The sequence below is a fragment of the Alnus glutinosa genome, chromosome 8, assembly GCF_958979055.1.
Source record: "Alnus glutinosa chromosome 8, dhAlnGlut1.1, whole genome shotgun sequence".
NCBI lineage: Eukaryota > Viridiplantae > Streptophyta > Magnoliopsida > Fagales > Betulaceae > Alnus > Alnus glutinosa.
Genome location: NC_084893.1, coordinates 7,981,484 through 8,053,572, shown reverse-complemented (window position 1 = coordinate 8,053,572; position 72,089 = coordinate 7,981,484). Strand labels below are relative to the sequence as shown.

The 72,089-nt window shown below is 36.2% G+C and overlaps 3 protein-coding genes across 4 annotated transcripts; all 3 read left to right on the top strand.

The window, feature by feature from the left end:
- Window positions 1-4,799: 4,799 nt before the first annotated feature.
- Window positions 4,800-9,665, top strand: LOC133876489 (plant intracellular Ras-group-related LRR protein 7). 2 transcript variants are annotated; one of them, XR_009901548.1, is made up of 11 exons: window positions 4,801-5,093; window positions 5,879-5,948; window positions 6,174-6,220; window positions 6,524-6,632; window positions 6,775-6,860; window positions 7,115-7,205; window positions 7,961-8,046; window positions 8,232-8,318; window positions 8,429-8,544; window positions 9,237-9,288; window positions 9,374-9,665. XR_009901548.1 is itself a non-coding variant. In XM_062314778.1 (10 exons), exons 1-9 carry the CDS (start codon window positions 4,995-4,997, stop codon window positions 8,537-8,539), a joined length of 786 nt encoding a protein of 261 aa, XP_062170762.1. In that variant the 5' UTR covers window positions 4,800-4,994; the 3' UTR covers window positions 8,540-8,544; window positions 8,836-9,218. The 2 variants fall into 2 exon arrangements, 1 of the variants encoding a protein (XP_062170762.1); XM_062314778.1 differs by lacking the exons at window positions 9,237-9,288; window positions 9,374-9,665 and adding an exon at window positions 8,836-9,218 and having other exon boundaries at window positions 4,800-5,093.
- Window positions 9,666-22,454: 12,789 nt separating this feature from the next.
- Window positions 22,455-26,698, top strand: LOC133875419 (uncharacterized). The gene is made up of 3 exons (XM_062313552.1): window positions 22,455-23,195; window positions 24,235-24,385; window positions 25,110-26,698. Exons 2-3 carry the CDS (start codon window positions 24,241-24,243, stop codon window positions 26,528-26,530), a joined length of 1,566 nt encoding a protein of 521 aa, XP_062169536.1. The 5' UTR covers window positions 22,455-23,195; window positions 24,235-24,240; the 3' UTR covers window positions 26,531-26,698.
- A 16,681-nt stretch (window positions 26,699-43,379) lies between these two features.
- Window positions 43,380-54,859, top strand: LOC133875474 (uncharacterized). The gene is made up of 9 exons (XM_062313619.1): window positions 43,380-43,670; window positions 43,739-43,822; window positions 44,006-44,115; window positions 44,224-44,274; window positions 44,374-44,517; window positions 44,613-44,702; window positions 45,228-45,334; window positions 47,287-47,371; window positions 54,348-54,859. The coding sequence occupies exons 1-9, from the start codon at window positions 43,559-43,561 to the stop codon at window positions 54,444-54,446; spliced, it is 882 nt and encodes a 293-aa protein (XP_062169603.1). The 5' UTR covers window positions 43,380-43,558; the 3' UTR covers window positions 54,447-54,859.
- Window positions 54,860-72,089: the final 17,230 nt, after the last annotated feature.

Genomic DNA, 72,089 nt, shown 5'->3' with positions numbered 1-72,089 from the left:
CCACGATGAGCAGCTAAATTTGTAAGGTATTGATGTAGCCCTTTCCAAGTAATAATGGTTTAATTGTATTTTAATTTGTGATTTTCTATATGCATGATGGTTGTATAACTATGAGAAATGATCTTAATATTTATATTCAATCATTATGAATTTCTTATCTTGGCTTAGAAAGTCTTTTATATTGATTGAACTCGATTATTCATATTTTCTGTGATTATGTGAATGATTGTTATACAACGGTTTTAATTGATATATGATCAATGGGGTTAGATAGGCCATGCCTAGCGAAGATGGATTATACTTATTCTTTAGATGTAATTTATTGACTAATCGAGTGAAACGAGTCCTATATCATGCTTAGTATGAATTTCTTTTGTTAATTTATGATTAACTATTGTTGTGCTGTGAGTGGTGAAATCAATCCCCTATTCTTTCTCTCATCACTAAAATCTTTATTTTTATGTCTTTAGTTTTATCCATTTTACTTAGTTAAAATCAAAATCAACAAATCTTTTCTTTAGTTATTTTTAATCTTCATAAACTTAATAACAACACCCCTGTAATCCTTGAGGTTCGACACCCTCTCTATAGCCTTATCTTACATGGATTCATCATATTGCGAGTGATAATTATTATTATTAATATATTTTGGTACACAAAAGACCACATCAGCAATCCAAGTTTTTGGCGCTGGGTAAATCTGCCACTCCAATTGCGATCATCTTGGCCGTGGCAGCTGGATCAGCTTCGAAGTCGGTAATTTGGAGCTCTTCCGCCCTTCTTCGATATTCAAAAACCCTCCTAAGAGCTCACCGAACCAAGCCCAATTGCGGACAGCATTAACTCGGGATAATTGATTGAAGTAGTGAAGAGCCACACCCATCGTGAGTTGATGAAGTCTGGACTTGTCGTCCAACTCGGTCGTTCGTCTTTTCACTCTCGATCGGAGTGATTGACACTTATCCCATAACAGAACCCACTTATCATGCGCTGCCATCCATTCACTCTTCAACTCCTCTAAAGACGCCTCGGTCAGTTCGAGCTCTTCCTGTGTTCCTTTCAAAGCCTGAGATGATTTTATGGCCTCATTCATGACCTCTAGGGACTTCAGTAGGTCTTGCCGAAGTTCTTTGCCTTCCCACTGCTTGGCCTCGAAGGACTGCATCATCTCCTGCTTCTTGGCCTCGAAGGACTGGATCATTTCTTGCTTCTCGGTCTCGAAGGATTGGGTTCTCTCAGACGCTGTTCTAAGCTCTGCTTCTAACCGAGCCTCGCACTCCTCGGCCATCTAAATGATCTCGTTTTGTTTGTCAATAGGTGTTTTTAACGAGAGATCGGGCCTTTGGCTTCAGACAACTTGGCCTTGAGAATGGCTGACTTCAAAGGTACCGAGTGTGTATACCCGACGTGTTCGTTCAGCAAACTCACTAGCTCCATTGAGCTTTGCAGAACACAACATAGAGCGAAGCTTTTTTAAGGTAAAGAGAAAAGATAACAAACAAATGAGGCGAGACCATACCAAAAGTTAGGTGGTTAGCCACCACCCTGACGAACTCATCGGCATCAATAGCCCCATTACCATCGGTAAACCCCCCCGGGAACAATCCTGCTTGCATGACAGAAAGGATCGTGAAGAATCCCTGCACTCCTTCACTAATATGGCAAACTCAGCCTTGATTCTTCTCCCTCCTCGGTAGCCGAAGCATAATCATCCCCCGACCGAGGAGAATTGCCAGGAGAGGGGCGAGCCCCACTTCCGGATCCCACAAGAGCGGCCGCAACCTCCTTTGCGGGCAGCACTATCGAATCGTCGCAAATCTCTCCACCAGGATTCCCATCCCATGTTCCCATAAGGGTGCCCCAATGTGATCATCCCCCAGGCGGGGAGAATTGCTAGGAGAGGGGTAGGCCCCACTTCTGGCTCCCACAGGATCCACTGCTACCTTCTTCGCAAGCAACACCATCGAATTGTCGCGAGCCTCGCCAATGGAATTCTCATCCCCTGTTCCTAGAAGGGGCGCCCCAACTTCAGTCATTGTTGGGTTGTGGGTAAAGCCCTCAGCCGCAGGTAGTTGCCGTTTCTATGTCGGCGACATCGATCGCCGAATCACCCTCACGAACAAAATCTGGCAATTGGTTTGGGTCCTCTACCTCGGATGCTGCTATGGCAACACCCTCTGATACCAACGCTGTAAGCGTTCTCCCCACAACCATTTGCCATAAAAATGCAGCAACTCACAATGAAGCACCACCCGTTTCACTTAATCTGCCCTGGAGACGGGGGCATCTTCGCTAGTAGCTCCCGCACGAAAGGATGATAAGGGACACGCATCCCCACTTTCAACATCTCCTCGTACACGATGGTCTCCCCATCTTTACGAGGCACAATCGGCTTTCCATCCTTCGAGATCCTAATCACCACCTCTGAAGGTACCTTGTAGGTCCTCTGAATCCTCTCGGCGTCTTTCGCTAATAGCGTCATTCTCCAAGTTAGCCCTAACTCGAAAGGCTGAACCTCCACACCCCCCCCCCCCATCCGGCGACACTCTGCTGCCGTCTCCTCCGATTTCCTCAATCACTTCCTTTGGAAGCGTACTCTGATTCTTCATACCAATCGAGGTCAAGAAATTTGAATGTTTGGAAGAGAAGATAAGAAAGAATCACGTAGGCAACTAGAGCAAAGCAAGTTCACTAGTCATATTACAGCTCACAAATTGATGCAAAACCGCATTAAATCAAAACGACGTACTACTCGCATGAAAATCAAAACGATACCCTTAACACTTGGCAGGACGTCCTCCACTCAATTTTCCTTGGGTGGTAAAACCCCAAACGACGGGCACGACAAGTCAAAAAAAGAAAAGAATGAGAGAGCACGCCCCCCAAAGCAAGGTTGGAATCCCAAAGGATTGGTGGTCCCACTAGTCCACTAGCACTAAGGGGATCGCGCAATCTCACCCTCGATCGGGGGTACGTTGCGCACTTAGGACCGAAGCACTTGCTGGCCTTGCCAAGATAATCCCACCCGCGATCAGGGGATACATTGCGCACTCAAGGCCGAAGTGCTCACTGGGATCATCGACACAACCCCATCCGCGATCAAGGGTACGTCGTGCACTCACGACTAAAGTGCTCGTTGGGATTGCCAACACAATCCAACTTGCAACTGAAGGGTACGTCACGCACTCAGGACCGAAGTGCTCGATTTTGGTTTTGTTTTTGAATTGTTGAATGCTTTCTAAAGATGCATTTCTGAATATGTGATGAGATTTGTTGAATGTCTGTTAAAAGATTCTCAATAATGCATTCATTGGGATAAAATATAGTCTCGGTCTTCATTGCTTTGAATGTAATTCAACCTCGAAAATTATAATAGGAGAATTATGAAGTACCCTGTTCACTCTTTTACCACTAATACTAAATAGATATGGACAAATGATCAACATCGCAACAAATATGGAAGGGTATATTTAGTTTTGTCGTAATTGAAACGATCGAGACCAAATAAAACGAATATAGAGTTTGGTTGTTAATAATGTGTTTTTGTTTCTATTTTTAAAAGAAAAAAAATATATATATATATATATATATTATTATTTTTTGAGAAGAGTTTTAAAAGAATATTGAGAAAGCTTCACTTATACGTATTAAAATATAAATGTTTTTGCAATAATAACTTCAAAGTTTAAAATTTTTTACAATATCGGTATCCCTTGTTTCAGTTCCTTTTATTTTTACCTATTTGGTTAAAATCCAAAAATGCTCATTGAAAAAAAAAAATAGCGAAAATTTAGAATAAAAAATAAAAAATGCCTTAGACTTGCCCACGATTTTGCCGTGGGTTTGAACTGACCCATATGTTTCCGTTGCTTAATATTAGTTTTTGAGGAGTAGAGATCCATTGGTCTTATTCTTTGAAAGAATTAGTCATAAAGGTAAACCGTGAAGTTAATTAATTTATTAAGGTGTTACATCTTTCACTTCTGAAGATGGCTCCCCCACCGGCGTACGCAAGTCACGCGCCGCCCATGCTTGCGTGTGCTGCACGCATTATCGATCCATCTGTTCATTTTTGGAACGCGTCAAATCTTTGGCTTTCTCTCCATCTCCCCTCTGGTTCTCCATACTTGGTACCCTCCTTTTGGCTATGAAGAATATCAGATCTTGTTGCGATGTACCTTATACCTTCATTGTCGGGTACCTCTCTTGTCAGGGGTTATGGTAGTGCTCAGTCCATGCAACTCTGATCTAGCTGGTATCAGTTCACTCTCAACCACTGTGGCTTCCAAGCCAGCCTACTACAGCTGGTGTATTTTCAGGCAAATGGACTGTTGTATCAAATCACCGTTTGTGGCAGTCTTTCTCTTGGCTAGGGGGAGCCAAGACTCAAAGGGTCCAGGTCAAATTGTTAGCTCATTCCCAATAGTTTTAGGATCTATTTGCACTGTATTAATTTTTTTTTTTTTTTTGGGTGTTTGTTGGGTTGCCACCCATATTTTTGTGTTTGTTGCATGATGTATCTTTTTTCTTCGTAATTTTTAAAAAAAAAAAAAAAAAAAAAAAAAAAAAAAGAAGAAGAAGAAGAAGAAAGAAAAGAAATGAATAAAACCAAGCCTATGTCATATTTGTATTGGAGTAGATGCAAAAAGATTATAATAAAAAAGTAAAAAAGGTGACCTTTTGCAAATATGGCTCGGAAATGGTATGTGATTAAAGGATTCAATGGCTTGCTTGTCAATGTTGACACAATTTTCAATGCAATATGACGTGTATTATAATTCCAATAGCGTACGACCAACAAAGATCACACCCGCGTATGAAAATGAACTAAAGCCAACGCGGTTTCGTTGTTCCTGCCCAAAGTTTCCAGGAAATGACAACAGCTTCTCCTCCCAACCTCTGACCTTGAGCTACCACCCGCCTAGACCTCTCAAACCCAGTAATCACAGAGAGAGTTCGTGGAATTTTTCACTTTCTCTTTGGTTGATCACGAAATGGGTTGCTGTGCGAGCAAGAACGCGGACTCGAAGGCCAGCAGGATAGCGCGGTGGCGCTCGACCGGCATTGTGGCTCTCCGAGACTCCAAGTTGAAGGCAATCTCTCTCCCTCTCTCATATTTTCTCTATCGCCATATGTATATTAATTGTATTTACGCCTTTCTGCGGTTTTTTTGGGTTTGTGGGTCTTTGAGTTCTGTATTGAATTGTGAAGGACTTTGGGTTTGAATTAATGGGTGTGTTTGTTAGAGGGTTAAAGATATTTGGTCAAGTTGGTTTTAGGAATTTTCTCTTTGTATCACTTGTCGTTGCTCTAACAGTTTTGATTTAGTGTGTATATTAATCATTCATCTAGAAAAAGTTTAATTGTATTTATGCCTTTCTGTGTATTTTTGGGGTTGTGGGTCTTTGATTTCTGTATTCAATAGTGAGGGAATTTGGGTTTGAATTAATAGACACGTTTGTTAGAGGGTGAAAGAGATTTGGCCAAGTTGGTTTTAGGAATTGTCTTTTTGTATCACCTCTCGTTGCTCCAACAGGGTTCAAATAAATGGACGGGCTCTCTCATCTTGTTGAGAACACAAAATATTTCATTGGTTAAACTTTTCAGTATTGTATCATATTGGAGAACACTAAAATGACTAGATACAATGGTTCGATCTGTTTTTAAGTTTTTGTAATTAGAGTGGTCAACGTATATTTCGATTAGATCACCATGGACACATATACCCGCATAGATATTTGTTCATTGCATTGAGTGAACCCATATTTTATGGTTTATGCATGCATAAATAGAACGAAAACATCTTCATAGATTGGTAGATGTCAATATGTTAAATATGATGAGGTGAACTTGTGGATACTCTATTTCCCTGCAACAGGCATTCCCAAATGAAGTTTTCGACCTGGAGAGATCTGTACGAACTCTTGACTTAACACACAATAAAATAGGTAATGCTCAATTTTTTATTTTTTATTTTGGTTCTGTAAAGCATCTGAGTCACTGGGTTAACTTAGGTGAAAGAGCCTCTTTCAGCACTTGGTCTCATACTTTTCTGTACCTGATCTCAGTTAGTAGTAAGGAATTGATGTTGTTCGTTTTTTCAAACCCTAAAGAATGAAGTCGTATTACTTTTAACACCTGTCTCCTACTAAATTTTTCTTTTATTTTTGCAGTTGACATACCTATGGATATAAGCAAATTAATTAACATGCAGCGCGTGGTAAGGATCTTAAAAGTCAGTTGTGTACATGTGCTGTAAAATTCCATGATCACATGCTATAAAAGCATTTTTCATAGACATAAGTTATATAACCTTTAGTACTATTTTTGGTGTTGAGACAGCGGGTCAATTTTGTGATGAAAAGAATGCTTCTAGTTTCAACCAAATCATACAGTATATGTGTTATTTATTTATATTAACAACATATAAAGATTTCCCTTCTGAAGTTTAGTTCGTGTATTGCTCATTATAATACGATCAAGATAGGCAGAACTTGAGCTTAAAGTTGCTCCATCTTTTCAGATCTTATCTGAGAATCTCATCGAGCGACTACCAACGAATTTGGGGAAACTTCAGTCTCTAAAAGTTATGACACTTGATGGAAATCGACTAACTTCTTTGCCTGATGAATGTAATTCTCTTCTCTAAATAAGTAAGAGAATGCTAATTTGTAAATTTAATATGCCTTGGCTTTATCTGCGGACTTCCTGGATTGTAGCTTGCATGAGACTTTTTCACTGGCGTCTAACCAGATTATGTTTTTTTGTTTCTAGTGGGGCAGCTGGTGAGGCTTGAGCGATTATCCGTCTCAGGAAATTTGTTAACATGCTTGCCAGAAACCATTGGGAGCTTGCGCAATGTGAGTAATTTTATTCAGTGAACTGGAATGCTATTTGACTGTTCTGCTGCCGCTGTGGTTTTGCTCATTTCTCTAATGATAGAATGGCTGAGATAGGAGTCAGATGCAGTAGTGGTGCTCGATGATCAGAATCATTAGTAGAAGTTAACTTCACATGCTTTTTTGAGCATTTAAATGTCACTTTGAAAAGTCATGACACATTTAGCATATGTTATAAGTTCCAGGGATCTAATATTGATTGTTTGACCTTGCAGTTGTTGCTTTTAAATGTGTCAAATAACAAGTTGAAGTCTCTTCCAGAATCAATTGGGAGTTGTTTCTCTCTTGAAGAATTACAAGCAAATGGTATGTTCAAATCTTTCTTCAAGTTGATGTGTTCTTGTATGTAAACAACTGTTGCCTAATACACTAGAACAAAATGTGGATTTGGAAATTATGTAGTTTTCTGAGATTTAGAGTCATAATTTCTGCATTTACAGAAACTTTTAGCTCACTGCTGAATATATATGTTAGATCTTCACCAACTATTTGGCCAAGACCATAGGTTCGTTTGATAACACTTTTTAGATGGTGCTTTTTGTTTTTTGGTTGAAAAAATGTTTTGAAGTGACATAAAGGTGAAAGTAGTTTTGTTTTGTATTTGAAGTTGTTTGTTAATGCCTTTTTTTTTTTTTAAAAAAAAAAAAGTAAAAAGTTTCTCTAAAAAACATTATCAAACGAGACCATGAGTTTTTTGTTAATAAAGTTTTGATCTAAATTCTCTCTTACAAATATATTACTTTTCTTGCTCTAAGCATGCTACTCTTCGTACTTGTTGCGAAACGTATATAAAATTGAGGTGTTGAATGTCATCTTGTGCTTCTAAAATTTACGATCACTATGAATTTGTTAAGCTGTTCATAGATTAGAGTGTCAATTTAGTGGACATGCTGGAGGCGTGATTCTGCTTTCTGTATTTCACATGGCATCTTTTCATTATTTATCTAGTTCTTTTTGAAGAGTTCTGAGTGAACTTTACTTTGGTAGCTAGGTGCTATGGTTGTAATCTATTGATTCTATTTTTAGCACTCACAACTACACGATTCTGGATGGCCTTTCAGATAATCTTATTGAAGATCTACCTGCATCAGTCTGCAATCTCATTCACGTCAAGTCAGTCTGCTTAAACAACAATAATGTGAACCAGGTATTTACCTCTCTCTCTCCATTTTATCACATGCATGTGGATATCTTGTCAACTTTCCTCGTATTTCAATAAGGGGGTTTTAAAAATGGCAGAGTCGTGGTTCTTTTGAATCCCTTCATACTGTTATATTTATTCAGTATAGCCAGACATGCCTGTATTAATATTTAGTATTTCTTTCTGGACAGATACCTCCGAATCTATTGAAAGACTGCAAAGCTCTGCAGAATATTTCCCTGCATGGAAACCCTATTTCAATGGATCAATTTCAGCAGGTATTCCATAATTTCCTATTGGATTGTTATTCATTTACTCGTTCATTACATATTTCAGCAAACTTATCAATATGTATGTCTCAATCCAACTAAACCTTACTCACTTCTAGATGGAAGGATTTCAAGATTTTGAAGCAAGAAGAAAGAAGAAGTTTGACAAGCAAATTGATTCAAATGTGATGATGGGGTCAAAAGGCCTTGATGAGGGTGTTGATCTATGAATGAAGTAAGTTCCACACCACAATCTCTATGGTTACTTTAGCATCTTGCACCAGCAGAGTCAATTTGTAAACATGTCCGTATATGTTCAGGATTGATCTTGAATATTACCAATCTGATAATTTGTGGTGCTCGATCCAAGCTCTTCAAGTACCAATCTCACCATTTTAGTTATGTTCACAAAGTTAATTCTTTCTGTATATTTCATTAGTTGTGGCTCTTCTGGGTTTGCCTGCTTTGCTGCATTTTGATACGAGCTAAAACTACCTCCTTAGTAAATAACTTATGCTTGAAACAGGAACTGGTTTTGTCAACACGAAATGTTTAGCGCTCAAAAGTATACAACTTATTCACGCTGCATTATACTTTGCAGTAACCTCCCTGCTATAACACCTATCCCCTCACAGTGAAGGATTGACAGTGCAATCTATGCACTCAAAAGAGGAATGCTTGTTCCCCTGTTCCTTGTTTGCTTAGAGGAAAAAAAGAAAAAGAAAAGAGGAATGCTTGAATGAGGATTTCCAAGCAATGAGCTACCTCCTCTGAACCTACTTATACAATACATGTGCTGCATCTAAAATGTGGCTGATGGACAACAAAAAATACCTCTAATGAAACAAATTGGCAGTATTGAGTTGATGTACTCATGCACATTTTCCACTCAGAAAGTTTCTAAATCTGGAAGAGCTTTGTTTGTAGGACCTATCTGATGCTGGCTTTGGTATCGACCACAGTTATATATCTGCATATGGTAATCAACTTATACTTTCATCTTGCTTCCTTTTATTCTTTTTCCATGTTATGAATGCTCTGAACTTTTTATTGTTTTTTAACAGACTAGAGGGGGTTGACCGGCAGAGGCCTCTTGGCAGACATAAATTAAAAACAGCTTTTATTTCAGCTTGGAATGGACAGACAACATTTGTTTATACCTCTTTTGTCACATGTGAAATAATGTCTCCAAACTCAATTCTATCACATTGTAAATGGTGGTTGTTTTAATATTGATATGCCTGTCATTTTGCAGGCTTGTATATGTAAAAAGTGCTTAGGCTGTTATGATTCCTGGGGCAATTCACTGTACATCTATTAGTGGAGCTTAATTGAATGAAACTATTGGTTGACACATGATTGGACCAAGTGGCAAAGGACAACTCTAGTAGTGTACAAGTAGTGGTGTTCCATCTAATTTGGAAATTGACTTTTAACACGGAAAAGGTTATTGCATAGATGTATTTCTCTTGGAGTTGGAACCATCCTTTCATTCATGACCATAGGTATGTGTTAGGACTAGATCAACTTAAGTTAAATGGAGTTTCTATAAACGCTGGGTTTGAAATGCCAATATTAGTTTGATGCCATCACATACTTGTTAATAGTAATTTCAAACATGACTTAGTTTATGAACATGGATTTCTGTTGCAAATTAAAGATACAATAGTCATTTGATAAAAATGACCATATGTGGGCAACCTAAGAGCATCTCCAACAAACTAGCTACTTTAACCAAAATAGTCAAATTTGACTATTTTTGCTCTTTTTTTTTTTTTTTTTTTTTTTTTTTTTTTTTTTTTTTCAGCAACATAGGCTATTTAACTTTTTTTTTCCTAACAGTGAACAGTGCTTATTCACCGTTCACATTAGTCAAATTTTTTTTATTAATATTTTCTCTCTCCCCCCTCTCCCTCTTTGTCCTTATGTCCCTCTCCAGCGCTCTCTCTCCTTCTCTCTCTCATCTTCTTCCAACGAAACAAAAAGAAACTTCCAAAATCAACAACAATGGCAGCAACGAGGGTGTGAATCGGATTTTCAAGGGGACGTAGCTCTGGAGCTCTCGCTGGAGGTAGTCGCGGGTCAGGGACCGGATGAGAACAGTGGTGGCGGCTGCCAAGGCCACTACAGGGATCACCGTTTGGGTGGAGGGGAGTTGGAGTTTTTGGAGGAACATGGTTTTTCTTTTTTCTTTATGTTTGGTTGTGATTTTCTTGCAATGATTTTGGAAAATGGGGTGGTGGCTGGTGGGTTTTGTAGTCGATCAGTCTGAGCAAGAACTATGGCCTGGTCATGGTGGCTGGGAGCCTATGCAGAGGAAGAAGTCGTTTTTTGTTCTATTGTGGGTTCTTTCTTCTTTCTTTCATTTGGGGTCTTCTTCATCATGTGGGCTCTGTTGCAATGGGGGTTGGAGATGGAGACGCAAGAGAGAATGGAAGAAAATAAAACAATAAAAAAAAAAAAGATTGAAAAATAATATTTAAATAAAATAAAGAGTAGAATAAAAAACATTGTTGGAGTGTTTTTAAGAAAGTGAGTAGTTAAAGTAGATATTGATACTTTTTCAGCAGTTATTTTAACCACAACTGCTGGAAATGCTCTAAGATGTCCCATATAACTCTATGCCTGTTCAAAATACTCGAAAGCCAGAATTGTGAGATCAGGTCTCAGAAGAAATTCTAAATTGCAAAGCAGCATTGGATTAGAGGTCTTGTTTATATAGTCAGCGTTATGACCAAACTTGACCTAGCCATTTGATAAATGAGAAATATTACACACTCTCACTCTCACATTCCCTGACGTGACAATGAACATCACCATTTGATTCAAAATCTAATAGTGATCCATTTAAAATCTAATGGTGATTTTCACTACCATTTTAGAGAGAGTACACTTTGGAGTGTGGGTATTTGGAGCGTGAGTGTTGAAATGTGTGTAGCGCTACTCTTGATATATATACTTATTTTACACCACCAAGGCCTCAACCTCACACAAACCCTAGTGCTCCACATACCCGAGAAAGAAAAAAAAACGAAAAGAAAAAATATGTCTCTTGGCCTCTCTTCCTAAGGGTCCATCCCTCTTCTCTATAGCATCGCCCTCCTCAATCCTCCTTCCATCGTCCATCATCCCTGATGAAGCGGCAAGCTTGTGATCTGAGATAATCTCTCAAACTTGGTGTTAGACCAAAAAACTTGTTACCCCAAACAATCGGTCTGATCAACACCTGTCAGTGTCAATGTAGTTCAGTATGAATTGACTCGATTCCTTTGAACATTGTAACTTTTGTCCTAGAGAATCAGTTTACGCCCTTACATAACTCAATGTATGGTATCTAATAATTTGAAAAAACCAAGAAAATATAAATAACCAATATAAATTACCCTTATTTATGGTAGTGGTGGCATAATTTATGAATGATTTATTTATTATGATATATTTTGTTGGTACAGTTTCGGTTTAGTGACGTGTCAACTTTTGATTTGTTTCCTTCGAGATATGCAAAATAATAAAGGCTTGTCGTGTGTGCCGACAGGGTCTCACTCCGGTGCCTAAGTCAGTAATAGACAATTTCATATAGTATTGAGAGTATGTAATATCAGAGAGTTCAGGGTCCTTTGATACATGAGGTAGCAGTCTATTTATAGGCCCACAAATACGGTTGGAGTGTTCTGAGGATCCCGAATCTTCCGGGATCCACAATTTCCTCAAGGAGAAAGTGCTGATCTTCCTGGATCCACGATCCTCTTAGGGAGAGTGTGCTCTGTGTATCTCGAGTCTTCCGGAATCCATGATCTTCTCAGGATGATTAAGTATTCCGGATCTTTCTCAGGGAGTTATCGGTCAAACTACGAATCTCGGCTATAATATCGGGAGAAAGATTCTAGCCTCCTTTGTCTATATCATCTCATGTTAGTCCAGAGAAATCCATTCCCGGGACCAACTGGATATGGGCATTATGCACGTTCTTCTCGTATTCCTCGGGCGTAGACCTTTCCAAGCCGAAATATATTCCCGATCCTGGTAACTAGGAATGTTCATAAGCTTTTGTAACAAATGTTCGAGACCCTGAAGATCGATTGAGCCTCCTTGGATTGGTTGAACCGACTGGGCCCATACTTTGGTCATGGGCTCACTTGGGCTTTGGGAATGATAATTTCCCCAACATATTTCATTGTTTCGTACCAATGGATCATAAATGGGTTTTATTTAGATACTATAATTCTAAAATAGGCTAAAATTTGGCTTCATTTTGAAGTTTTGTTAATTACTTGTTGTTATTGTAATGGTTGAATTTAATTGTTATAGTCATTATGAATAAGCCCAATAGATCAATTTATAAAGAGATCTTGTGATATATGTTTTCTGACGATGATATCATGTTAGATGATGGCACAGTGACACTAGTATTTATAAGTAATGCTAAATGTCTTTTTTGTATCCCTTTAAAAATGATGTGACTTTTAAAATCACAATTTGATCAAAATTCAATAGTAATTAATCACAAATTCAATGATAATTTAAAAATCACATCAATTTTAGGGACACAAATAGGACATGTAACAATACTTAGTATTTACAAGAATACCAAAATTTAGAATCTAAGTAAATTCCAAATTATTTAGATTTAAAAAAAGTACAATATTTTATTTATGAGCAAAAAGAAAAAGAAAATAGCTACCTATTATTATCTTTTTAAAATACAAAGTTTCACAAACTCATGACATCAACTAAATTATATATATATATATATATATATATATATATATATATATAGAGAGAGAGAGAGAGAGAGAGAGAGAGAGAGAGAGAGAGAGAGAGAGAACCAAAGACAAATAACTCAACTGGAACACTCAAACCAGACAGACAACAAGCACCACACTGTACTAGAGAGAACCAAGTATGTGGAAGGTGAGTGGGAATACAACTAGAGAAAGATGCGGCCCAATATGATGGATAAAATCATCGGGAGTAAGAGAATCCATGTAACTCAGCCATTGACCAGTTTCCAAGGAAACTAGAGAGACTAAGAAGCAAAAATACAGAAGCAGGATCTCCTTTTGGGACAGTGAGTCTGAAGCCCAGCCGAAACATGATAATGAGAAACTCAGATTTGGATCTAAGAAAACAACAAAAACACACAATAGAAATACATGAAAAATAACATATATAAATTACTAAAACCAAAAATCAACAGCACCAGCAGCGGAGTCAGCAAGGACACCGGGGCACATAAAGGTGAGGCAAAGGCGCATGAGGTGGTGATGGGGAGCGGGGAGGCCAGAGAAGACGGTGGTGAGGCGCGTTCGTGAGCAAAGCTGACAGAGGATGACAGATATAGCTTTGAAAGAACCAAAGTTGAAACCCAAAGCAATCCTAGGAGGAGGAAACGTCATAGCAGATCCAATGAGGCGGTAAGGTAGAGATGGAGGGGTAGAGGCTGTGATTTGGGAGGATAAGGGATAGGTTACTAAAGACGAGGGATAAAGCCTTATAAGACATGAGAGGATCTAGAGAAAACTTTAGAATGAAATGGGATCTTCTCTCTCGGAGAAGAGAGAAACCCGTGAAATGAGATATCATGTAGAAGGGAGGAAGAGGAGGAACCAGAGGGTTGTCCCTCCTCCTCAAGTAAGGCTGAATGGCATGGAGAGCAAGACGAGAGAGAAAAAAGAAAAAAGAAAAAAAGAAAAAGGTTTTCATGGAGAGCAAGGCTAAGGGGAGAAGAAAGGCTCAGTTAAGAAGATTTTTTTTTTTTTTTAAAAAAAAAAAAAGGAAAAAAAAGAGAGAAAAAAAAGAGAGTAAATTATAATTTTAAACCCTATGAATAAATACATTTTTATTTGGGTTGGGACTCCCAAAACCCATGATTCAAAGTGTAACAATATTGGATTTTAGTTGCATGTTGAATTAGGATTGGTCCTAGGGTGAGAATTAAAGATTAAAATGAGAAAGGCTAGGTAAACATGTGATGGTTATGTTGATGTGCTCAAATACATATGTCACCATTCAAACACCTATCGACTGGGTCAGTCTCATTTCTCACTTTTCTCATATAGGGTTTGAGCTAAAACCTTGAGTATTAATTTAAGGGAGTTTCTAAAGCTAAATCTAACACTGGAAACATGATTCACGGGGTAGGAACATCATTTCACTGATCGATTTGAGGTAAATTTCTAAACCTTTTTTTTTTTTTTTTTTGGGGGGGTGGTTATGTTTAATCTCTCAAATTTATTTAAGAATTTTGTGCTTACAGGAGTTCTAAGCATTACCTAAGGTATGGGTAGAGCATGAACAAAAGCATAGAATTCCTTGTAAATTGGGGATTTTAGTGTTTAACCTTAGAGTTTTTCTATGGGTTAGCTTACTAGCTTGTAGGTAGTAAATGTGAAACCTAGATTACTATGGGTTGTCATGAGATGGATATACATGTGATACTCAAGTATAAGATGCTGAAAGTTGAGTTTAATAGAGCTATTGCAATGTGAAAATGCGTGGCATTGCTAGGACTTGGTTAGGAATCCATCTCAAGTTTGTTATTAAGGATATGCAAGTATAATACTTACTGAGATGAGATGTGATACTATGTTTAAATTATTTAAAGGTTTTAATGTTTTAAAGTTTAGTAAATATATTACTTACTACTATATATATATATATATATATATATATATATATTTTAGGGGGGGGGGGGTGTTTCTTGTGGGTTTTGGGAGTTGTGGGTGTGTAGGTATTTGTGGGTTTTCTTGAGTTCTCTTTTGTGGGTTAGTTGGGTTGTTCCTGTGTATACAACCTGTTTACCTAGGGGTGCCTTACACTTTTTTAATAAAATGTTCTTACTTTTTTTTTTATATATATAATATATATATATATATATATATATATATATATATATATATTACTTACTAAACAAAAGAATGGTTTTCAAACATGATATGATATTTTAATCAACCCGATAGTATGTTTATAATGATGATGATTTATGCTTACTTTTACTTATTTAAATGATGCTGAGAAATGTCTTGATGAATGTTTTAAGATTTCTATGACTTTACAAGTATGAAGATGTGTTTTATGTTTTGTACTGTAAGTAAATGATAATGAAAAGAGCATAAGTATAAAAGTTAAAAGAATGTTAGTTTTGTGCATGGCATTAGCATGAATACTAAAGAAAAGTGAATAAGAGATTAAAGTATTGTGACAAATCCTTAGTATTGCACTAAGAGACAAGTTTCTTAGGGCAAGCCCTCGATCCTGTTAACCTAAGAATGTTATGAAGACAAGTCCTTAAGGTGTGATGAGTAAGGTCTCACAGTTCATGGGACAAGTCCCACATGGTAGATATGTAAGCATGATGATATCCTAGACAACCGTCGGGAACAGTTCCCAGAGAGTTATGAGAAAAAGAAAGGAAATGAAAAGAACACATGAAAGCATGCATGTCATATTTTATGATGATGTTTTATGTGATATGATTTAACAAGGATTTCATGCTAGATTTATTAGTATGCATGAGTCTGAATGGAACAGAGCATATGTATGCCGTTACAACTAGAATGTATACAATGATTTAGTACAGTTTCTTGCTTAGTTATGCTTTATATGCTTGCATTTCGCTTAAAATGTTGAATAAATGTATATGTGTATACCTGAGTTATGATGTATAAAAATGATATGAATTAGATGGGTTTGTTTGTCCATTTTTCCAAGCGGAAGATTGGAAATGTGCCTATACACTCATAACTAAAATAGTATGTTTTAATGGTATTCATGTCTACAATATTTACTTCATTAGCTACAAATTGTTTATAACGGAATGTAAAACCCAAAGGTAGCTGTTATCGTAAACTCATGTAGAAAATGAAAAGTCGGTTCAATGATAGAACTTAGTCATTTTTCTACTTATTGAGATTGTAGACTCACATATGTGTTGTGCGAATGTGGTGACCCCACAATCGTGCAAATGTTGCAGGTGATGATAATGTTTATGAGGACCCGATTGCTTCATACTTGGGCTACTATGATTGAGATCAAGGGATGCCGTGGATTTTTGGTTTAGGCTTACTTTATCCTATAATTTGTATGTACATCATTTTTGTATTGTATATAACAATTGTGATGAATATGGCTTGTTTCGCAAATGACACTTTTGTACAACCATTATTTTTTAGTGTAATGGATACAATGTTAAAGCTTTAATGATATAGATGTATATATTTGTTAGTGTGTAATATGTAAGTTTTTATAATGTCATCGTTTCGGCTGCAATAGTAGGATCTCTGATATGATATGCTTATATGATAAGATGTTATTAGGTATATACAAGTTATTGTGGTGATTCGGCCTACTTTACTGAGGTTATACAGTTTAGGTCATCACATTATACGCTTAACACCTCGAAACTGGTAGAGGGATAAAACACTAGCAACCCAACAGTTAAATGGAGGTATTCACTTAGCAAACTCCATATGTTAAATGAGAGTATACATTTAGTATAAGCAATATATTGAAAAACTAAATTTGTGAAAATGTGATAAATTAACATGTTAATATATGTATTATGTAAAGTATGCATGGGATATGATATATACTGGTTTATGTTTAACTGATGTTTTACATTATCATGATATAAATTGTTTTGCCACACCATATTATGAAATGTGGAGTTATTTACATATTAAATAAAATACGAAGGAAATATATGATTTCATTTGTATGTATAAACAAACTAAACTCTTAGTTTGCAAAACAACTATGACTTTATAAAAACCCTTTTTTGAAAACCCTACTTTACAATATTGTTTAGTAAACACAAGTTAGAGAGATTTTCAAAGGAGAAAAGTGGCTTACATCACACACGTAATGGTTGGTATATTTGTACTTATTGAGCTGTGGACTCATACATCCACCTGTAAAATTGTAGTACTTTTACAGTTGTTGCCATAGAGGAAGTTGACGTGGACTCGTACACATGTATGAACCTTTGTCTATAAGGCTAGCAAGAGGTCTCCATTTTGAAGGATTGACTTACTATAAGGTACTTGTGGTGTTTGTAGCATCTTATATTTCGTAATAGACAATGGGAATTGATATTTAATGATAATATAAGTTAAGTTTATAAAGATGCATTTTAGTTGACCCTCTAGTATGATGTGCCATTAAACGAGTTTGTAGTTTCTAAAATTAAAAGAAAATTTTTATACACTTTGGTAATTTTCCGTTGTATGAGTTTCAATAAGTAGTACCATCGCATGTGAATTCAAATAATTTCACTTTTGACTTATTTCAAAAGTTGGAGCGTTACAGGGAGGGTGGAAAAGTTCTGTACGACCTACTCTAGCGTTGGAGAGGATAGGTCACAAGTGACTCTCTCATCCCCACAACTACCTCTGCAGGGTGATGGTCCCTCGAGAGTCGAGAATCACCTTTACGAGGGTGAAGGTGGATTGTCGGAGAACCTAGCCACCACTTGCATTTTTCTTTTTTTCTTTTTTAATGAATATACTGATATGACAAGAATGTACATGCGCCAATATTTTGTAAGTCTTAAGTGGTTTTTTTTTTTTTTTTTTTTTTTTTTTTTTTAGCACATTATAAAAACTCCATTAATATTTTAACGGTAAATGGATAGAAGGATTATCTTAATAAAAGTGAAAACCATGTAAATCAAATTTATCACTTTTGAATACTTAAAGAGCTTTTTTATAAAATGGTAAACTACAAGAATCAAATTTGTATTTAACCCTAAATTTTAAAACAAAACAAAAAGGTAAAAATAATAATAGATTGTGAGATGTATATATTCAAATAAACAGATTTGATTATTCATGATCTTCTTCCAAACATTGTATATACTTTTTTTTATGCCTCTATTTTTTTTTTTAAAAAAAAAAATATTAAAAAACCTATGCATCTATTTTCTACCTTTTTTTTTTATGCCTTTATTTTCTACCAATAAAATCGGTTTTTGCTTAGGTGTGTGAAAAACATTATAGAAGTTTTTTTGTAATTTTTTCAATGGTTCAAATTTAATTTCACCATTTCTCATAAAAAACTTAAGAGCATTTTCAGCAAGAGAAGTTAAAATAGCTACTGAAAAAGTATAAATATCTACTTTAACTACTTATTTTTCTAAACACACTCCAACAGTTCATTCTCTATTTTCTTTAAATATTGTTTTTTAATCTTTTTCTTAATTTTTTTTTTTTCATTTCCCTCTTTCTCTGGTCTCCCTCTCACTCTCCGGTCTCCCCCAACCCCACTGTTTTTCACTGGAAATCGGCCGGACTTCGCACCTGGTTAGACGAAAATCACCCCGGCTGGGTTCACGGCGACGACCCACTGTCGATCAGCTCCTCTAGGTCACGGGTCCTTTGGTTCTCTCATTCTCTTCTTATTTTCCGAAGCATCACCATTGTCTGTAGTTGATTGGGTGTTCTGATTTAGTATTCCTTGTTTTGATTATAGTTTAGATTTGAGTTTCTCTTTAGATTTGTCTTCTGTAACCGGTTGATGTTTGGGAGAATGGAAGGAAAACCGAAGGTTTTGGGCTGTTTAGTTTGTATTGGAGTTTTTTTCTTAAGAAAACCGAATGGGTATTTTGATTTGGGGTTGTATTTTGTGAAGGGTTTTTGTAAAGAACAAAATGGGTATCGATTATTTTGGGTTATTTGTGAAGAATTCAGTAGAACAACCGAATGAGTAGTTGATTTTGTTTGGGTTTTCTTTTTCTTTGTTGATGGCCGAATAAGTTGAAATTCTGGATTTTCTTTTTCTTCGTTGAAGGTTTTCTTTTCCTTTCAATGTATGTGGATGATGATGATGATGGTGGTGCACAATGATATGCGATAGGCCGTCCTTCCTCGGCGGTGTTCACGTAGAGAATAGAGAACAGAGAGAGATCGATTGAGGGAGAGGGAGAAAATATTAATAAAAAAATGTAAACAGATGAACAGTGAATAGGCAACATTGCCTATTCACTGTTAAGAGAAAAAAGCTAAAGAAGCTAATTTGTTGGAGAGAAAAAAAAAAAGGGGGGGGGGGGGGGGGAATAGTCAAATTTCACTATTTTGAGGAATTTAGCTCTCCTGCTAGAGTTGCTCTAAAATGAAATATGAACCATTGTTTTTTTCTATTCAAAATGGGGAAGGGGGAAAGGGGAGATTACAAGAAAATAAAAAACAAACGAGACAATGTTAACTGTAAAGGAGCTGAGAATGGATCAAATAAATGACCTAGCCCATTAGGAGAACTGGGGCTGCCATAAGAGGTGGTAAACGTAGACAATTCTGTAAATGGACAATCTACGGAACAACAAGAGGTTGGAAGGGGCGTGACCATCGAAATACCATTCAACCTTACTCGAACCCCTGCTTGGCAGCAGCCATGACTCATCAGTAGTCACTTGAAGAGAGAGAGGGGGGGGGGGGGGGGGGGCACTATCAAAAAAAGAAAAGGTGGCAAGCACAAAAGAGTCTCTTCCATACACAACCAGATAGACAACTAGACACAAAATACATAAAGAATAGAAACATACATGTAAAATCAAATAAACAACAAAAAAACCCATAGAACAGTAGCCTCGACGGAGCGCAAGGTGGAGGATGGTGAAGCGAGGAGACTGTTCGGCGCGTGAGATTCACTCGCAGGCATGTGAGATCCACATACCAGTGTGTGGATACTGGATGGAGGAATGGCTGGTGGCAGCAAAAAGTTTGGTGCCGATGAGCACTGTGGTTTGGCGCGTGGCAAGCTGGGTCTGGCGGAGGAAGGTAGATGGAGCTTTGAAAAAATCAATCTAAGAACCTCGACAAATCTGGCTAGCGACACAGTGCATTCTGTGGATGGCGTGGTGGAGAAGGTGGACGACGCGGCGGAGAGGGTTTGACACTATTGTTTGGGGAAGAAAAGAGATCAAAACGCCAAAAATGAAAACACAAAAGAGAACATCTAGAAGAAGAAGAGGATGAGAAGGGATGAGGGAGAGATGAGAAGCCTTCCCTCCTCCCTTGGAGACCGCACAAACTGTGGTAGGGGACCCCACCAAGAAGGGAGAGAAAACTCTACTAGAGAGAGGTGGGAACTTCTCTCTAAGAGAAGCAAAGAATGGGTTTAGATATAGGGGAAAAAAATGCAAAATTTATCCGTGTGGTTGGCCTAATTTATAAATCACTCACTGTGATATAAAAATTAACTGAGGTCCATGATGAGTACCAAATATTGTATATTTGGACCCCTTGATTTACATTAGTTAGACCTGTAGCCTTGCTATTTTCTGATGTTTTTGTTAGTTTTTGTGTTTTATAGGTCAATAAGAGAGGAATGACAAAATTTCATGTGGAAATACTTAGAAATTCGGAAGTCCTAAAAAGTCGATCGATCGAAATTTTGCCCGAAGTCGATCGATCAAATAAAAGTTGATCGATTGAAATTTCCCAGAACTTACTTTTCCAGAAGCGCACCAGAACACCCAATCAGGAGCTTCTCCATGACAAAAAGCAGTTCTCCCTTTGATTTTCGCAACAGAACATGCTGGTTTCGTGACCTTGGTTGTCTCTAGCAAGAGAGGAACCCTAGAGGGGGTTAGAGGAGTCATTTTACATGGGTTTCTAGCCCTAATTTCCTTCTATAAAGTCATAGCCATGCCTCCTTGTTGAGAGAGTTCAGAGAGCAGTAGATAGGTTTAATTTCGTGCATTTTGTAGTTTATTTCAGTAGCTCTTTTCTTTAGACATTTGTCTTTGTAAAGCTTTTCTTCAATTTTCATGTTTGTTCTTCAAGTTTTTGTGGTGTTCTTAGTCATGGGATGCTAGAACTCTCAACTAAGGTTGAGGATGAAACCTTTCCATTGATGACACTCACACTCTTGTAGTCCTACTTACACATTTAATGCTATATCATTATGTTATTCAAGTTCCATTCATTTAAATGCTTTATCTTTTGCAATGAATGTGGTTAGTGGTAGAAATATGACATTTAATGTGTTTCAACCGATGGATACATTGTTTTATCGGTTTGAAAGATGATATCCATTGTGATTTATTCTTTGAATGGATACAATGGATGATTTGATTTCAAATGTGTACTCTTTGTGATTTATCTTTGGGTTGGATTCATTTAATGGTTCTAAGGTTGATGGTTAAGAGACTTGAATGACACCCTAAGCTTAATGTTCTTTGGATGTTCAAGTGGAAACCAAGAGTGTGAGTTGTTAGAGATGGTTTGGTGAATTCCTTAGCCTTAGTCCATTTTTACATATTTCATTTCTTCCTCTTTACTTAGCATTTTTGGTGCATGTTTAACCCTCAAACTTTTGAAACTAGGTTAGAATGAGATTGATTAAGCAAGACACTGATTTTTGACCATTTCCTTGTGGATTCGACCTCGCACTTGCACACACTATATTGCAAACGATTCGTGCGCTTGTGAGTACTCTTTAAAACTCACAACAGTCCATATGGTAGGCGAAATTGACAAATTACTCCCTGAAGTCAATTTCTATCAACTAACTTGACAGAAACTGTTAGGTTGCCACGTCATACTCAATAAAATCACGACACGTGTCACTCTTAATAAAAAATATTAATATATTAAAAATTAAAAACTTAAACCTCTTGGGGTGGCTCCCGTGCCACCCCCAACACGGCCACCCTAAACCCCCCATTAAAAAAAATAATGTTTTAAGTTTATAATATTTAGGTTTTTAAGTGTTAATATATATTTTTTTTTATTAAGAGTGACACATGTCACATTTTTATTGGGCTTGATGTGACAATCTAACAGTTTCTATCCAGTAGTGGATGAAAATTGACTTTATGGAGTAATTTGTCAATTTTACCTACTACAACGACCTCTTAATTAATTTTTTTAACACACGGACCAATATTATATTTTTTCTTTAGATGTATATGAACCATTGAAAATTACAAAAGATCTTTTATAATATTTTTTTTTAAAAAAAAACCTAGGGGCTAGGCCAAATCTATGGGCTAGGCCTGTTCAAGGTAAAAAAAAAAATCAAAAACTTCAACTAAGTTGTCCTTTCCTCAGTTTTGCCATTCACATGCCACGTGTCATCCTTTCCTTCTCTGCGATAGAATCTTAAAATCCAACATCCAACCTCGTGCCAATATAAACCTTGTATCTACGTCCCTCTAATCCCATACAAGGAGGGGCATTCCCCGTAATTAGATTTAGATACGCGTCCCTTTTTGGTATTTCGCATCCTTGGACAACCCTTTAATAAAAACAACCTAACCCTAAATTTGCCCCTTTTCGTTAATCGCCGCCACTTTTCGATCTAGATCCTTTCTCGTCCAAATTCGACCTCAATTTTCCTTCTAAATCATAGATTCAAGGTTTGATTTGATCGCTCGTCGCTCTCCTCTACCGATCGATCCCAACTTTAACCCTATCCGTGATTTCCATCTAATTCTAGGGTTAGGGTTTCAGAAATTTTTCGATCCTCGTCTTTGATCTCAGATCCGTGAAACCGTTCTGTGGATTAGTGATTTTGGTTCTTGATCTTGTTTTCCTTGCTTCAATCTTTTCCGATTTGTAAACTATTACTATCTTTTTGGGGTTTCGGAGTTTGATTCATTGAAGGGTTGTTTGATTCTTAGATCATTCAGGGTTTTGAGGTGTTTTAGCTGCGAGTCGTTGTATATGTTTATGGGTCAGGTTCAATTTTTGGAATTTCGTTGAATATTATAAGATCTAAGGTTAGGGCTTGGAGAAAATTAGGGCTTTTCTTTATTTCGTTGAATTAGGCTCTGGGAAAGTGAAATTGTTCGATTCTTGTCGAAATATTCCTTGATTCCTTGTAAGTTTGAGTAGAATTTCCCAATTCGACGATCTGATATATCATTTGGCGAAGACTTCTTTTGAGGTATAAACCAGTCCTTTTGTTAATGATTATGAAATTTTGCGTTTCATTGTAGTTAACATAAAAGATTATCTGTTGTAATTTTTGGCATCTTTTTTATGGTGCTCTGGGCTCATTATTAATATTATTTTTGTTTTCTTAGGGTTTTTTATTTTTAATTTTTTTTTTTGAATTAGGATTGTAGCTATTTTTACCAAATAGCCCTTTATTAGAGTTGGTCCGCCCTTTATGAAAGGGTTGCCCAAATCACTGGCCCCACCTATTTTTTTTTTTAATAATTATTTTAGCCATCAATGCTCATAAAAATAATAAGTTTTTTCATAAGATAAAGAATAATAAGTTGATTAATACAATTCTTGATAATGTAAATAGCGCGCTACTTCTTATGGTGGCGGTGTTAATATGTAGACGCTTTATGTGTGCGTTATGATGGCTAATATAATTCCATGCATGTCTGAGAAAAGGATATTTGACAATAGAGTCTATCTGATAAAAGGTACAGAAACAGAATTAAACACATTTAGTTTCAGAGAGTTCTTAGGATGACTTTGCTTCATATGAAAGCTCATACTAATTGAAAGAATGAGTCAAATTGTAATTGGGTTAGGATTACTCCTGACTTTTGTTGGAATGCTTTGAATGAGGCTCTAGTTTATAATAACTTCCATGTGAATGATACTGTAAAGACTTATTTGGATGATTATATATGTTTGAATTTTGATTAAGAAAGCAGTGAATGGTGGTATAACTACTGTAACTACTCCTGTACGGACAGATGTTTTAGGATGTTATGGACTGAGAGCTGTCTGAAGTAAACAGCAAACATTATTGGTTTATACTCTTGCAACACGTTTAGGAATGAATTATGGAAAAAGTCTTGGTCTGATTTCTTTTCTCTTTGTACGTTTTTGTTGCAAAAAGCTATTAATGACCTGTTTTTTGGTCAATTTTCCTTTAGTGTTACAACTTAATGTAAAATGATACTATTAACTCTTCTTTTTTTCCCCGTTTTGCATTAACTTCTTTCAACTCTATTCTGCAGTATAAAATGGTTCAGAAAAGGCGCTATGATGATGATGAGGTGCTTGAGGTTTCTTCCAAGCTTCCAAGACAATTGGGACACAGTAATCAGCTAGTTTCATTTTCGGAATCTGTTTTTCCTGAAGATTCTCCGCAGTTCCCTCACAAATTAGGTGAGACATTTAGTCTCCATTAATATGTGGAATGCTGAATGTGGGTTTCCTTTGTGTGTAAGGTCTCTTACTAGTGTTAGACGTGATGTAAAGTTGGTGCTTGTAGCCTTGGACACCTTGTCAACCAAAAAAAAATTTGCTATGATGTGAAGTGCAAAAAGGGAATACTAGCTGAGCTGTTGTATACCCACCAGATGTGTGCTACTTCTTGTGTATCCCATTCCAAGTTTTGCCTGGTTGTGTAATTTTACTCATCCGATCTCCTCTGAACCACATGCAAATAAAAATTACTTATTCTAGCCATCTAGAAGGTTTCAATGATTCATTTGTAGCAGCATTTTAGTAGAGTTTTAACTCTTTTTAGTGGTCCACCGTTGTTGAATAACAGAATTTTGCCTCTTAACCAATTCATTTGTTCTAGTTTTAATGATTTTTATTTATTTATTTATTTATAGACAAGCATTTGTTTATGCCTGGTTAGAAACTTCGGTGCTTCAGTTTAAAAATTGCTCTAAAGCAATTCTGCATGTGTTTCATTAGTTTTACCTGTAGGAAGATAGTGTTTATATGAATTCCCAGGATCATTAAATGGTATTGTTTTACTATCCTGTTTCCCGGGTCGTCTTTATCACTAAGTGATTGGATGCAAAGACAAGTTGATTGGATGATATCCTTTTGTAACCTTTCAACAAACACTCACCGAGTTCTAATGTGTAATTGGTAGAGGGTGGATTTCGGAAAGGTAATGCTGAAGTTGATGAGAAGCTCTCAAATGACATATTTACTGAACTTCCAAGAAGTGCTGAGGACACTGAAGCCAGTGTTCCTGGATGCATTTCCATCTCCTCTTGGGCCACCAGCAGTACAAGTGAAGAAGATTTCTGGTTGGGGGCACCAGTTCATGGATCTTGTTTCCCAGACTATTTTCACTCTGAGCGTCCAACAAGGACATTATCTCACTGCAAGGATATCTATTCCATACTGTTAGATGGTTCTCCACGAAAATTTGTTCCTATTGGACCCAATTATCAAGCTGATATTCCAGCATGTGGTTCACAGGGTACCAAGAATGCTTCAAACCATTTAGATTCATCTGAAGCAATTTCCCACTCCAACCCCATCGTTGGGGATGAAGATGAGAAGAGACTGATGGGGACCTGTGTCATTCCAATGCCTGATTTGGAATTGTCTTCATGCAATGGTGTCAAAGTTGGAAATGGTAGAATTGATTGCAGCTGTGAGGATGGGGGTTCTGTTAGATGTGTCAGACAACACATTATGGAAGCAAGGGAGAAACTTTTGAAGAACATTGGGCTAGAAAGATTTGTGGAGCTGGGGTTTTATGACATGGGAGAGCATGTGGCTCAGAAATGGAATGAAGAGGAGGAACATTTGTTTAATGAAATTGTCTTCTCGAATCCAGCGTCGTTGGGCAAGAATTTCTGGAAAAATCTCTCTATTGTCTTCCCCTCCCGAACCAAAATGGAGATTGTCAGCTACTACTTCAATGTCTTTATGTTTCGGAGGAGGGCCGAGCAGAACAGATGTGTCCCAATGAACATAGACAGTGACAATGATGAATGGCAGGGGAGTGATGATTATGGTGACAATGAACTTGGAATGACAGAAGAAGATGAGGACTCTGTTGTTGAGTCTCCTTTATATCACGATGATCCAGGTTTTGATCGGAGCAGGGAAGATGACTTGCAAGAGAATGATAAGGATGCTGCAGATGAAACTTGTGACAATAATGTAGATATTGCTAGTGGAGAGGGTGTCACCAACATTTCAGAAACAAGCCCTAAGAAGTTGCTTAACAACTGTGGTTCCAGTCCCTCAATTCTGCTCCAGTATAAAACTCCTTGGGATGAAAGGGGAGATGGGGAAGTCCAAGATGATTTGCGCACTTCCTCGGATACGGGGGTTGCCTCACAAGCGACAGAGGTGAAGTCTGCAAATGGCAATCACTGGCCGAGTAGCATTAATGGATTAAGCAGTGGGGTTGGCCATGAATATATGGTGGAGCCTTGCGATTCTAAAGTTTGGGATGCCAGGTTTATGCCTTGCCCCAAGAACAAAGTTGACTTATTGCCAACTTGCAGCATGATTGAAGAGATTTTTGGAGATGGTCAAAGCTTGAGCTAGTTTTGCCAATCCGTGCCCCAGATGTAGTTTTCAGAAGCACTTGGCATCTGAGGCTTTCATGTGGAGACCATCCCACGAAGTTTTATGTCATAGATGGGGAGAGTCTAAGTTTTTTCCTTTGTACATTTGCCTTCATTGTAATATAGTGTTTTAAAAGGCGATTGGTTACATGTGCTTAGGTCTCCTCATTTTTTTTTTCTTTTCTGAATATTATCTCCATATTCTTGTAATTTAAAAATTGTCTAAAAGAAATCCACAATGATTATATTTGTAAAGGGGTATCACCCTTGGAAGGGGTAGATGGTTAGGGATACACAATGTTGAATTACCTTTCTAATGATAGGATTTATTACACAAACATTCCTATTCATTTATTTGTAACGTTTAACCTAATGCACAGTTTGGTGACAAAGTAGAAAAGAGAAGATAACCTGCATGAAATTTATTCCCCATTTTATCATATTCCAACTTTCTTTTTCATTAATTGATGTAAATATTGGTCAGTGTATCATATTTTTTTTTATTCAAGTCAAATGGAATCTCTATCAATCTATTATAGCATTGAATATGTGGGATATTCACTATATCATTCTCTCCAATAATGCAATGGTAGGTTCTATTCATTGGACAGCTAACCATTTAAACGGGCATATGGGTTCAACTTGGATTAAGATCTTCTATAATTATTTGTCAAAATTTGTGAGATTTTGGACAAGTGATTGTGAGAGACTAATTATGGGATCCACTTGACCAAATAAAAATTGGGTTGCTCAATCACTTCTTTGATCAGGTGGGTTCCATAAGTGATCTTTCACGATCATCTGCCCGAATTCTCTCAAACTTGAGCAAATAATTGTAGAGGATCCTGATCCATTGGACTAACATTTTCCCAGGTTATTAGTCTCTTGTTTTCTTCCGGAAAAGTCATCAATTTCTTCATAAAATTAACTCCCTTCATTACATAAGCATCAATTGCCTGAAAAAAAAAAAAAAAAAAAAAAAAAAAAAAAAAAAAAAAAAAAAAAAAAAAAAAAAAAAAAAAAAAAAAAAAAAAAAAAAAAAAAAAAATTGATAAACAAGTAAAGGATTACAAGGAATTGCTTCTTGAGGTTGAGAATCTGAAGTAGTTTGATTTTTGTTGTGAAGGCTCTCCATGAACTAGCATATTCAGCCAATTGATGAAAATCAAATTTTATCAAATCAAGTTTTTAAACATTGGGAAAATTATATTTGGGATAACTTCAATTTACCCCCATGAAGTTGTCACCAATTTGCAATTCTACCACCAATGTTTCAATTTTGTTAATTGCACCCCATTAAGTTTCAAAAATTTTCAATTAAGGGAATCCGTCCAAATCGACTGTCTGAATTAACGAAATTTGCCTCACGTGCCTGTTGGTGATGTAAACGAACGAGAATGCCCTTACTTCTCAACAGATGAAGAAAAGCCGTGCATGTGTGTGTCTTTTACACTTGTATGAAAAAAGATAAACAGAAGCCATCATTTTTAAAAGAACGAAAAGCACAGACCCGTTCGTCGTCTTCTTTAGGTTTTATACACACCCCGTCCGTGTTCCTTTCGGCCTTCGTGATTTCGCCTTCCTGTGTGGGTTTTCTTCAACTAACAAAACGATAATCGACATTGTTGGTGAAAGTTTCGTGATTAAAGGTATGTTGAAAAGACTCCTCTTTTCAAATTAGGGTTTTGTGCAATTTGAGATTCCGTCGTATTTTGTTATGGAATATGAAATTCCTTTTGAAGTTAGTTTATTATACCTTTCTTTTAGCTGCAGATTTTGCTTTCAATGATTGGGTGTGTCTTTTTCAAGTTCGAAAGTTGGTTTCACTTATTGGGTCCGTGGGTCCGTGTGTTTTGTTTAGGGTCTATATAGTTACTGATTTCTGTGGTGTTGGGTCCATGTGCTTTGCCTTTACTGGGTCTGTGTGTTTGGTTTTTGTTAGACATGTGCTGCTTTGTGTTTTGCTTTGGTTGGTGACATGTGGGTGTAAAAATCGTAGGTAGGTGGTCCCCATAGGATTTTATATGCATATATATATATTGGTTGATGTTATCAAGACTCCTGTTTTAGAATTTTGTTTTGGCTGCTTCAAAATTAAAGTGCTTTGTGTTTTGTTGGTTGGTGACATGTGGGTGTAAAAACCTTAGGTAGTCCCTAAAGGATTTGATATGCATATATATTGGTTGATGTTATCAAGACTCTTCCCTTTTATTTAATTCCACTACATATGTGACTTGTTGTGTTTTATATCATTGACCTCATAGGATGGGAAGTAGCGAACTGGTTGTTGAGGTTCATTATGGGGGTAGGTTCGACCGGAGGTTTGGTTGTGTGTATGTAGGTGGTGAAGTTGAAGTGCATCACGAGAAGGTTGACCTTGATAAATTATCATATTTTGAAATTGAAGGTATATGTAAGAAATATGGGTATAAGTCTGGGGATTTAATGTATTTTAAAGATCCTGGGAAGAGTCTTGTTGTTGGCTTGTATTTAATTACTTCAGACCATGATGTGCTTTCACTGTTTGCTTGCCATACTGGTGTGCATGTAATATTGGAATTATACATTGTGTCTTTTGGGAATGAAGGGGGTGATGAAGAGGATGGTGAAGAGGATGATGAATACAGAGGGAGGGTTAATTTTGATGATCCTTGGTGGGCAGATAAGCTAAGTGATGATGAAGAGTTATTTGATGTTGATGTTGGTGCGGGTGCTGGATCCTCTAATGTACAACCTGATAATCCTAGGATTGAGAGTAGTGAAGAGAGTAGTAAAGAGGGTAGTGATAATGATAGTGAAGATGATGGGGACCACACTGAAGCTGGCCAAATGACACAACAAGATGTTGATGAAGATGATGATGATGATGATGATGACTATAACTCTGATATGGGTAGAAGTGACATTCTTGTCTCACTAGTACCTAGTGCTGAAGAATGTGAAATAACCTCTGCTCCAGGGTCTGAGTTCCATTTAGTTGACATGGGAGATCCGGTTTTGGGACTAGAGATGAAATTCCAGAGATACGGACATTCAGGGAGGCTGTTAGGACGTTCAATCTTAAAAGGGGGAAGGACATCACATTTATAAGGAATGAGAGACAAAAGTGTATAGTTGTGTGTAAGGAACCAAATTGTAATTATAGAGTATATGCCAGAAAGCTGCCTGATGAAGAGACATTTCAGATAAGGTCTATGCAAAGTGAACATTTGTGTTGCAGGCAATTTAAGAACTCAATTGTGACATCAACCTGGATTGCTGACAAACTCATAGACAAGTTTAGAGTTCAGCCCAACATGCCTTTGGGTGCGATTCAGAATGAAGTGAAAGAAAGGTGGAGGGTGGATGTAAATCCAAGAATGATGTATAGGGCAAGAACAAAGGCTAATAGAAAGATTTTTGGAAAGCATGAGCTTCAATACGTGAAGTTGTGGGACTATTGTGAGACATTGAGATCAACCAACCCGGAAAGTTGTGTTGTGATGAAAGTGGATAGGCCAGTGCTTGAGGTCAATCCAAAGTTTATAAGAATGTATTGTTCCCTGACTGCCATGAAGAAAGGCTTTCTTGAAGGATGTAGACCTGTTACAGGGTGGATGGGTGATTCCTTAAAGGACCATTTAAGGGGCAACTCCTAGCTGTTGTTGGACGAGATGGCAATGATAATATGTATTCAATTGCCTATGCTGTAGTCGAAGCTGAGACCAAGGACAGCTGGATATGGTTTTTGGAAACCCTAGTGTCCGATCTTAGACACCATGAGCGGCATAGCAGGCCAACATTTATTTTAGATCGACAGAAAGTAAGTTATGGTACATGATTACACTTCATTTATTTTTTATTTTCAATGTTGTACAATCTTAATGTAATATATTGTTATAATTTTTGTAGGGGCTAATGCTAGCATTTGAGGAGGTCATTCCAAATGTAGACCACAAGATTTGTGTCAGGCACTTGTATGCCAACTTCAAGGATATCGGGGGGCATCGAGGTGTGGCCTTGAAGGAGAAGTTATGGGCTGCATCTTCTGCATACACTGAAGGGGTGGTGCTAGTCTAAAGGTACTAGCATTGTTATTATCATTGATTTATGTGGTGTTTTTTTTTTGTTGGTTTTTTCCCTTGTTAATGTGCTACATAAATGCTATTGAGTTTTGTTATTGGTCTTATTATCCTTCTTGTTATTGTGACATCTTTTGCTATTTACTCTGTGCAGACACAAAGTACTAGCTCCAGCATGCGTACACATCCCAAAACCAAAGGTGGTGCTAGTCTAAAGGTACTAACATTGTCATTATTATTGATTTATGTGGTGTTTTTTTTTTTTGGTTGGTTTTTTCCCTTGTATATTGTGCTTACATAAATGCTATTGTGTTTTGTTATTGGTGTAAGGGTGCAATTCGTTCCAGGACTCGACAGTCCGAAAGGGTCAAGAATATTTTTAGGACTAGTGCATCCAAACCCAACATACATATTGATCTAACTGAGAGTGGGTCAGATGGTGGGGTAGCAACAATAGGAGGTGTAGCAACCCGAGGTTGACATGCAGTCAAAGGTGGGGCAGCAACAAGAGGAGGTGCATCAACCCGAGGTGGACATGCAGTCAGAGGTGGTGGAACCAGTGGGGCAGCATCAAGAGGTGGTGCAAATCCAGCAGCTGATACGGCAACCAAAGGCAAACATGTAGTTGTAACTGTTGAAAAAGCAATTGAAATTGCTGAAGGGAAGAGGAAGAGAAGGAAGCTAGATTGGAAGATATAATTTCGTAGACAGTCCTTTGAAAGTTTTTTTTGTGGACAACACTTTAAATGTTTGTCATGTATTTGATACACATCTACTGTGCAATTGGTCTTTTGTTTAATGCACATGTCATGTAGTTGAATTTGGTGTAGTTTTTGTTGGTCTTTTGTTTAACAAACATGTCAGGTAGTTGAATTTGTTTTTGCACTTTAAATGTAATTGGAATGTCGGTCTTTTGACATGCAGATGCAGTTCGTGAGAGTTGAAATGATTGGTGGTGTATGTTTTTGTTATGTTTTATGTTGGTGCAATGCATGTGTTGGTGCATGCAATTTTATTTTGTTATCTCTAAATAAATTGGTCTCTCATGGCATTGGATTATATATATAGGCCGGGGCAGCATGGTTTGTCTTCTGCACATCACAAAACAACTACAGTTTACATACATCACACATCATAAAACAACTTGACACATCACTTCAAAAATTTGTGAGTGTTTGATACCACAACATGTTCCAACTTAATACACCACAACACAAAACAACTTTCAACAAAAAACATGCACTGATCCACGCTTGCATCCATCATGGCAACCTCAAACGACCAATTGTACTACCCTGCTGGTTTTGGGCTGCATATCCGAAGAAAAAGCACAGTGCAAACATAATCCATGAACACACAAGCATTATACGGTAATTCTTCTTCATTGCTCCATGTTTGATATCCAAAATTTCGATTTCTTTATGATATTGAAGATTTTCGGTCTTCACAACCTCAACTTCTTTCTCCATTTCTGCCTTCACCTTCCCAACTTCTACTTCAACCATGCCTTCACATCGTTTAGCTTCTGCCACCAAACCTTCATGCCACTCAAACAATCGATCGACAACTCTCTTACCATGTTCACACATTTTGGGATCAACCCATTCAAAGAAACCACAATTCCTATTAATCTGCCAAAAAACAACACAAATCAAATTTCAAAAGTTGACATACTAGGTCCATTTACATATCAAGTTTCAATATTTCAGCACAAGTGAAACCGAATTGGGATGACAAAGCCAATACTATTGCAATATGAAAAACTCAAATCACATTCTTTAATTATTTCTACAGACACTTTAATAATTTCAGCAGAGACGAAACCCTAAAATTTTGAAAATTGTAACAAAATCCGAAGTGATTAACTCAGTTTTATAAACCCTAAACAAAATCATACTATAAGCTTGGAAAAAACACACAAAAAACCCTACAATTTTTTGATCACCCAAATGTATAATGAAACCCTAAAATTGAAGAGAATAATTAGCACTTGCCTTCCAATTTTCACAACCCATGAACCTTCTTCCGTAATTTTTTCTGGTGTGTGCCATTTGCACGTTCAGAGGCCGCTCGCAGTAGCATATTCGTTGCCGTGAAAACAATGCAACAGTCTGGGTGGACTCCGAGCTTGCATCTATCCTCTCCCTCTCCTTCGAATCCCCATTGGAGTTGGCTGTTGGGTCGCCGGACGAACCCTGCTTCGAGCCATTCATCGTCTCCTTCAACTAGCTGTGGGAGAAACCCTACCCTTTTCCTCGATTTTTTCCCTTCTTCTTTTCTCTTCTCTACTCTCTTAATCTCTCATGAAATCTAAACCAGTATGAAATAAGGGCACGACCGGGGTTGGGTTTCGGGGTTGGGTTTCTGTAGGTATTTGAGAAAAAAGAAAGGCTAAAAAAAGAGGGCATTCTCGTCCGTTTACATCCCCAACAGGCACGTGAGGCAAATTTCGTTAATTCAGACGGTCGATTTGGACAGATTCCCTTAATTGAAAATTTTTGAAACTTAATGGGGTGCAATTAACAAAATTGAAACATTGGTGGTAGAATTGCAAATTGGTGACAACTTCATGGGGGTAAATTGAAGTTATCCCTTTATATTTTGTTCTTTGAATTACCGCAATTTGCTATTTTGGATTGAACTTAAAATTGAATCGAAGCCATATAGAGTGCTTGCAAAATGAATGCAAACACCCAAGCTTTATTAAAACACCTAATCATCCCTAATTTTTGAAAATGAAGTAAGTTACCATCTCTATTTTTTCAATATATAAAACAACTTTATTAGATAAAAGAGGAAGCTCAAATATACAGCAAGTATATTGGAACAACTCCTAAGAGCATTAGTAGCAGATGCCCTATAAGTGGTTCTATTCTCTAAAATAAAGAAAATTTGAAAAAAAGTTACAAAAAAACAAGCTACAGCAGTTGCCCTATTTTAGGGCTCCATGCTTGAGTAGCTACAGTGCTACCCAATAGATTATTTTAATAATAATAAAAAAATTTCTCTCTCCTCTCTCTTTCTGTAATAACCCCAACCCCCTTTCGAGGGTAGAATAGTCTTTACCACCTATGAGAATGGATAACTATACGGGATTAATAAACACCTGATTTTACATATGAATTTTTATTTCTTGATATTAAATAACCACTCCTATATTTTATTAAAACACCTACTTTTAAATTTAATAAATTTATATCAATTTAAGTTCCACTTTTATATTTTATATTTATGTTAAAATATGAGGATCAGATTTTATATTAAAAATATTAGATATCTGATTTATTATTATTAAAATACTTATTTTAGTATATATAAAACCCTAGTAGCCAAAGAATAAAACCATACTCCTATAAATAAATATTTTAGCCGTCGCTCTCTTCTCTCGTCTCAGAAGAGTTTTCAAGCCTCCTCTCCCTTGCACAGTCCTCCTCTCCCTTGCACAGTTTTCGACTCTGTGGACAAGGTACCATCTTACCTCCTATTTCTTCTCCTTAGTTCTCTTTTTCTGGTGAAACCGTAGCATTCATTTGTTGATATAACCATTGTTTATTGTATTTTGTCTAGTTGTTTATCATGTCAGCATAACAATCAAGTAAAAGGTTTGCTACTTTTTCTTTTAGACTCCTTCCTCTCAAAACGTGTGCCTCATGTTCAATATATATATATATATATATATATATATATATATATATATTTTTTTTTTTTCTTTCTTCTCTTTTCTAACCATGAGATGTAGCATCAATTGTCCTTTTTCTCTCTCCTTTGTCTTTCTCCAAATACCAACGTCACATGCCTTATTGTATTGTCTTCCTTTTCTTTTGTTTTTTTTTTTTTCCCTATTCTTTTCTTTTTCTAATACCACCGAGAGGTATATAGATATATATATATGTATATATATTTTTTTTCTTCTTTTTGTCTTGGCCGAACTCAATTCAGAATTGTTGGATTATGAAATCCTCTCACTTTTCAATTCAGCCAGGCTATTTTGGGGAAATGATAAATTGTTGTTTATTTTGTTTTGTTTCTTTTCTTTTTACTTTTATGTACAGATTTGGGTTTGCCCTAAATTCTTCCACAAAAAGATATATAATCCTAAAAATTCTATTTTTGGTACAAAGTAGTTTAATGTAAACATTCAAACCTTCTTGTAAATTCCTCAAAAAAAATCATGGATCATTTTTATAAATTACTTTATTTAAGGGTATAGTTTGTGATATCGGAATTTATTAAACTCTATAATTATAAAATAAAATATTTCTGATGACAATTACCTTTATGGAGTCGTAATTCTAATGTCAATAAAAGAAAACGTATTATTACTTATTTAATGATTTAATTATTATTCGAATAATTAATGTTGTTAAACATACCTAGAGAATCCATTCTCAGTAGGTTAGCAAGACGGATCTTAGTGGTGTTAGTGTGTAGTTTAGTGATTAGCACGAGGTTTTGATCTATTTAAACTTGTACCAGGTGACTAGTTAGCAGTCGAGATAGTCCAGCGACTTATTGCAATTAGAGAGGTAAGGGATCCTCTACCCCTTATCAAATTGTTTTATGTGTTATTACTTTATCATTTTATTAGCATATTTGAAATTAATTGTTCTTGTTCCATATTTCAAATTATATTGATGTATGAATGACTGTTTTAAAAATAGTTTTGAGATAAAAGTTGTCGGTATAAATGTTATTCTTGAAATCAAAGTTTTAAGAGAAGCTTTGGTTATAAAGAATTTTCTAATTATTAGTAAATTGCTTAGTTAGTTCCCGAGACGGGAAATTACAGTTTTTTTTTTTTTAAATTAATGAGAAAAGGAGAGCAAAAACCCTCCCCACACGTTGCCTCCAGAGTTATCAAAGGAATAAGAATAATTTATGAGAATGAGATTTTTACAAATGAGGCACGTGTGTGGAGAAGATTATTATTTTGGCCTCAGAGATATTCACAGAAATTTACAGAGTTTAAGCTCGGTACCGTTGCTTGGATAGAAGTGCAACCACTCAAGGACTTAGAGAAAGCGGATCCATCCCTATGTCATGCTAAGTGCACTTCAATTAATTAGCTGACGGGGCAGGGCCTGTGGCCACAGTTTACCTGCCTGAGGTCGCAGTAGACCGCGCAATCCTAATACACAGGGCGTAATAGTGTACATGAGCCCTAAATATGAGAAATTTATTTATCAACCAATAATCTTATGTGTTAAGTAAAATGCCGAATTTTTATTTGTATTCTAGAAATTTAGATTTCAAGTGTATTTTAATAATTGTTTTAAAGAAAATGAAGTTAACTCAACCGTTTTATGGTTGAGGGTTACCTTACTGAGCATTTTTCGCTCACCCCTTATTTTGTTTTGTTTTCAGGATATGATCAGAGAGACCTAGGCGGCCGGGATGGGATCTAGGCTAGCAGTAGGATTTTTTTTTTTTTTTTTTTTTCCTGTTACCTTAATAAGTGCACTTGCACAATAAATCCAGTTCCTTTGCATTTCAATTATTGTATTAAAGATTATTACTCTTTTCGAAATAATCGTTTCCGCATTTATTAAAGCTCTGAGTTTTAAAATTATTATTATTCTCTTTATTTAATTTAGCATATTAGCTAGGTTACCTAGTAGACCTTATGAATCTTTGCAAATTGGTGTATGAAAATGGACGAACCTAACCCTTAGCGGTTTGGGGACGTTATACTTTTGGTCCTTCACGCGTCCTTTTCACTCCTCCTCCTTTCTTTCCATTCTCCTTCCTTTCCCAACCAGAACCAGTAGCTGAACCAACCTCCATTCTCCTTCCTTTCCCACCGTGAACTCTCCTCCTTCTTCGCCTCTGGCATTCTCTGGGGCTTCGGCGAACTCTCCCTCATCGATCTCTGCGCCACCAGTTGAAGCACCTGGACCGGCTGTGAACGGTGCCTTTTTGAACTGATTCGCTGTCGCCGGATCTCTGGCTGTTGCAGTACTCGCTGGAGAAGGGCCCGAACTGAATCTCTTGGCGGCCAGAAGAAGAGCATTCAGCAAAGCGTCCTTAGCTCCGAATTGCAAATAATGGCCTTTAGTTTGGATATGCAATGCCAAGAATAACTTGAAAAAATGAAGAAGCTTTGACAAAATTACAAACAATTCTTTGTGATTATGCGAACAATACGATTGTTCAATAGGCAAAAACTATTGTAGCACCTTTCGTTTGAGAATCTGGGCGAAGAAGAACTCGACCTCGAAGGAGAGGGAAGGGGAGGGAGAGGGGGAGGTGAGGATGGAGGTGGCCACCTCCCAAGCAGTGTCGGTTTGCTAGAACTGCACCGGCCATTGATAATGGTAAAAGATAAAAAAAATATTATTTTAATATATAGGGAAAGATAAAGAGAAGCTGTTGTGCGGTATTTTTTATAAGAAAAAAAAGGTGATTTGATTCCTTAAATTTTCTCTAAATTAGGAAAAATGGTAAGAAATGTGCTGCTGTAAGAAATTAACTCTCAAGGGCCATCAAAGTTAATTTTCAGCACTGGCATGACTGTTGTTTCAAATCTTTTTTTCAGTGACATAAAAGCACAAAAGATGGACCCTTGTAATTTTAAATTTTTACCGAAAAACCGCCGGCCAAGAACCACAAAAAGTGGTTCAAATTTGAGAAGGCTACGTGTGGTAATCATTCTCCCCTCCCCTTAATTTCACTTCTCCTAAAAATTATTTAATTTTAAAACATTCTATTTTTCTTAAAACCTTTTATATTGCTATGAATATATTTTTTTTTATTATTCAAATAAAATATCCACAACAAAACATTTTTTTTTTTTACTTTTCTATAGAAATTCTTTTTATTTTATATCATACCAATCACTTCTTACTACTACTCAAAAAAATTTACAACAAAGATCTTTACCAAACACACCCCATCAGCAGAAAGATCAGTGAAAAAAAAAAAAGTTATGCCAAAAAGTTTTAGGGAAAAGTCAAGTGCCACAATTTCACAGTGCGGCAGTGGCACCCATACTGAATTATGGCCTTGTTTGTTAAGTTACAGAATAGTACACAGTAATGCGTGTACTGTCCATGTACTTTTTTTATTTTATTTTATTTTATTTATATTTCTCAATACCAATCAATATCAAAACATTTAGGACTGTGCGTATCGGCCGCCTGCCGCCCACCGGCCGACCACCGGTCGTCACCGCGCCGACACCGCGCCGCCACCGACAACAAGCGGCCGGTAGGCGGTATAGATTTCGTTTGCCGACATCGGTTCGGTCGGCAGGCGAAATGATTTTCGCGTAGTCGGAACCCGAACCGACCCGAACCGACGGTCGTATTTCCTTTAAAAAAAATTATTAACAAAAACACATCGTTTTGTGTTTACAAGAAGTAGAAACAGATTGAGAGAGTATCCGCGTTCTTCGTTCTTCCATCCTATATATACATCCCTATGAAAAAACTCAAAACCTTAACCTAGCTTGAGGCTGAAAGGACATTGCTGTTGCCATCGTCAAACGACTCAAACTCTACAAGCTGCATTCTGAAACTCATTCTCCTCTTGCCGATCGAGCCGTGCAGTTTTTGAAGGGTAAACAAAACACTAAGTCACTAACAGCTAAAGGCTAAAGCTTCCAACTTGTTTAATGTTCTTTTATTTTATGCCTTGGCTTTTTCTTTTTCTTTTTGTAACTTTTAGTCTTTTACGCTTTATATCTTTTCTGTACATTCTTTATTTTTTTTTTTTGTTTGAAGTTTTATGACTTTAATATTTTATGCCTTATTGCCTTATGTCTTATCTTTTCTGTACGTTCTTTATTGGTTCTGACATCAATTCAAAAGTTTGAAAGTTAAAACCATTACCAAATTATCAGAAGAGAACAAGGTTTTAGGACAAATCAACACGGTTTTCCCACCTCTGCCGTACAATGAGAACACGGTTTCTCTAAATCAAACTAACATGCAGGTTATGGAGCAACGTGTTTCACAGTTTCAGTACGTTTTCACTTTGAATTTTCGCACGTCTACAGTACGTTTTCACTTTGTTTTTCCCAATTTTGAACAGTAACTCATGTGAATCCCTCTGAACCAAATCCTGCAACTTATTTTTTCTTCTCTTCGTGTGATGCGCCTGTTACCTTCCCGAGTAAACCCACTTTTTGGTTTTTTTTTTTTTTTTTTTTGTGGAATACCGAATACCTGGCGAATACACGAAGCAAAGTCAGAGAGAAAAAATTGTTTTTTACAGAATCGGTTCAGATTGACATGAATTACTGTTTATGATGGGAAAAAAATTCGATATTCACTGGGTGGAATGGCTTGCCAACCTAAAATTTATCTACATAGAATTTATATAAAATTTCTTAAATCGGTTTCTCTTAGAAAATAAGAATTTATAGTTAAAAACCATAATAATTAATTAGGAATAATATTAATTTTTAGGTTATGATTATTTGTTAGAAAAAAATTTCATTTTAATGACTCAAATCATGAAATCACCATAACGCATCATGTTTGTTTACTATAATAATTAATAAGGAATAATATTAATTTTTAGTTGTTAATCAATTACAGATGGATTCACCTCTAGGCACACATTCAGTGAATGGTACTTCTTGTCATATATCTTCTCCTTTGGACACTCCAGTAACTCCCATAGAGATTGAGGACACTCCAGTGACTCCCATAGAGATTGAGGATGTAGAAACATCTGCTAGTGGATCTATGCCAGTGGGTGGTCATGGTCGTGGTGGACGGCCACCACTCCCTAGGAAAAAAAGAAATGTTTCAAACAAATCTGCAGCGTGGGACCATTTCACTAGAGATAAAAGTACCTCTGATGACGATCCTGTCGCTCATTGCAATTACTGTGGGACAGCCTATAAATGTCACCCAAAGATCAATGGCACCTCATCTATGTTGTATCATGTGAACTCATGCCAAAAGTACAAGAGCCTAAAAGCTAAACAGGATAGGTCTCAGTCTAAGTTCACCTTTGGGGCCGGGCAAGGTGGTAGTGGTAACAACCTCATGATTGCCAAGTATTCTGAGAAAGTTATTAGGGAGGCACTCTGCGAAATGATTATTGTTGATGAATTGCCTTTTATGAACGTGGAGGGAAAGGGATTTCAAAAATTGCTCAGGGTTCTTGAGCCTCGATTTAAGGTTCCTTCTCGATATACAGTAATGAAGGATTGTGTCAAACTGTATATGAGAGATAAAAACACATTGAAGAACACGTTTTTTATGACTGGTCAAAGGGTTTGCTTGACCACTGACACATGGACTTCAATTCAGAATATGAATTATATGTGTGTCACTGGACATTTTATTGATACTAATTGGACCTTTCACAAAAGGATATTAGCATTTCGTCAAGTGCCAGATCATAAGGGGCAAACAATTGCAAGGGAATTAGAAGAGTGTTTGGTTGAATGGGGGATTCATAGGATATTGACAATATCAGTTGACAATGCAAGTGCTAATGATACTGCAATTGATTGGTTTAAAAAAAGAACAATAGCCAATAAAGAAGTTGTTTGTCGTCACGAGTTTATTCATGTCAGGTGTTCTGCACATATTCTTAATTTAATTGTACACGAGGGTTTGAAAAATGTTGACAATTCAATTATAAAGGTCCGAAATATGGTAAAGTATGTGAAGTCTTCTCCTCAAAGATTGGCTCTCTTTAAGTCTTGTGCAGAAAAAAAAAACGTTGAGTGTAATGCTTCCTTGACACTTGATGTTCCCACTAGATGGAATTCTACTTATATGATGTTAGAGGTTGCAGAAAAGTACCAAAGGGCATTTGAACTTATGATAGACGAAGATGGACATTTTTTAAACTATTTGTACGAGGATGGTGCGGGAAAAAGGGGGTTGGGTTCTCCGACTGATGATGATTGGTATAATATCCGTCACTTTATTAAGTTCTTGCAAGTGTTTTATGATGTCACAATGAAAATTTCTGGTTCCTTGCATTCAACTTCCAACTTATATTTCGACGTACTTTGTGATGTTCATTCATGTTTGACGGAGTATTCTGAAAGCAGTGATCCATTGTTGAATGCCATGGCGAACAGAATGAAAGTGAAATATGATAAGTATTGGGGAGATGTTGAGAAGATTAACCCGTTGTTGTTTGTGGCTTCTTTGCTTGATCCACGTTACAAGATGGCTGGTTTGGAATATTGGTTCCGGCTTAGTTTTGGGGCTGAGAAAGCGGAAAGAATTGACTCTCAACTGAAGTGGGTATTAGGTCGGTTATATGAGCACTACGCCCGTGGTTCTAAAAATGTTGGAAGTGAGTCTATGTTATCAAATGATGAAGTGCGGAGTGGTACAACATTAGTTGGTAGTTCTAAGTCTAGAACTACTTTTTTACAGAATTTTCATTCATTTCGGGCGTCTCGAAATTTGATGCAATGTAAGACAGAAATTGAACAATATTTTTTGGAGGATGTTGAGACACCTAGTGAAAACTTTGATATTTTAATGTGGTGGAAGGTAAATTCAACAAAATTTCCAATCCTCGCTGAGATAGCGCGAGATGTATTGGCAATTCCAATTACCATGGTTGCTTCTGAGTCAGCATTTAGTACTGGGGGTCGGGTGATAGATCCTTATCGAAGTTCTTTGGCTCCAAAAACAGTTGAGGCTCTTGTATGTACTCAAAATTGGTTGAGATCTACTCCCATTAGTGCCCATGAGACATACTTGTCTAATGTTGAAGATGAAGAGAGCTACAAGCTTGACTCAGGTAATAATAACAAAATAAATTTCATATTTTGTTTTTTGTTTCAATTATTCATTAATTTTATTAATTCTTTTGAAAATTTATTGTGGTAGAAATAATATCAAATTCCATCACATATGATGCGGATTAAGGCTTGAAGGATGTGCTTTATCAAATGATCTCTTTTTTTAGGTAATAATTTATTTTTACTTAATATTTAGTTTGTAGTATTTTTTTTTTTATTAATCACTATGCTTATATTTTGATTTATTTGATCAATGCAGGTATCAAATAAAAGTAATAGAAGGATGTTTAGTTTAATTGGATTATTGAGAAGATCAAATTGAAGGATGTTATTTACTATTTAATTTGTATTAGTTTTCTTCTATAAATTTTAATTTGGTTTGCAAACTATTAATTTTTTTTTTGTTTATTTGTTTTAGTGAACTATGATATGAGCACTAAAGTATTTTATGATTTGAGAAATATGAATAATAAAGTTAAGTTTAATTTTTATATAGTGTCTGTTGTATATTTGTATTATTTAAAAAATGATTTTGATTTTTATTATTTTTTGTTTTTTTTTTATTATTATTTTACACTTTATTTATTAATTTTGTGGTAAAAAAAACTCATTTTCCCCCCACTCCCAGGCCCCATCCACCCGGTTCTGTGCTTTTGGCATTTGTTTTTAAAATGTGAAGCAACCTTTTCACTGACGCAGCATCTTTTTCCCATTTTACCCCTTTTGGGGAAGATGGAAAAAAACAAAAGAAGGGGTAAAATGGAAAAAAAAAGTCTGCAAAACTATCACCTACTTCAAAAAGTTTGCCGAGTGCGTGGGGGAAAAATTGGGGGTGGGGAAAAGAGGTTTTCAACTAGGGCCACAATCTTGCCTTCATTACTTGCATTTACACTGCCCAATGCAATCAAATCTATGCCATCATTACTTTGTACTTCGTGCAGTGCTATAATTATTTTATTTTAATTTATTTTAATTATTTTGCACTTTTTTTACTAAAAAGTCTTGCCTCTTACCGAGTCCCCTGTTATCTTCTTTTCTCCCTGTCTAACACTGTTGCACCCTCTCCTTTCTTTCCATTACAGCAGAAGCAACCTTCCCCCCCCTTTTTTTTTTTTTTTTTCGCCATGTTTACTGGTTACCGTGAAGCAGATTCGGTTACTTGAGGCCTGATTTGAAGAGAGCTGAGGTATATTTGTAGTTTCGCACAGGAGGAAAAGAACCTTATCTACCACTACCAGCCACCTTCTTCTTCTTCTTCTGCATATCTAATCTCCCTTTCACCGACTTCACCGACCGTTACTGTCTCCGATTAACCGATGACGGTAACGGTCGAAAAATTATATATCGGCACATTGTCGGTGAAATTACCGATTTCACCGACAAAGTCGGGACGGTAGGCGGAAAACCCCCTACCGTCACCGATTCCCCCGATACCCAGGCCTAAAAACATTCTCACTTTTTTCACTTTTTATATCACATCAATAATTTTTTATTACTATTCAAATAAAAAAATTCACTACAATACAACATTTTTTCACTTTTTTATATCACATCATCACTTTTTATTAATTTCAAAATTAACAACCCACTACTCTTATCTGTTCATATCTTTGCCAAACAAGCCTATTGATGCGATCCCTGAATAGGATTCTCTTCATTTCAAATGGAATGGATAGAATTAGAATTTAAAGTTGATACATTTAACGGTGTAAATAATTTTATATTATTTAAATTTTTAAAAGATGTGTTAATATTAACTTCATATACATCGTTAAATGCACTAAATGAATACTATCCATTTCATATGAAAGGTCAAGATTTAAAGTTAGCGTATTTAACGATGTATATAAAATTTATGTTGGCACGTCTTTTAAAAATTTAAATTATATAAAATCATGTATACCGTTAGATATATCAACTTTAAATTTTAACCATAAAATAGATAATATCCATTTCATTTGAAATGAAAAAGATCTTATTAATAATATAATTATTCCCTTTTTTTTAATGAAATACTATCCGTAAACCAAACCAGCCTAAGCCAAAATCTGTTTTGAACAGCCCTGAGTTACGCACATCTAAACGACGTCGCCTAAACACGGCCAAAACCCTAAACCACCCCTCTCTGAAACTCTCTGTAAAACCCCCAATCTTTTTTGTTGTCTATTGCTGGTTGAAAACTGTGTGTAAAACTAAAACCCCTGTGGTTGGTTTGGCGAAGATGTTGCGAAGAAACATACGGTTGAGGAGAGAGTATTTGTACAGAAAGAGCTTGGAAGGCAAAGAACGATTGCTCTATGAGAAAAAGCGAAAGATTAAAGAAGCTCTACAAGGTTGGTATTACACACTTTTTTCCACAAACATTTTATTTTAATTCTTTGTGCTAATGGGGATTTCACAGAGGGAAAGCCAATTCCCACGGAGCTACGGAACGAGGAGGCGGAGCTTCGGCACCAAATCGACCTTGAGGACGAAAACACAGCTAGTATGCTCTTTTTTTTTTTTTTTTTTTTTTTTTTTTTTTTATAATTACCAGCTTTGTCTGTTTTAACTTGTAAATGGTGTTTGAGGTTATTAAATTTTTTATTTATTTTATGTTTTTTTCTCCCCTGCTGGCACCTGCTAATTTCGCATTTTACTATGCCTGGCAATTGTGCTTAAATTTTAGTCCCGAGGACGCACATTGATGATGAGTATGCAAATGCATCAGAAAGAGATCCTAAGATTTTGATAACTACATCTCGTAATCCAAGTGCTCCACTTACACAGTTTGTAAAGGTTGGTTCTTAATTCATCTGTGATGGCTATACTTTTGTCTACTTCATTGGCATTCTGAAGCAGTTTAGTTTTTGTCATTGATTTCAATTCTTTGGGATGCTCCTGCAGGAATTGAAGTTTGTCTTTCCTAATGCACAGCGAATGAATCGTGGTGGCCAGGTTGGTGAATGGCTTTTTTCTCCACCCACTTAGTTCATGAACGTGGTGGTGATAATTTTTCCAAGGTCAAGCATATTCTGAATATTTTAATCTTTGCAGGTTATTAAAGAAATTATCGAAAGTTGCCGTGCAAATGATTTTACAGATGTCATCTTAGTTCATGAACATCGTGGTGTGCCAGATGGTATGACTATAAGCCATTTACCTTATGGTCCAACTGCATATTTTGGATTACTCAATGTGGTAAGTAGTTTGATCATGCTAGCGTTTTCTGGACTTTTTCTTTATCCCGGTTTTCTTGGGCATCAATATGCTAATAAAGCCGTTTTTGCCTGTAGGTTACAAGACATGACATTAAGGACAGGAAAGCCATTGGAACAATGTCTGAGGCTTACCCACACTTGATACTTAACAAGTTTTCAACAAAGGTATCCATATCTTGGTTAGAATTTTTTTTGCTTAGTTGGTTTTCATCAATATATTATGAGAAAACTAGGTAGACAAAAATCCAATCAAAGTATTTGCATGTTGACGTTCTGCTGTTCTTGCCACTATTGGTGGTGCTTAGAGAACTGCATATCTAATAAATGTAGCAAATATATTGAAGGCTGTCTGTAGCTTTTTTTGAACAAGTCCCCATCTATGTAATATCAGCATTTTAAATGATTTTTTTAGTTATTTTAGTATTGAACTAAGTTCAGGAAGGTAGTTGAGGATTTTACTGCTGGAAAAACAGTAGGACCCTTTATTTGGGTGGATGCTGGTTTTGCTATCTTTATGGATTAGCTAGTGTAGCTACAAAATTTGATGAGGATGTGATTTGTGTTATATGTATATATTTAGGTAGTTGCAGTTTTTATCTTGTTTTTGGCTTCTCTACTCCTATGGGATGTAGACTATATTCTGCTTTGATGTCCACTGTTTATTTGATTTGGAATTTTTATTGTTGATAGCTGGGGGAGAGGACAGCAAACATTTTGCAGCATCTTTTTCCGGTGCCAAAGCCAGATACTAAACGCATTATAACTTTTGCCAATGAGTCTGACTATATTTCATTCAGGTTGGTTTATTTTTTGATTCTTTGGGAAGATGCTTCGATTGGCTATTCTTTTGTTTGTGAAACTTCTGTTGACAAGGACGACGGTGGCTTTTGGACATATAATATCTTTCTCAATGTAGATCTCTAAGAGATGTGGATAGGATAGGTTCAAGTTACACTTTTATCATCCAGTAACTTTGATTATATTGATATTTTGACAATCTTGTTTTTTTGTTTTTTGATAAGAAAGAGTAATATCATTAATAACGCAAAGCTCAATTAAGTACACATGGAGTATACAAGAAAGGCATCTAAAAAGAAGAAGAAAACAAAACAAGGAAATCATTAAAGCTATTCACTAGAGGTGCGAGGAACGCAGCCGTCCAAGAGTACAAAGAATGAAAGAAAAAGGAAGTGAGCTCCTCAATGGTTCTTTCTTTGTCCTCGAATTGTCTGTCATTGTGTTCCCTCCACACGCACCACAGAAGACAACAAGGAACCATCTTCCACACGACCACACTCCGAGAACTGCCACCCGTCCACCAACAAACGAATAAATTTACCACCCGAAAAGGCATAACCCAAGATAGATTGAAGCGACTAAAGATGGCATTCCATAGAGCGCGTGCGACCTCGCAGTGGAGAAGAAGGTGATCCATAAACTCCCCATTCATTTTGCACATGCAACATCTATCAATCACAATGACACGCTTTTTTCTGAGATTGTTCAAGGTAAGGATCTTCCCTAACGCTGCCGCCCAAGCGAAGAAAGCCACTTTCAAGGGAGCCTTGGTCAGCCAAATACTTTTCCAAGAAAAATGAACAGCCTCGTTGCAAGCAAGAACCTTATAGAAATATCTAACATCAAATTTCCCTTTGTGAGAAGAAGACCACCAGAACTGGTCTTCCCCTTCACGATCCACTTTGGAGGAATACAATAAAGAGAAGAAGGAAGCCAAGACGTCCATCTCCCAGTCGTGGGTCGCTCGAAAGAAGCTAACATCCCACTGATAGGAACCATTCACCACAACCAAGTGGTCTGCAACATGTGCATCCTTGTCACGAGCTATGTCATACAAAACTGGGAAAGCGTCCTTAAGGGGCATCTCACCAGACCACACCACACATCATCACAAAATTGGATCCTGGATCCAATTCCCAAAATAAGTCTAGTATGGCTACGAAACAAACTCCACCCCTTCCTAATGTTCTTCCAAAGCCCCACTCCGTGAGACCCAGGGGGGTCTAAGGAACACCAACCAGCCCTAGAAGATCCGTACTTTGCATCCATTACAGATTTCCACCAAGCCTCTCTCTCATGGGCATAACACCACAACCACTTTCCTAAGAGAGCCTTATTGAAGATCCTCAAATTCCGGATGCCCAAACCTCCTTCTGCAATAGGGGAACAAACCTTGGACCAACTAACCAGGTGATATTTGAATTCTTCACCTATGCCTCCCCACAAGAAATCTTGATGCAGCTTCTCTATACGACTAGCAACACTAGAAGGAATAGGGAAAAGAGAAAGAAAGTACATAGGAAGATTAAAGAGAGTGCTCTTTATAAGGGTGACTCTGCCACCCTTCGACAAATACAGCCGCTTCTCAATCTTACCAACAATCTTACCATTAGATCACATTCAATATCTTTTTTATTAGCTAAATATGGTATCATTTTGAGCCTTTGAGTTCATAAATAGCTATCAGAGGCTTTAGAAGGTTTATTGAACAGCATTTGGCATTGACTTTATTATTTTTTCTATCATGCATGTAGCTACCATAATTTCTCATTTAAAATTGTTGTACTTGTATTCCAATCTCGTATTTTGGCTTCGTCTTTTGTAAGCAGTTGCATCTGGAATTTATTATTCTGATCCGTAATTGATTAATTTTTCTTCATACGAGATCTGCTTTGTTTTGAACAGCATAAATGTTCGCCTTTTTGAACTCCATTAACTTGTAAACTTACAGGAATCACATTTATGAGAAGCATGGAGGTCCTAAATCAATTGAGCTTAAAGAAGTTGGTCCTCGCTTTGAAATGCGACTTTATCAGGTATTTCTTTTGCTAGTTAGTTTGCTTTTCAATGAAGCTTGATTATTTTAGTTTGCTCTTCTAGTTATGTAGTAATTATTTTACTACACCTTATTTATATCGCTGCTTGTGGTTATTACACTTTCATATGACGTCTGCTCTTGGGTTCCATCTTGTCTGTACATGATGGTAAGGGATATTTGCTTATTCCTTTGTTACTTCCTAGCTCAATATTCAAGTACCTATGGTAAGATATTCATGTTCTTCAGGTGGCCATTACCCCTAATGGTGGGTCATGGTCTTTGTAGTTTGCAGAGAAGTCATTTCTTTATTTTTCATATAAGAACATCTTGAGAACCATGATTACAGGCATTTTCTTTCATATTCTGTACCTAGCTAATGTTGCATTTTGTGCATGTACAAATATCCTTTTTTGTCATGAATCTTCCTTTTCATCCTTGTTGGTTTTTAGACCTTGTCTACTAGTATACAGAAAAAACAAACTGAGATTGCTGTCATCTTTCTCTGTTGGTTTGGAAATCCAACTTTTATCTGTTTTTTTTTCTTTTCTCTTATGCTCACTTGATATAAGTTTTAAATGAATACTTTTATTTTCTCATTTTATTGATCAGAATTAGTTATTATATTTGATAATAGAATTACGTGGCTTAATGGTTCAGATACTGGCCATCACTTGAAACCCAGAGCATGTGCTACTTATAAAAAAAAAAAAAAATGTTACCATCACAAACCTGGCATCTTGTCAGTATCATCTCCTTCTATTCTTGTTCATTGTATTTATCCAAACTTTTTCATATCTCCATGTTTCGTTGGGACCATTTGCTATCCCTAAATTTGTTGATCGCTAGATGTGTCCAAATAATTGATCTTCTTCTCAATAGTGGGAAAGATCCCCCCATATAACCCTTCAATTTTCCTGGATGTGCTTAGAAAAAAAGTGAAATTAAAAATTCGACCTTCCTGTCTGCTTCCACACAAACCCTCTTTTTATTACGTTGCAGTAGCACTCAAAATTTTTACTAATTTATCAGTGAAAGGCACCAATCTTTTAGGGAATTGAGCTCAGTAATGACCTAAACATTTTCATGTAAGGCATTAATTAGCCCACACTATATTGAGTGTGTATGAATCATAAAGTTTTCACTTGTAATTAACAGTAGTTAGACTCTAGTTGTTATCTCTATTAATTTGAAAATTTACAAATATTGGACTGTGTTTTTGGATGGATCATTTGAAAACATGTTTTAAGACATCTGTGGTGTTCTTGGCAAAGTAAACAAATAAGTAAGCAACTGAAATAAAGAGGAAATACATATGAATTGGTCTCCAAGGACTTATTTCGAGTGTTATCATAGTCTTGGGCTGCCAAGCATAAGTTCATGGATTTGAGTTTTAAAAGTAGCCACTCTATGCAAAAAGTATTCTAGGATGGGACCGTATTTGAGTCACATCTCCGAAAACTGCACTTATGTGGGACCAACACTAGAAAACGACCCTTATATGTAGTGTTCTAAGAGGTGTTCATGTTGGTTCTCACTTCTTGTAGTGGCCCTAGCTGGTAGCTATGTTGACTCCTGGGACAAGGGTTTTTTTTTTGAAATATGCATGTTAAGGGATTTTTTAATAGAGGCATTCAAACTAACTGTTGTGATTACAATGTTTAATGTTGTCCTCATTTTCTAATACTATAATGTAGGAGAAACAGAAAAGGAACATTTGTAGCACAGGGGTTAACTTATGGAAGTAGGAAAAATTCACTAGTTGATCTTTCAAAATGGACAAACAGGTTGCTACAGCCCAAATTGAAGGAAGGACAATGATTGTGGGGCCAAGAAAATCTATGCCAGTAAATTACTTTTATGCCCTCAAATTAATTTTAATGACCTATGGGTTTGAAATTCGAGAAACTTATAGGTTAGCCATTCTGGAGTTCAATACAAGGTGGGTAAGTATAGAATTCAGAGTAGTTTTGATTGACTGCCTACCTCAACTGTAGGGCAGTGAGTTCTTTATATAATATCAATAGTGTTAGTCCTTTAGTAGGACTGTACAATATTTGAATTTAAGCTTTATCACTTAAGCTTATCAATAACAGAGAATTATAAACCTAATGCTATACAACTTCTAGCCCAGATAATAGGATAAGCTATACAACTTCTAGCCTAGATAATAGGATAAAACAAATCCTTTTAAATCTGGACAGATTTATCTTTATCAGAAGATCTAATATGCCCCCTCAAACTCGACGTAGGCACCCTGACGTTGAGGTTGAAACTGAGCTGGTGAAATCGGCTTGAAGGAAGTGGTTTTGTTAGGACATCCGCAAGTTGATCTTTTCCAGAAATAAACTGAACTTCTAGGTACTTATCTTCAACTTGATCTCGAACAAAATGGTAGTCTATCTCAATGTGCTTTGTACGCGCATGATAGATTGGATTGGAAGTGAGATAAGTCGCACCAATGTTATCACAGTATAAGATTGGTGCACGTGGTAGGGAGACTTGAAGATCACGTAAGAGAGTCTGAATCCATATCAATTCAGCAAATTCAACAGAGGCATTTGCAAGAGCTTTGTACTCGGACTCTGTGCTTGAACGTGACACAGTGGGCTGCTTCTTGGAGCTCCATGAGATCAAGTTTTTACCCAGAAAAACACAATATCCAGACGTCGATTTCCGGTCATCGGGACAGCCAGCCTAGTCAGAATCCGAGAAAGCAAGAAGCTGATGTTATGAGCGTTTGTGAATGCAAAGAGTGTAGTCAACTGTGGCCTTTAAGTAGCGCAGAATGCGCTTGACAGCAGTCCAGTGAGGGTCTCGTGGATCTTGCATAAACTGAGATACCTTGTTGATAGTAAAGGCAATGTCCGGACGAGTGAGAGACAAGTATTGAAGTGATCCAATGGTGCTGCGGTATAGTGTAGGATCCGTAATAGTAGAGCCTTCAAACTTGCTGAGAATAGAAGAGGAAGACATTGGAGTGGCAACCAGTTTGGCAAGCTCCATATTGGTCTTCTTTAGGATATCAAGGATATACCGTTGCTGAGAGAGATGGAGACCATCTGAGGACCAAGTGGCTTCAACACCTAAAAAGAAATGTAAAGGTCCAAGGTTTTTGAGAGCAAATGATAATTTCAGATCCTGAATAAGCTTAGAAATAGCGCCAGTTTGAACTGGTGATGATTATATCATCAACATATATTAATACAAACATTTGAATCCTATGAGCAGTGTAGATAAAAAGGGATGAATCAGCCTTGGAGCTTATGAATTGTAGTTCTAGAAGACTAGTGCTTAGTCTGGAAAACCATGCTCTTGGCGCCTGCTTCAAGCCATATAAGGCTTTGTGCAACTTACAAACAGCCGTAGGATGGGAAGGATGCTGAAACCCAGGAGGTTGTGCCATATACACGGTTTCTTGGAGATTGCCATGGAGAAAGGCATTGCTGACATCGACTTGATGGATAGCCCAGCCTGCAGAAACAGCAATGGAGAGCACCGTTCGAATAGTTATAGGCTTAATTACGGGGCTGTAAGTTTCTGAAAAATCGATCCCGGGTTGTTGGTGGAACCCTTTGGCTACTAACCGAGCCTTATACCATTCTATTTGCCCATCAGCCTTTCTCTTGATCCGAAAGATCCATTTGCACCCAACTACGTTCATGGCTGGAGAAGGAGAGACCAGGGACCAGGTTCCATTTTGAAGGAGAGCATTGAACTCTTCATTCATGGCCTTTCGCCATTGAGTATGCTGACTTGCTTGAGTGTAGCAGGTTGGTTCAGCTTCTTGACCGTGTAGGAGAGCTGTGAGTGCTTGAGGAGGTGGATACCTGACTCTACCATCCGTGAATGTGGTAGGTTTGAAAATTTTATTCTGTGATCGGGTTATCATACCATGTACCCGTGAGGGAGGAGGTGGCTTGGATGCAGGAGAAGAGGCTAAGATTATTTGAGTATGGGAATCACTGGCTGTTTCTGTGGGAGGTGACGGGGGTGGAGATGGAGATGGTTGTATGAGAGGAATGCTGGGTGCATCATTGGTTGCTGGATGTGATGGTGGCAGAATGGGGACAGATACTGAGTTTGGAATGGAGGAAGGAGAAGAGGGGCTGCTGGGAGTGGATGTGAGGAATGGAAACTTGGTTTCATTAAAAATGACATGTCGGGCAATGTAGACTTTGCCTGTTGGAAGGTGAAGACACTTGTATCCAAGATGGTTTTTGCTGTACCCTATAAAAACACAAGAAGTGGATCGGAAGGCAAGTTTGGTGGAATTATAGGGACGCAGGAATGGCCAACATTCATAGCCAAATCTCTTTAGAAACTTATAATCGGGTGAAATTTGGAATAAACACTCATAAGGAGACTTGTACTTAGTGACTTTGGAAGGGAGTCTATTGATTAGATAAGTTGCAGTTTCAAAGGCTGAGTCCCAAAGGGTTAAGGGAACATTGGCAGTGGCAAGACGAGTGAGCCCTGTTTCAACAATATGTCGGTGTTTCCTTTCTACGGATCCCATTTGATGATGGGTATGTGGACAGCTTAAACGATAAGACACTCCCAATGCATTTAGAGATGTTTGAAGGGGACGAAATTCGCCACCATTGTCACTTTGGACTGAAGGATTTTGGAACCAAAATAAGTTTCAACAAGATGTTTGAAACGAAGAAAAATTGCACACACATCAGACTTTAATTCAAGAGGATAAAACCAGGTGTATTTACTGAAATCATCCACAATACTTAAGTAATAACGATTGTTGTTTACAGAAGTGAGAGGGGCTGGGCCCCAGACATTAAGAAATAACAATTGTAAGGGAGCACTAGAAATAGAAGGACTGATGCTGAAATGAAGATGATGGCTCTTGCCCTGCTGACATGAAGAACAGATTGCGGAGAGCTTTGAGGAAACTACGGGCAACTTATTGGATTGAATAACACGGCTGACAATAGGGGAAGCTGGATGACCTAACCGGAGATGCCATTGATCCAAGGAGACCTTTTCACTTATGAAGGCAGCAAGGGACTTGGAAGAAGGAGCATGAGAGGAGGGCCAAGGATAGAGACCGAGTTTACTCGGGCCTTGGAGGAGCAACTGGCGGGTTTTGAGGTCCTTAACACAGAAAAAATTTGGGTGAAATTCAATAAGGTGGCTGCTGTGTGGCCTTGTTTGTGACATACTTGACAAGTGGGGCGTTGGAAGGAACTAGGACCAGATGAAGGGAACTGCTGAGGTGGCCCTCTACCACGGCCACGGCCCCTACCTCGGGAAAAATTGTTGTGATAGCCTGGATTGGAGCCACGGTTGTTGCGTGGATGGGAGGGACTTTGACGTTGGGCAGTGTTGGCAGTAGAGATGTTCAAATCAATAGCAGATTTGTGTTGTTCCAACCGTAACTCATAAGATAACATATAGCCATAAAGATCATTAAGAGAGATGGAGTCTTGCCTTGTAGTCACAGATGTGACAAGAGGATCATAATCTGGTCCAAGGCCAGCAAGGATGTTAGAGACGAGTTCCGAGGCGTCGACAGGCTTGCCAATGGCAGCTAATAGATGAGAAAATCCCTGCGCTTTTTGGAAGTAAGCGGAGATTGATTGAGCACCTTTCTTCAAGGTGGCTAACTGCTGCTTGAGCTGCAGGATGCATGATTGAGATTGAGCGGAGAATAGTGTCTCCAAAGTGAGGTAGACTTCTCGGGAAGTAGAGAGGCCAATGACATGAGGTAAAGCTTCTACGGATAGCGTTGATATGATGGCGCTGAAGATCATTCGATCTTGATGGTACCAGGTTTGATAACCGGGATTGGCAATAAGGAGACCAGAGGTTGTGTCTGGGACGAGCTGAGGGGGTCGTGGTGTTGAGCCATCGACATGCCCGAATAGATTTTGGCCTTCTAGGAAAGGGACCATGAGGAATCGCTACAAGATGTAGTTTTCTTGGGTAAGCTTCTCGGAAATATGATGATGTACATTCTGAAGGGGTGTTGGGGCGGAAGAGGTAAGGATAGAAAGAGGGGGTGAGGTTAGGGTGGACGAATCAGTTTCAGTAGTTGGAATAGCCATAGACGTTAGTCTTGGTTGACTCTGATACCATATAGAATTCAGAGTAGTTTTGATTGACTGCCTACCTCAACCGTAGGGCAGTGAGTTCTTTATATAATATCAATAGTGTTAGTCCTTTAGTAGGACTGTACAATATTTGAATTTAAGCTTTATCACTTAAGCTTATCAATAACAGAGAATTATAAACCTAATGCTATACAACTTCTAGCCTAGATAATAGGATAAAACAAATCCTTTTAAATCTGGACAGATTTATTTTTATCAGAAGATCAAATAGTAAGAAAGCCATATTTTCATATGGTCTGTGTCAGCCACATCATTGCTTTGCACCAGATGTCAATGAGGTTTGTGTCCATTGGCGAGTAATTGAGACCCCTGGTCCTAGAAAAGCAGGGGAAAGAACGATTTTTTTTTTATAAGTAAAGGGGGAAAGAACGATAGTTCTACAAAAACATGTTTACGAATGCACGCCTTTGTTCCTTTTTTTTTTGATATAGGGACCTTATTCTCTGGGTGTTACTATGTTAATTGTTTGGTCAAACAATAGACAAACTCATAACTCCACAATTTTGATTACGTACAACATGTAAAACTCGTGACCTCACCCATAAGGTCAAACGCTGCCGGCCAATGAGGCCAGTGGTTGCTATGCTATGCTGTTAATTTACTTGTAAGGCTTTTGATCTACTTTAATTGGTTTCTATTGGTTCCTTTTCACTGATGTAAAGCTTTCTATTAGTCTCTGTAACTCCTCAGTCCTATATGTAAAACCTTCAATTCATAATTTCTTGGTTCTGTTGAGATCCTTGGATTACTCTTATCACTGTTGGCTTGACATGGTTAAAAAGAGTCTTTACATGTAATTATGTGTATTTGACTGTGGTATTTGGTTTCCCTATGTCGCTGTTTCAGATAAAGTTGGGGACATTGGATCAGGATGAAGCGCAGACTGAATGGGTCATCAGACCATACATGAACACTGCCAAGAAAAGAAAGTTTCTTGGAGATTGATGCCACCTCAAAAAATTTTGCTCTTTGCTTTTTTAGTTTCAGTTCTTGCTTGGATTTTGCCCCAAATATGCTTGAGCTACCTTCTTTTATTCTAGTATTACAATGTCGGGTATATCCATAGCAATATAAAAACGCCATGAATCCAACTTTTTTGGTTTTAATTTTTCATCTTCGAGAAAAGTGATTTTTTTTTAATCACAACTTTAGATAATCAGTCTTGTGTATGATGCAAAGAGCCAATCACTGCACCTTCACCTGGAATACCAATTTGTTGTACAAGTCACTAAAGTAACACATCTACCCGGTGGGGGTATACTTGTCAATGAGTTTTGGGGATGTTTTATTGGTTTTGATTCGGAAGTGTTTTGATGTGACATAAAGGTTAATTTTTATTTATTTTTTATTATTTTTTTGGGGTCATGTTTTAAGCTATTTATTAATGTATTTGCCATGAGAATATCAAATAAAAGACTAAGAAAATAAAAACACAAATGAGCATGTTTTTAGTGGGACAAAGTAAGCATTATGCTATGTTAACATTGAAAGAATATGAGAAGTCTTATAGCACTCAGCAATTTTGTGTTTTTTTTTCAACTTTTCTTCCATTTAAAGAATTAAACTATTTTTTACTTTCTTATTTAAATACACTCAACAATAGTTTTCATTATTATTTCTATATATTATTTAAATATTCTTTTAAATTAAATGTCATGGAAAATAGAAGAAAGACAAATCATTTAAATATTGTTTCGGAAGAAAGTTTTTGTTTTTTATTTTATATATTAAAATAATGTTAAGGGAACTACTTTTGCTTCTCTAGATATAAGGTATAACTTTTGGTCCGCTTAGTGTTTTCTTAGTTTAGGGAACGAGAGAATCTTATTCAAGAATGTTTTAAGAGTTGTTCCTACATTTAGGGAAGAAAATGAGATTTAGAAAAGCTGTTTGCTAGTTCTGTTAGCGCATTCACAACGAACTCTTTAAAATTTCTTCAAATTTAACTCTAAAAATCTTCTTTTATTGATTTAACTAGTCAATTTTTAAAATAATTTGAAAAAATTTATAACATTCACTTTGTTGGCTCTTTGAATGTAAAATTTGTAGTTTTTGTGGATTTTATTAAAAAAAAAATAAAAAAAAAATAAAATATAAAGAGTTCATTGTAAATACTTTTAAGGATAACATATTATTAATAAGAGTTAGAAGTAATGCTGTAATGTTAGTGCATTGGAGAATATCTTTCTAAATTCACTCTATTAGTTTTTCATGTGGATATACATGCCATGTATACCTTGCTTTCTACATTATTTGCTTCATGTGATGGGTTGTTGGTTACTGCATATATATATATATATATATATATATATATATATTAATAACATAATATATTTGCAAAAATAATTCATTGCGAATGATCAAGTAGGCCAATCTGTTCAGAACACAATCTGGGCATGGGCATTACGGACTGGACCCAAGTCAAAATGTTGACTTGACTTTTGGTAACCCAGAAAAGGCTCATTATCTTTCAGTTCAGGGACACAACCCAAAGAAAAGGAAAGAGCAATCCTAGGTATGTGGGCTTTGGGTTGAAGTTTCACATTTTCTTTCCCTTTTTCATATGAACTGTTGTTGAGGTTTTACAAGTTATTTACAAATTCATAATTGATGTTGCACTCCAACGTGACAATTATTATGTCAATCACCAAACAATTAAATTTAATTATAGTTGACGTGAATTGTCACGTTCGTTTGTAGGTCATCGTAGCACTTACACGTCAGTCACTAAATAACTAAATTTAATTGTACTTGACGTGGTTACCGCACTAAATTTTATTGTAGTAAATCATTTTTTTTTTTTTTAAACATATGTCTAACCTGGTCTTAATCCCCAAAAAGGTGATTTACTATTAATTGAAAGATTATATTCATAATTTTTTATCAGCTTAAAATTTTAAGATCCGCGAGTAGTCTAAAACCAACCCATACCCGTATAGCGGATTTGAAAATGGGATTGGTTGGGGATGGACGTGTAAGATGACTCTTACTCTTATCCCTATGCTCTAGTGGATCACTGCCTAAGTCTACTCAGATAATGTGCTATATATATATATGCTCTACAGAGCCGATTGCTTTGATGCCAACCTTGCCGGCCCCAAATTAATAATTGGTAATTGACTTGAGATGCTACAATTATTACAATAATATCAAAATTGTTTGTAGCGGAATTGTATGAGTGATATGAACTTAATTACCACTAGTTCAACCCTTGCATCTCTCTTTTTTATTATTTTATTATTTTTTTTTTATTTTTTTTTTTGTTCACGATCATCATTAAAACAATACTAGAGACTTTAAAAATACATTATCCATTGTAACCTCTAAATTTACAACAATTACATTAATAAACAAATAAACTATCACCGGAAGACCTCGCATTGCGACCTCAAAATCCGATGAATACCTTTAACTTCCTCTCTTGGAACTATCGCCTGTTAATCTATAAAACAAGTCTATTTTACAAGTGAAAATCAAGTAAGTCCACAACTTAGTAAATATATCGCCAACAAAACTTAACTCATGCAGTGATCCCAATTTATGCTAATAATAAAAGTCAAACAGGTACTTGTACGTAGAAACATGGTGAGAAGTTGTTGGCAGAAGCAGAATTAAGATTACAACATGCATTTATAGACAAGTTATATTTAAGAGAAATATCCCAATAACCTTTGTCGATCAGTTAAGAACAATATGTTTAGTAGATATATAGTTTAAGGTATGGTGCTTTAAAAATCATGCAACTAGCAGCTAAAGACATACAATCATGGTGATGAAGTGTGCAATATGATATCAACACAAATATTACAATCATAACCATACACCATATGGCCTATATTTGCCCTTATCACCTTCAAAGTAGGGTTTGTTCGTCTCGTGGGACAAATGGTACAATCTCGATGCCTTGGTATTGCACATAGCCAGTCACCCGTAGTTGCTAGAGCGAGTTGAAACCCCGGGTTGCAAGCAACTAGTGATGCTGCAATGGCGACTCCACCCGTGGGTGGTTGCGCCAGTCACAATAGCTCTAGGATCCAGGGTAAATATCACTCACCTTACAATTTGGGCACACGGTCAAATCCATATAAACCGATATGCACATGCCTCACATACTTCACCCATTTTTTCCATACTAGCATGCCATACAATAATTATAAATTTCCATTTACTAGAACATAATTAGTTCATGAATAAAACACAGTGAAAGACAAAGGAATTCAAATCAACAATTTCTCAAAATGTTGAGGCTCACAAAATATGTTTTAAGAGAAATCATGTACGTTAAAAATACATAATTTATAGCGATGAAATAGTCATGCTGATTAGGAATAAACTATTTTGTCATTCTCATGGGCGATTACTTACCGTGAGCGCAAAATCCAAAGTTGGGACTCTCGGAGAGGTCTAGCTCCTTAATCTGCAATTTTTACTCTATCACAAGTCATTTTCCTAAATCATAAAATTCTAATTATCACTCAAAATCCTAAATTTTACTTTTTGACCTCCATCGTTTGATCACTATTCAGAGACTGTTATATCATTGGTCCACAAGCATCAACCGATGGATGAAAGATATTGTTCTATAGGTGATTGCACATAAACCATTTTTAAGTTTTTTATCCGCACAAGCTTCCAACTTTTTTACCATGTACTCGTCTCTTATGTGTCCTAGCTAGGGTCCTAAACTCACCTACTTTATGAGTATTGAGTATATATGGATCCTAATTAAAAATCATAATTTTACCTCAAAACCCTTAAAGTTGTTAACTTTACTATCCATTCCCCTTCTTAAACAACAATGATCCATAAAAAGGATTGAGTGGGCATGATAGTATATATATATACTGCATGTCTTAGTCCCGATCGACTATAAGTTATATATCTTGCCATAAATTTTCATGTGGCTAAAAAATCATAACATTTCTTAATAAAAAAACTTATTTTTCTATCTTGATCTATATTTCTAACATGCTAATATAAATACCTTATTAACCTAAAATAAACTTAAATAACATGATCAAATAGAGGTTAGGACTTCGTATCTTACCCTTGGTGGTATTGATTTTCCTTCCTTAGCCTCAAAGCACCATAAAAATGACAAATTTCCTCTCTCTCTCTCTCTCTCTCTCTCGCGCGTGCTGGCTGGATGAAGGGAATGGAGTTGCTAGGGGTTCTTGGGCTTTTATTACGAAGTGCTAGTGTTTTTCCAAGTTTTGAATACATTAGTTTTGCATGCAGCCTGTTACTGTTCAATTGCTGTATGTCCCGATATATTGGTAGAGAAAATGATAAATTTACAACACCACAACACCCTTTCACATGGGGTGAGCCTCACACACTGGGCCCCACCCCATATGAGGGGGTGTTGTATTGTTGTGTAGGGATTAAGGCCCTATTGGTATACTCTAATAAGGTTGCTAACGTGGACCGTTAGATTGGTGAGCAATGGTTATATCGATCTAACGTGGCATCGGCCAATTGCTTTGTGCGTCAATCGAATGGTACACTTGAATTTTGATATTAAGTATTTATCTAAGTTTTTGCCTATTTTAGGGTTTCTATTGTTGGTTTCCCATCTTATATTACTAGTTCTCTTTAATTAAGATATTTCTTTGCTTACAATTATAATTTCCATGAATTCAATATTTTCCTTTAATTATTTTTATTATTATTATTTATACATGTTATTAGGATTTTCTTTTATAAATTACCAAGCTTCTGGTGATAAAATAATTCTCAACTTAAACTTATAAATATTGTCAATATGATTGGTTTAAGAATCATATTCAACAATTTTTTTTTTAATTTATATTTAACAAATTTAGTAAGCTATTTATAGTACAATTCATATATATAAAGGAACTGGAAAAAATAAAATAAAAAAATCACCCATACTTGATCGAACTATACTCAGATTTGTTGTTTTAATTAATTATGACAATTAATCCAAGTTAATTTATTGTTCATATCCATCACAGAAAATGTTAAAACCAGTGACTAAGCTAGCAAAACATTATGATCATAAAAGTAGTGGCCGGTTGATAAAAGAGTACCAAATTTAGGCAGCCAAAAAAAGTGTCTTGTAAATCTGCAAGAAGAGAAGCACTTCACCATGGGAGGGAATATGCCCTCTGAAAATATTTTATTTATTTATTTATAGAATGTCCTCTGAAAATAATTAAACAAAGCTTCCACCGTTTCAACAACCATATATAGCATTTCATGCTCCTGCTAACGCGCGGATAAAGTGGCATGCCTTTTTTTCTTTTTAAAAAAAGAATTATAATAAATTAGTGCAGTGCCTATAATTCTACTCTATCGGAATAGAGATTTTAAGCAATTTTGCTGTTAGAATTAATCCGGACAATAAATAGAGAGTTTTTATGTCTCATCGTTACTTTACAAAACGTTGAGACGTACGCCACTCAAACTAGCAGGGCCCGACCAAAACGCTGCTACATACGGCCTTCAGGGGCTCTTTGGTTGGGCGCTAGTTTTTGTACGTAGTGAGAGTTTTGATGAGACTTATATGTTCCAATAGGTCTTGAACAACTCGTCCAGTACTTTTTAGGACACGTAAATCCTATAAAAATTCTCTCATATTTTATACTTACAAAATTACTGAAAGTTCCGATCCGCGTTATCGACACTAGTTTGGATCTTCATGGAAGAAGTGGTTATAGTCTTGTGACTGATTATGAATGTGTTTACTTAATTAGGTACCACTTTTGTAATGCCGGCTCACTTTCCACATAGATTGGTAATCTAATGTCATTGGGAATCTAATTTACACCCTTCCTCAGTGTATACTAATTTTCACCTTCACATATTGTGTGTGAGCACTATTTTGCATGTGTCAATTGGTTGTGTTTGGTAAACATTTGGATTGTAAGTTTTCTTTAATAGTAATAAAAGGTTATTAATGTGATATAAAGTGAAAGGAGTTTTAATTTTTTTTTTTAAGGAAAAATATAAAAAGTTATTAAAAAGTTATTGATGTGATATAAGAAGTTGAATGTTTTGAAGTTGGCATTTTTCGGAATAAAAATAAAGTGGTTTGCCGAAAATTGACATTGAAATTCTGAATTTGGTTGGAAGAAGTGGGGGACAACTTATATATATATATATATATATATATATATATATATATATATATATATATATATATATATATATATAATTTCTGAGCAAATAAATAGTGCCGAGAAACTACCAAACAAAAGGACTTAAAAAAAAAAAGAAAAAAAAGGGAGAAACAAATTAATAGGACTGCAGCCAAGCTGAGCTGAGTCGAATATTAAATGTTTCAAGCTTGAACGAGAATTAATAGAACTAAATATAGCATCTCCTGCAAATGAGGTAAAACCCCATTTATATTGTGTATATTTAGTTAAAATGAGACAAAAATCACGTCAAGCAGCTTATCATCCGCTTATGTAAAACACATTTTTGCCACAATAATTCTCAATTTATAGCTAATTACTGTAGTAAAATGCATGTTACCTTATTTTATTCACTCTTAACAACACTTTTTAGTTATTTTATTGCTTCTGATCTTCTCAAGACTTGCGTCTTTTCCTTTGAAAAAGTATGACCGTTAAAAAAAGATGAACATTCTAAAAAAAGTATGTATTTTACATATATAACATTACTGGACATGCCTAAATCATTGATTTTAGAGAATTATGGTGGCTTCATTTTCGTTCACAGCATCGAGAAAATTAAAACATACCTCCATTGTTGTAAGATGAACCCTCTGCACTGATATATTTGTTGTTTGATGCGTCTCTGTGTTGGTTGCAGTAAAGAACAATCAATGTGTTTTGTCTGCGGAAGAGTCTACTACTACTCTACCCTAACCGTTTGAGCCGACGGCGATAATCATAGAATTTATTAGGCTAATTCTATTTATTTAGGACGAGAATAGAGGCTTACTCATGTGTCTAGAAATGGTCCCTCCCATTATGAGCCCAAAACGAAAGAAAATGATTATGCTAATCCACGTAAAAAGAAATAAATACAGCTAATAAAATTTTACATGAGCAAATGGGAATGTTTTCATGATGGTAAGTTCCTGCAGATTTCATTCTTTTCTGTCTGAGAACCTAGCCTGCACAGTTCAACAAAATCTTCGGTTTTTTCATGAGTATGATTAAATCTTTTGACAATTATGAACCATGAAATGAACTTGCATTCGGCAGTAGAATGATGAAAGAGTTCATGGGCATTTGAGTTTAAGAAAAGCTACTTTTTGGAGATTTGACCAAACTTTACCCATGAACTATTCACAAGGGCCATCCGTCCATGTACGTCCAAAATATTAGGAAGATCAAATATATACTCCAACCTAAACACTTGTTAGGAGGAAATTAGACTTTGCATAGACTTCAGCTTACTTAGTGGTAGGATATGAAAAAAAAATAAAAATGAATAAATAAATCAAGGATATGGTAATAAAAATTGGCTTTGGTTTGTGTCATGTGCCGGTAGACACAGAACGCAAGCTAGGGTTGCCATGCATCCTCAATTATAAATTCGGTATCCTAACTTGTGTTTTGTACAGACAAGATTAGATTTAACAATTTTTAATACGGCCCATGAATCTAATACGAAATTAGTAGGTTATGATTGATCTTATACTCATGTTTTGACATGACCTGAATCCGACAAGCTACATAAGGACTGTCAATTTTTTACACGACCTGCGAACCTGACAAGAAATTAGCGAGTTAGAGTTGATAAGTTTGGCTCGTTTAATTAAAGGATTGGGTTAAAATTGACCTATATAGTCTTATACACATATCTTAATACGATTCAAACCCGACACGTAAATATGAATTGACACCTCTACATAAGACACAGGCCATGCAACCCTTAGTCATAATTTATGCCTCAACTAATTAAAAGGCAAATTATGTAGTGGGATGGTTATAAGAATTAATTTTTTTTTTTTTTTTTCTAATTGAATTTTGGAAAAAGGGTTATAACGGAAGATCTTTCCCATTCTTGATCCAAAAGGAAAAGAGAATGAGGGAACCTATCTTAACTAAAATGAGCACGGATTAAAGCGAACCTATCTTTAACTCCCACTTGAAAACAGTTACAGCCACTTAATGGAGTCTAAAACGGTAGAAATACTGTCAGAGTCCGAATCAGAAACTGTAAAAACGAAAGGTATCGACACAAATCCAGTTACAAAAGTCTCAACCGAAAAAGAGAGGCATCGGCCGCACTAAGCACGGAAGACAGAAAAGACAAAGTCCATCTCTCCTCTTCCGAAAAATGCCACACAGAGGCGAAGGAGAGACCTCTCACGGACAGAAGTAGGTAGGTTACAAAAAGTATGTATGTAAGCTTCTGTCCCAGGAGAGAAGCAGAGAAATGCACGCACTGCGACGGCGCGCTGCTGAGCGAATGGAATTTATGTTGGTCCACATGAGTTATATAGGATTAGGTAAATGCAACCATAACAAGGACTTTTGCTTAGATATCCCAAAAGCAACCAACAAACACAGTCGCAATGATAGTCATGAGGTTTGCTAAATGCTATTCCCAAACCAACGACTTTCATCGAAAACCCAAACTAAGAGACGGGTCCTACATATATAATATATATATATATATATTTTTTTTTCTAGAAATATAATTTTCTTTCGAAATTCATTGACTCTTGAGTATTCCCTAAGCATTGCTGGTGAGTACTTGTCTCACTATCACTAATACTAACACTAACACATGCACCATGCATTATTCCTTGTGCAAGGAACACAACATGCATGCACCTCTAAGACGGGGCGGAACTAAAAATTTTGATGCGCGGAACAAAATTAAAAAATAAATAAATAAAAAAATTTGCAGTTGAAAATGTTTTTTTGGAGGTCCACTTTATTTATATATATATATTCCGGAGAAATTTTTAAAATTTTGCGGAGCTGCTTATAGCTAGTTCCACCGCTGCCTCTATGATTAGGCCATATATAAAAGAGGGTACGTAGTAGCTAGACATGTAGTTGCTTCATGCATGTATATAAGTTTTCCTTTAAATTGCGTTGGAAGAATTTTTTTCAACTTAGTCTATTAAACTGACACGTACGAGTGTTCAAAAGACATGTAATTGTCACATGCATTTTTAAGTCTCGCATATATTTTTAATGAAGCACGTGATTTTCATATGCAGTTTTAAATGGATGCAAGCTAGTCAATTTAATAGAATTTCTTAAACTCAGTTTAATATAAAATATTCCAATTCAATTTGAAGAAAAAATTTGCCCTATATTAAAACAACCCAAAATGCATTACCCACCAATGAAAAAAGAAAAAAAAAAAAGAGGAAGAAGAAGAAGAAGAAGAAAGAAAGAAATTTATAATTAGCATCAAAAGTTTGATAGAGGAGTTGGAGGTAACTTGTGCCATACCACTCAATTTTCTTTACTCTTTGGTATTTATTAGGCCAAATTAAAGCATATGGTTGACTTGGCACTAAAAGCAGTTGAGGAAAATTGCCCCGACCGCCAAGATTACTAGCTTGTGAGTTGATTAAAGCTTAATATGCTTGTATTCCATGCAACTTTCTAATCATTTTCTTTCTTTAATCACTGCTGGGGTGTTGCTTTTAGCTAACTGACCAATCAAGATATACAATACCCTGTGAAATAGCTGATCACTCATGTTAGGCAATTTGCCAATTAAAAGCTTGTGCTTTTATCCAAGTGAAGGAAGCAACGTGGCTACAATATCTGTTAGGAGTAAATCTTTTCACCCAACTTGTTTTTTTTTTTTTTTTTTTCATCAATTCTGACCTTTCCATTGAAATGATTACTGATGAACTGTTTATTTTGCCTTCTCAAGCATCGCAAGTATCTATATTATGTTGTGGATGAAAGGAACTTAAATTGGGTTGTCGTCGTTAAAGACAAAAACAAATTAAAGATGTGTATGACGTTGGCCAAGGAGAAGCGAACGAAGATGATATTGACAACTATTGTGAGAATGAGCCTTTCAACCTTAACATTCAAGATGCACATGATATTGCCGTTGATAATGTTGAATGGGTTCAAGATAATATAGAAGAAATAACAATAGAAAATTAAGGGTTCGGGGAGGAAACACCTTCCAGTAAAAATGTTTAGGTCAATATCATGCAAGTATATAATAATATGTAAAATATGTAATTCCTACTATCATTGTTCCATAAGCAAATTATGACATTTTAGACATGTTTCAACATTTATATTATATATGCTTAACCTCATTGTTTCAACACTTCATTTATTAATAGATAGTTTATAATTTGGGCTGTATGTACGTACTTCTAACACGATTTTTGAATTCTATAGGTATAAATGGTGCCAAGAAAATATAATGCTCCGTTTGTTTCGACGTAAAATGGTTTCCGTCGTAAAATGATTTCAGGGAAGTCATTTTTCTGAAAAATATTTTTCGCCGAAAGCATTTTTCGGTGTTTGGCGCGTACGGAAAATCACAAATATTTTTAATATTTTTATTCAATCATATTAACCTATAAAAATCAATTTTTATTCAAAACATATAAATATTAATGAAAAATAATATAAAAATTACTGAAGACGAGATTCTGTCATTGACCAATAGGATTTCGGCCACTTTTACCGAATTCCACCATTTCGGCTATTATAGCCAGAATCCAAGATAAAGGCCGGATTTCGGCATACTGACCGGAATTTGCCAGAACCGCCGGAATCCGGCCGTTCTGGCCTAATCTTTCCGGCCAGCCGGCAGTTCTGGCCAGTTGGCTGGAATACGATTGCCGGAATCTGGGCTGACCAGATTCCGGCGACATTGCCCGGATGCTGTTGAATTTCGGTACCGGCAAGATTTTGGTGATGGTCGACTGCTTGAAGTGAAGGTCGACTGTGTCGTTTAATAGGGGTCGAATGCGTCGGCATTTTCGGAAAATGATTTACGCTTTTAAAAAGCGTAAATCATTTTCCTAAATTTACTAAGCATTTTTGGTCAAACAGAAATCATTTTCCGGTTGACTATTATTTTCGCCCCTACCAAACACCAAAAAATGCTGAAATTATTTTCCAGAAATTATTTTATGCCGAAACAAACGGAGCATAAGTAGCAAATCTATACCAAAGCCGCAACCGGTTGGCACAACGGACGAGGAGACCCAAGATCCACGTATCGAAGCTTTTATTAAGGATGTATCTCTTTCTGGCCATCCACATAAGTTGTCATTCAATACTGCGTAGATACATCCCTTCATCTCCACCTTCACCCATGTGCTTAAGGCACAGTCAACCCCTACAACCTAGGGACTTGGTGGAGAGCCACCCCACGCCGGCCACCAAGGATGGCCCAACCACCGAACTCTGAAAAGGGGGACGTAATAACTATTGGTATGCATCGCATATGGTTGTTTTAACCCTCTTTTTTTTTTTTTTTTTTTTTTTTTTTTTTTTTTTTTATAGAATTACAGATGAGCATGGATATCACCAGGTGAAGTATTAAATATGTTTCTTTACGTACATTGTAAGTAAATTTATGAGATAATTGCATTATTGATTCTTGGGATTGGCCTAAATTACAAATCACTTCCTATAGTATAAAAAGTTCATGGAAGGTCTATATGATAAATTATAATTATAAATCACTCATTGAACTTGTTTTCCATCCACAAAGTTAACAGATTATGTTAGTTTGTCACGTCATACCTAATAGGAAATCAACACGTGGCCACCCCAGGCCTAGGGGAGGCCATGCGTCACCTCTCAGACGTGGTCAGGCCACCCCCGGCAACCACCCCTTTGCTATTTTCTATTTTTATAAAAAAAATAAAAAATAATTTTTAAGTTTTATTTATTTATATATTTTTTTATTGTAATAGACACGTGTCGATTTCTTATTGGGTATGACGTGATAAACTAATGAAATCTGTTAACTTGGTGGACAAAAACGGGTTCAGGGAGTGCTTCATAATTATAGTTTACTACAGGGACCCTCCATGAACTTTTTGTACCATAAGAAGTGATTTATAATTTAGGCCAACCCAAGTAACCAATTGTACAATTATCCCTAAATTTATTTTCCTATAGCAATCTTGGTATTTTACCAGAAATTATTGATATGAGCAAGCTCTTTATGATATTTGCAATATAATTGAGAAAATATTTTCAAAAAGGGTATGAAGAGTATACATGGTACGTACAAAGCATATTTCAAAAAGTTATTTTCAACGATAACTTTTGAATAAAGAAAAATTATAAAGTTGTAGTACAAAATTGTACCTCAGCCAAACCCATTCGATTAAGGATTATACATGTGAAACCAAGTGTACGTTGAGCAACGTGCCCAAATCGAATGGAGCTAATGTGAGCTGGCACTATTTGAGAAAATCAAAGCACGTGTGGGACTAACTCGAGCTATACACAAAATATGACTTTGATAAATAGAATAAGACACCTTAATTGTTCTAGAAGGGATGTGATGAATATTTGAAACCAATTTCGAACCATTACATGGATTCCTACCCGTTAAAAAGAGAAATTGTTAATCTCGATATCCAAAACAAAAATTGAGAGAGGAGCGGTGCGCTCAACAAACCCAATTCACATGGGATAAATCTTCGGAACCTTAGTTGAGCAGGATTATTTGCTCGAACCTTTTGGCTGAATGGAGAATGACATTCAACAAAACAAATCTATTTGGGGTTAATCATTTGGAGCTATAGTTGAGCGGGGTGGTATGCTCAACTCTTTTGGTTGAATGGGGGAAAACATTCAACACCTTCGGTCAAATGGGCCGAGGACTTCGACATATGCTAAGGGAAAAACTAGTTCAATAACAATAATGTATTTATTTATAATATATTCATGATTGAAAAGTTTTGAAAGATAGAACAGTTTCTCTCTATCACTCTCACTCTCTGTCTATCACATTTTTTATATTTAGCAAAAAGGGTTTTTCTTGCATTAACAAGAAAGAGGAAAATTTTTAAAGAGGCTCAAGTACACACGTACACAACATGGTTGGTTGCATTTCCTTACTGAATTGCAAACACACAATTCTATTTGTAAAATAGTCTAATTTTACAATTATAGAGGCCAAGGACTCATGAGAGTCTAATAGCTTGGATTTCTACCCTTAGAGCTTGGGGTGGACTTAGTGATTGAGAACCCAAACAAAGCTTGGACAGAGAGATTTATCAAGTTTGGGTTGTATTAGTAGTAGTATTAGCAGCAAACTACCTAAGCCTTTTACTTAATCCCCTTCCATTATGATTTTTTTGTCAAATTCAACGGAAAATGAGTCACGTGCCATACATGTGATAGAGAGCATAATAGACATTTTACGTCATGTGATGTGTTTGCGGTCCACGTTAACAGAAAATCCTAATGGCAAAGGTAAAGTGAAAAGGCTAAGTAATGTAGATTTTGGGATAAACATTGCAATTTAAGTGCTTTTCTGCCTGGATCCTTGCAGTTCTCAAGCTTTATGATCTCCTTGCCATTCCTAGAAAGGAATCTAAAAATCTTGCAAGTCTAAATTGTTTGCTGCAGTAACGTACATTAGATCATATTTGGAGATTTCTTCCAAGTCTAGCTATCAAGCAGATTTCTTCCTCCCTGAAGATTCCCTTCACCCCATGGCAAGATGCAGCCTTTGCTTCTCTATGGGCCTCTCCAAGCCCCAACAGTATTAAGGTTAATTGTGATGTTGTTGTTGTTAGGCTTGAGTTTGCAATGGTGGTTAATATTGTTGTTAAATTACCAATTGTCTTAAAAGCTTAAGTTGATAGGAGGATATAAATTATAATAATTTAATCAATACTTTAATAGTTGTAAATGACTCTGAGGGGAACATTATTAAGGCAGCCACTCAAAGTTTGGTTACTACCGACAAGACTAATTGTCTTATTCTTGAAAGGGATTCTCTTATGGTTATCTTAGCTATTAATAGACCTCTTCTCTTCTATTTCCTTATTGGAACTTTGCTCTTATTATTTCTGATATTAGTTCAGTGCCATCTTTTTTTATTTTTTAAAGTTGGAATGCTTTGAAAATTTCTCGAGACACTAATTTTCGAGCACATGCTCTAGTTAAGCAGCCACTTCCTACTTTATGTTCGGAAGCATTCACATTCTCTCTTCTATTTGAATCAAGAGTGGCTTTAATCAATTAAAAAAAAAAAGTGTAAATTTGAGGAGAATAAGTATATTTTTTCCTTTATTAAAAGGTGCAATTGAAAGGAAGTGTAGGGTGGTGACAAGAGGGACGGCAAAAGAAGAATGGAAGATTTGGATAAATGAACAGTGGATTGAGCAAGTGGAAGGGCTAAGCAACGACTCTATGTCCCAAACAGTATGGCATTAGGATTTTGCAATGAACAGGGTCAGAGATTGAGGAAGCACAAAGCCAAGGCAGAGGATCTTCTCTTAGTCTTGTAACATTAGAAGGAAGAGATGCCATGTTGGACACTTCTATCCCTTTCTTATCCCACCCGTCCTACGTGTACAGCATTTTTTTCTCTTATTTTATCTGTTAACAAAAACACACAGACATCATTTGTTCTATAATATTATTTAATTTGTTAAAAAAAAAAAAAAATCAAAAGAGACTCTCTCTCTCTCTCTCTCTGTTCATCTCGCTGGAAAATATAGAGTTTCTCCCGTCGAGAGAGAGCTTTTCCGTGAAGGGAGAGAGTCCGACGAGAAGACAAGAGAGAGCCCTATTGCCCTTATAAGACAAACGGTTTATCAAACGGATTTTTGGCTCAGTTTTTTTTTTTTTTTTTTTTAATCAAACGGTTGCATCTTGTTTTGCAATTTTTTTTTTTTCTTTTGTACACGTAAGATGGGTAGGATAGGAGAGGGATAAAAGTGTACGCCATATCATTTCTATGGTAGAAGAGACAAGACAATCTTTCCTTGGAAGGAGTGTGTACTTGTCACTTTTGAAGGACCAACATTCTTCACTCTCAAGTGAAGTTTCCATGTATTTATGAATGCATTTCTATAATTGTTCAGGGAAAAAAAACAGAGGAAGAAGAAGAAAACGAATGCATTTTTCTCATTCTTAGACTGTTTAGACATATTAACCATGAGTTGAGGCTTGAGCAACTCCCACAGGAAACAAGGCACAAAAAAGAATCCAAAATTAGGGTAATCAGAGGGAGCCCTATTGCCCTTATAAGACAATTTTCTTTCAAGTTTTTTGCCATTGCTACCACTTTTTCACCAAAGTTGTAAAGAGAATAAAAATATAATATTGAATAAAATACATATGCTCTACATTCTTTTCTCTTTTTTGTACTCATGATGCATAATTGGTTCGATTTGTTAGCGGTTTTGTTTTATGTTCTCGAATTTAAGACATTAACAAATAATTAAAAAAAAAAAAATACTTTTATGTCATGCCAGAACACTATTTCAAATAAATATTAAAAAAAAAATTCCCAAAACACATTATCAAACATACCCAATTTTTGTATGGTGATTTAGTACAGTTCAACAATTCTGATCTTCGAAAAGATATTTTGATGTAGGACGGCAACCGCCCCTATTTTCAATGCGAGAAGTGATTTTTTTTTTTTTTTTTTTTTTTTTTTTTTTTTGGATTTGTACATCTTCCATACATTCTTTTCTAAATTAACTATTGAATCTGTAAGACCCACAATATCATTATCACACATGTAAATCCTACAAATTAAATTGTTGATTTAAAAAATAAATGTATAGAATATATACAAAAGGTGTACACGTAACATGTCTCCATATGGGAACTTAATATTCTCTAATTTATCACAATCCCAACTGCCTTGTTTTGCATTATTAATTTCCATAGAAGACAAATGTTAGGTTTTAAATCCACCTTTAGAATATTATTAGTATCCGTTGCGAAATTACCCATATTTAGATTAATCGTAACAATTAGTTTTTTCCTCTCCAAGTTTTGTATTTTCTATTATAAAAATAGGGCTAGCTGAATGAATGGTTGAGAATTATCGAAACTTTTTCAGTTTCTTCTTTGTTCTAATTAAACTACGTGTACTGTTTTTACTGAATTGAAGTTGCAGCACTTGTTTTCTTTGCCGGAGCTAGAATTTTATTTAAGGGTATCGAATTATCGGTCGTTTTGATTTAAAAATGTTGAATTTAAAAACGTCTCAAATTAGGGTATTCAAGTTTTAAAAAGGTCTCAATAATAGGTACTCTGTTAGGACTTATTCTTAAATCCTGACAAAATTTCTAAAATACCCTTATTTTTTTATAGGAAAAATAAAATTGTTAGGATTTATGTGTTGATAAGAATTTAACAGAATTTACAAAAATACCAATGCTTGAATCTTTAAATTTTTTTAAATAATAAACACATAGGTATTTTGAAAATTTTGACAAGATTTAATGACAAATTCTAATGGAGTACCTGCTATTGAGACGTTTTGAAACTTAGATATCCTAGTTTGAGACGTTTTGAAGTTCAATACCCTTAAATCAAAACGGCCGATAGTTCGATACCTTTAATAAAATTATCCCCCCCTTTTCTTTTCTTTTTATCCATACTTCCTGTGCCGCGTCATATTTATCATTTTCCAAAGGGTGAACGCTTCATGTCCATTTTTATTATTATTATTATTATTATTATTCATTAAAAAAAAAAACAAACAAACAAACAAAAAAGGGGGGAAGGAAATGTCCGATTTAAAAACTATTATCTCAAAAAGCAAACACATTTTTTTTTCTCTCTAATCTTTACTTATTTTTGTTGTTTTGGTATTTGACACACTTCTCTCTCATCCACAACATTGAAAACAAAAAAAGAAGACAAAAAACCAAACACACACACGTCTTACAGCTAAACATTGTACTAAACTGCCGGCAGAAAAGGGCACAAAGGCATGGATTTAAAGCATTCAATGGGGATATGTTTAGTAGCAGGTAATAAGACATTCACGTTGCGGTGAGTGCGATGAGAGCCGGCTGGGGGTGAACAAAGGCCGGCACCTCTTTCGCCGCTCCCCCATGTTGCCCAATCTGTGACAACATCTTTGCCAACATCCAGACCACCTTTGCCTTAAAATAACATAACCACGACAGCTTGTACTTATTATATATTTATATCATGGGATCACTAATAATATATATACATAAATTCTTTAATCTCTAGTTTATGAAAAATTATTTAGGGTCCGTTTAGATTTGGTTTAAAATTATACTTTTTGTCTATGAATTCGCAATCTCAAATGCACCCTAAGACTACTTCCAAATAAGTTCAAAGGGTTTATTTAGCGGTTTTCAATCAATTTCACCTCTATAACTTGTGATTGAAACAGACAAATTAATCCACCTTAGATAAGTTCTGCCCAGGGGCGGAGCCAGCCCCCCCAACTTGGGAGGGTCAAATTGAAAAAAAAAAGTTTTGGGATGGCCAAAATTAGAAAAAATAAAAAAAATTGGGGTAAAATTTTAATTTTTTTTTTTTTTTTGGGGGAGAACCTTGGAGTGGCTCCGCCCCTGGTTCTACCTAAGAGATTTATATGGTGAAACAATTAGGATACATCATGAGTAATGTTTCTTGCACAACTCTTACACAACTCTAACAACTT

Bases quoted from the DNA above. Each gene is read 5' to 3' on its own strand.
- LOC133876489 (XM_062314778.1), top strand. From the start codon at position 4,995: ATGGGTTGCTGTGCGAGCAAGAACGCGGACTCGAAGGCCAGCAGGATA. The intron at 6,633-6,774 runs GTAATTCTCTTC...TTTTGTTTCTAG, and splicing joins AACTTCTTTGCCTGATGAAT to TGGGGCAGCTGGTGAGGCTT. The intron at 8,047-8,231 runs GTATTTACCTCT...CTTTCTGGACAG, and splicing joins ACAACAATAATGTGAACCAG to ATACCTCCGAATCTATTGAA.
- LOC133875419 (XM_062313552.1), top strand. From the start codon at position 24,241: ATGGTTCAGAAAAGGCGCTATGATGATGATGAGGTGCTTGAGGTTTCT. The intron at 24,386-25,109 runs GTGAGACATTTA...TGTAATTGGTAG, and splicing joins GCAGTTCCCTCACAAATTAG to AGGGTGGATTTCGGAAAGGT.
- LOC133875474 (XM_062313619.1), top strand. From the start codon at position 43,559: ATGTTGCGAAGAAACATACGGTTGAGGAGAGAGTATTTGTACAGAAAG. The intron at 44,275-44,373 runs GTTGGTGAATGG...TAATCTTTGCAG, and splicing joins GAATGAATCGTGGTGGCCAG to GTTATTAAAGAAATTATCGA. The intron at 44,518-44,612 runs GTAAGTAGTTTG...TTTTGCCTGTAG, and splicing joins ATTTTGGATTACTCAATGTG to GTTACAAGACATGACATTAA.